Source organism: Miniopterus natalensis, chromosome 2 (assembly GCF_054644295.1).
Source record: "Miniopterus natalensis isolate mMinNat1 chromosome 2, mMinNat1.hap1, whole genome shotgun sequence".
In the NCBI taxonomy this organism is placed as follows: domain Eukaryota; kingdom Metazoa; phylum Chordata; class Mammalia; order Chiroptera; family Miniopteridae; genus Miniopterus; species Miniopterus natalensis.
Window position 1 is genome coordinate 107,591,920 of NC_142082.1, and position 71,348 is coordinate 107,663,267.

General features: G+C 43.2%; 2 protein-coding genes across 3 annotated transcripts; one reads left to right on the forward strand and one right to left on the reverse strand.

Moving 5' to 3' along the window:
- Positions 1 to 4,808: 4,808 nt before the first annotated feature.
- On the forward strand, positions 4,809 to 25,845 carry TIGAR (TP53 induced glycolysis regulatory phosphatase). 2 transcript variants are annotated; one of them, XM_016215278.2, is made up of 6 exons: positions 4,809 to 4,875; positions 13,468 to 13,505; positions 17,765 to 17,886; positions 21,625 to 21,702; positions 22,715 to 22,825; positions 23,727 to 25,845. In XM_016215278.2, exons 1-6 carry the CDS (start codon positions 4,847 to 4,849, stop codon positions 24,156 to 24,158), a joined length of 810 nt encoding a protein of 269 aa, XP_016070764.2. In that variant the 5' UTR covers positions 4,809 to 4,846; the 3' UTR covers positions 24,159 to 25,845. The 2 variants fall into 2 exon arrangements, with proteins under 2 accessions (XP_016070764.2, XP_016070765.2); XM_016215279.2 differs by lacking the exon at positions 4,809 to 4,875 and adding an exon at positions 11,402 to 11,439.
- A 10,231-nt stretch (positions 25,846 to 36,076) lies between these two features.
- FGF23 (fibroblast growth factor 23) lies at positions 36,077 to 44,140 on the reverse strand. The gene is made up of 3 exons (XM_087813753.1): positions 43,945 to 44,140; positions 37,936 to 38,039; positions 36,077 to 36,529 (listed from the first exon to the last, which is right to left on the reverse strand). The coding sequence occupies exons 1-3, from the start codon at positions 44,138 to 44,140 to the stop codon at positions 36,077 to 36,079; spliced, it is 753 nt and encodes a 250-aa protein (XP_087669879.1).
- Positions 44,141 to 71,348: the final 27,208 nt, after the last annotated feature.

A 71,348-nucleotide genomic window follows, 5' to 3' on the forward strand; every position in this document is an offset into this window, starting at 1 on the left:
CCCACTTTATCTGCTACTTTCAGATGTATGATTCATTTGACAAATTGATCATAATAGATATTTTTCATTCATTCATTTAACGAACTTTAACTGCATCCTTACTATGTTTCAAACATTTTGATAGGAGCCAAGGAAATAATGAAACAGAGCCAGTACTTGCTTTTATAGTAACAGTGTTGATACTTACCTGGGGTAAAACTCCGATCTTGAGAGATGAATTTCTGCATCTGAAAAACCGAACTAACTGATACCTTAATTACTGCAGAGTTATTGTATTAAATAAGACAAAGTGGAAGGCTGTTTTTAGTTAGTCTTTAGAAATGCACTCAGGCCACCTTAAATAGAAAGGGTTTTTTTGTTACTGTTTTCTTATTCTCACCTGAGGATATTTTTTCCGCTGCTTTTCTGAGAGAGTGGAAGGGAAAGAGAAACATCCATGTGAGAGAGACACATCGATTGGCTGCCTCCCGCACACGCCCCAACCTGGGCCAGGGACTGAGCCTGCGACGGAGGTGAATCCGGGACCCTTCAGTCCACAGGCTGACACTCGAACCACTAAGCCAAACAGGCTAGGGCAGTAGAAAGAGGTTTTACCATAAAACCCAGAAACTACAAGGTTTCTAGTACTATGGCATTTTGAGGGACCAGGGACAGGAGATTGCTGCACTACTCACCTGTACCTGTTTCTGTCTTTGTGTCAACTCAGTCCTTCCATTACCTTTGCTGGTTCTTATCCTCTAAAAATCTGTTCTCGAGCTTGTATTATTTGCGGGTTTTGTTTCTTCATTGCTTCAGTCTACGTGCTTCCTCGTAACTCTATCTCGTGGTTTCTCTCCATGCTTTCTTTCCGCTTTAGTCCTCACAGATAACTGCCTAATTAATTTCACTTTTCTTGTTCTGGCCACCATGGCCAGAAGAATATACCTAAGGAACTAACAGTAAACGTAGAGTAAGATCCCTACTGTACAGGACAAGGCCCGACAAGCCAGCCCAATAATCGCCCCCCCCCCCCATGAGTTCCCATAGAAAGAGCAAACCAGTCACACTCCAGCCAAGCATAACCCCATTGCTCATTGTAAGACATTGTGTTGAAATCGTCCCTTTTGTGTTGCTAAAGGTCCCCTCTTGTTTCCTGTACCAAAAGCTGACAGCCTGACAAATTATTGGAAACCCCTTTACTCGAGTTCCTTTGTGGTTACTAAGCATAAAGTGAGAGAAGAACTGAGGGTCGGGGCTGCAGTTCGGCTCTTACATGGGTGAGACGCCGCAACTGTAGCCGCTGGCCAGCTAATAAAGGCTCCAAAACTCAAACACAAACTCTGGTGGTCGTCTGTCGCGGGTCACCCCAGAACATTCTAGGTCAAATTTCCAGGAGAATCAGTTGGATGGTTCATTCATTCAGGCGTTCAGAACATATATATGGGGTATCTATTTATAGGCAGTGTACCCTCACAGTAGGCGGGGTCCCATCGTTAGGGCCCACTGATGATCCTTCCACCCTCACCCTGAGAATGCCTCCTGTTTCCCTGGGAGCTTGTTAGAGATGGTGAATTTGGCCCCCACTCCAGGCCTAGTAAATCAGAACCAATATTTTAACAAGATCTCCAGATGATTTGTGTGCAAGTGGAATTTTGTGGGGAGCCGTTGTGGCCCCAGGCACGGAGGAGCTGCCTGGGTGAGCTGCAGATGTGCTCCCCTGCTCCCTGACCCAGACCTTGAGGCACCAAGGCGATACTAATTTAGTTTTCGGCCTTAAATTCTAGAAAGGCTTATTAGGAAGGTGGCCCTGGCCTGAAGGGTTAAGGGACAGTCAAGCCAAGGACTCAATCCTTCCCAGCAAGTTCCCATTAGAAGCCGAGACAAAGATAGTTACCAAGGTCTGAGCTCCTGCAGGAGGCAGGATGTTTACGCTGAAGGTGTGTTTGCGCAGCCTGGCGAGAACTACTTTGTATCCGGCAAGGGGAAGGATTACCGGGCAGGGTGCTATTCAGCAAAAACAACAGCGCCGGTATAAATTGAGCTTGGAAAATAAACTCGGGGCTGCAGCCGTCAGGAGCTGCATTCCTCCCGATCCCATGTTTTTTGTGTCTGTCTTTTCTTCATCCTCACCCCTACTCTCGGGGCTGTTTGACTCTGCCGGCGGGCTCCGGCAGAATTTTGAAAAGCACTGTTTTAAACTTCTAGATCTTAAAGCTGGCCGCACATTGGAAACAAATGGGGATTTTAAAAGTTGCTGATGCCTGGGCCCCTCCCACAGAAGTTCAGATTTAATTTTTCTGGGATGTAGCCTGGAATTCAAAAGGTCCCAGACAGCCCTGCCAGGCATGGCTCAGCAGTTGAGCGTTGATCTAGGATCCAGGAGATCACAGTTCAATACCCGGTCAGTGCACATGCCCAGGTTGTAGGCTCGATCCCCAGTCGGGTGTGCAGGAGGCAGCCGATCGATGACTCTCTCTCCGTCTTTCTCCCTCTCCCTTCCTTTCTCTGAAATCAATAAAGATATATTTTAAAAAGAAAAAAAAAAAGGTCCCAGACAGTTCTAATGTGCAGGTAGGTTTGAGAAGCTCTGAATTAGTCCTGTATCAACACTGACCAGCTGTGAGCTTAGACAAATTGCTTAATTTCTCCCTAGGCTACATTTCTCATCTTTTTAGTGAGGATAATATAGCTTACCCTGTCTGCCTCAGTTTTCTGAGGGCTAAATGGGACTATAAAAGTGAAATTATTTTGAAACGTGTGACTATCAATCAAAATGTCCCATGTATCACTTAAGTGCTTTAAACCCATCCTCCTGTATGTCAATTGGGGATTCAATGAAACAAATGCATTATTAAATATGAGAATTTAGGTTAAAAATGCATAAAGATAATGTAAAGGTCACATTGTAAAGCTTTACCTGTGTCATAGCTACTGTTATCCCATTTTACCTATCATGCAATCGAGGGTTAAAAGGGACTCAAGTCCCTGGAGGCTGTTAAAGAGAACTTTTTCACTAGATGCTTTTTAAAAAACAGTGAGGGGCAGGGAAGACTCTAATCAAGACCACTGCAGTAGAGGTCAAGACTACTGCAATGGGGGAAAGAGTTTCTATTCAACTCGAGATACAAGAGGGATCAGTGCAGATTTATAGCCAGGGGCCAGGGTGAGGGAGAGAATGGAAAATTACTAAGAGGAATTTGATTAGATAGCAAGGGTCAACTGAAGAGGAACTCCTTTAGAAATCAAGGGCGTAAGAAGGAGAGTGTGATTAAATACCAAGGGGAAGGGGATTCTTGATAAGCTGGCTTTGCAGGATTCTTTGGGAAAACTGGGCTCAGGAGGCCTAGGATGAGGTCTAGTCTAGAAGAGGGCTCAAAAGAGTCTGACTGAAGTTTGCTCCAGGAGCATGCCTGCCAAAGTGGAGCTAGGGACTGAAACTGGGTGGTCTAAGTCCACAGACATTGTTACCAGTGAGACGATGAGACCTTGGTTCTTGTCTTCTTGAGGGCAAGATTTCATCAAGAGACAAAGTGTAGAAAAGAAAGCAAGAATTTATTACCCGAAGCAAAAATATACTTAGGACAATGAACCATGGAAGGGCATAGAAGAAGCAATAGGGGCCCGGCCGGGCGTGGCTCAGCAGTTGAGCATCAGCCTAGGATCCAGGAGACCCTGGTTTGATTCCCAGTCAGGGCACATGCCTGGGTTGTGGGCTGGATCCCCAGTGGGGGGCATGCAGGAGGCAGCCGATCAATGATGACTCTCATCATTGAAGTTTCAGCTCTCTCTCCCTCTCCCTTCCTCTCTCTCTGAAATTAATAAAGATACATTTTTTTAACAAAGATACATTAAAAAAAAAAAAAAAAGAGTCTAGGATGGGCTGCTTTGACTCACTGGGCAGTCAGAAAAGGGGTGCGGGCTTGGAAACAGGTTTACGAGGGGCCCTGGGTCTGCCAGTGCCCGCGCTCCTCTGGCTGCAAGCGCCCCGGAGGTCCCCTGGGTGGGAGGAAGGGGGAGGAGATGGCGCTGCTGTGCTCCCCAGGCGGGCAGCGCACTGGGGTGCTCCTTTTCAGAGGTTTTAAAGGCTGGGTGTTTAGGGGGGAACAATAGAATATTCATTATGCTGGTGTACCAAAATGAGACTTAGGCTCTTATTTTCGTCTGCCCTTGGGTGTGGTTGGCAAATGGCTCTTAACTGGATTTCTGTTATCTGTCTCTCAGAGTAGGGTGATTTAATCTTTTTACTCTGTGGCTGGGGAGAAGTGCAAACCACTTACTAGTAGGTGTTCCTAGTTTAGGGGAGATAAGGTTTACTAGATGGCCACAAACTGCTGTTTATCTTATTTTCCTCATTCCTCTTGTCCCGGAATCTTTCTAGCTTCTTACTGCGCTGGACACAATTGCTGCCCCTCCACCTCCTGAGCTGGGGTGAGCCGTTAAACATGTGACCCGATTTGCCTGGAGCTGTATACCCAGGAAGTAAGGCGACTGGCTGCGCGCCCGCCGCAAATCAGATCAAGCCCGCGCGGGTTGGCTCCGTTGTCCGCCGCAGGCGCTGCGGTTCGGGCAAGAACCGCGTCCAACCCCGACTGCAGGGCGGCCCAGCGCCACCTGCTGCGCTCCAATCACAGGCCCGCGCGCCGAGGCGCAAGCGCCACGGCCCTGGGCGGGGCCTCAGCTCTCCCCAGTCTCCACGGGCCTATCAGCCCCCCGCTGCCCTGATTGGCCTTCCGGAGATGACGTCGGCGGGCGCCTCAGCCTATGGCCGGGGAGCCGGCGGGGCGGCGGGGTTTGGCGGAAGTGGTGCGGCGGCGGGGAGCCCGCAGTGCGGAGAACGGCCGGCGCGGTGCTCCAGACGCCAGGAAGGATGCGCTTCGCTCTGACTGTCGTGCGGCAGTGAGTATGGCTGTCGCGGGTGCCTTTCCCTCCTTCCCGTCGCTGAGTGTGTTTTGGAGCGGGCGAGGCTCCGTTGGTCTGTCCTCCCTTCTCTTTCTGCTTGCTCACCCCTCGCGGAGTTGGCTCGGACGGGCGCTTTTCTAGGTGTTTTCGTTGGTGCTGTTTCCTTCCGACCTCTCCTCCCCCAGCGGCGCGGGGCGGAGCGGGGAAGGCAGGAGCTAATATCATCAGCCCCGCGTGGCACCTGAGGACAGTGGGGTCCGGATAAGTGCCTGGTCGAGTTCCCAGCTGAAGAAAGACAGCCTTGTCGCCAGACTCCTCTGGGCACCTTTGTGGTACCCAGCAAATTGCCAAGACTGCAGAGTAGCTCCTCGAGGCTATTTATCATAACATTACACGGAGCCAAATGCTGATATATCTTTGGGTCTCATCTTTTTTCAACACTTTTTAACGACTGCTGAACGGAAGTGAAAATCAGGGTGGTTAAGAGCACAGATTTTTTCAAGCGAGATAGGCCTAGGTAAGAATCGGGGTCCAGCTGGAAGCCTCGTAACCTGGCCTTCCCCTGACTCGCTTAATCTTTCCCACCTCAGTTTCCTGATACAAGACGAGGATAGTGATGATACCTACCTCGCTGGGTTAATGTGAGAACTAAATGGGAGGAAGATAAAGTATATAGCACAGTGGCGGGGAAGAAGTATGTCTGAGAATTACATTACTCTTTCTATAAGGACAGCCCTAATAAAAATGCAGTCAATCCTCAAATACATGTGTATGTATAGTTTACCAGAGCTGCATTTTGAGTAGGCACTGCGTGCCAGTGGACTGGGTTACACAGATAAATGAGATGCCATTTTTTTTTGGGGGGGGGATATTATTTTTAAAGTTTATTGTTGAAAGTATTACAGATGTACCCCTTTTTTCCCCCATTGCCCCTTCTACCCTCCCCCCCTTCTCCACACTGTGGTCTGTCCATGGGTTATGCATATATGCATATAAGTTCTTTGGTTAATCTCTACCCACCCACTCCCACCTCCTCTCTGAGAATCGTCAGTCTGTTCCATGCTTCTGTGTCTCTGGATAAGGTCCCATTTTTTACTTCACGGAGCTCACAAGGAACACTAATATGATTTAACCTTGTCAAGCTGACTTAACTGCTATCTTTTCTGTCCTGTTCTTCTTTTACAGGAAGATAATCTTGGGAATCATCTGAAATTGTCCCTTTAGGATTCACAGGATTTTAATGACTAAACTAGAAATCGAATTGCTCCCTATCTCTTCTCCTCTACCCTCTTCATTTATAGAATGCCCTACCACCACGTTGTGACCTACTTAAGCTCCTAAGCTAATCGGTACCAGGGCAGGAACTATAGGCCTGATTGCCGTTTCTTCCAGTGTTAGAGCACTTCTGGTTCCCTTGACCCAGCCAGCACAGTGTCTGGCATATAATTGAAGCTCAGAAGTTGTAGGGAATCTGGGTTAAAACACCTCTTGAGAAATCAGGTAATCGCTCTTTAGACTCTTAATAAACAATAGTTATATGAATGTGGATTTTATCTTCCTCCTGGATTCTTACAAAAGGCTTGATTTTTTTTTAAAAATTGACTTCTCACAGAATTTCTATAGAAACCAATTAAAAAATATCTCAAGAAATTATGTCAGGCACTGTTTTAACTAAATTCTGACAACAACTCAGTGAGGTAAGGATTGCTCCTCAATTTGCAGATAAGGAACTGAGACAGAAGGCATGCAACTCGGTTAAAGTCACATGTCAGATTGGGGTGGTGGCATTTTAACTAAAGCTACATGACTACAGCCCAGCCTCTAAGCCACTGTACTCTTCTGCATCCTATTTTATTGAGTAAAAGACTAGTATTTGTAGGTTGCTCGAATATCACCAGCCATTTTAGAGGCTGCTTTTTATTTCTCTTCATATCATTGTGAGTAGTGATAAGAATAATTTGCTTTGTTCTGTTACATATTTCTGGGAAAGTGGAATGAAAGTGCTGAAATAATCTAAGGATTGTGGTAAGCTGCTTCCCAGTCTGGACCATCTCTTTTTTTCTCCTTCAGAATTCTCAAAGCTAAAAATTGATGATTCTTTCAGGAAAAGAAATGATTTCAAACTTGATTGATAATTACCATACTTAAATGTAATGACCCTTACTGGAGTCAGCAAGATTGAATCATTTATGGGGAATAGGCACTTGGGTTTTCTGTTACCTGATTCTGTATAACTTTAATATAGTCAGAACACCTTGAAACTGATGGCATGATCAGTATTTTTTGAGTTGGATTATTTTATTGAACAGTGTCTCTTCAGGTGATGCAAGAAAAATTTTAAAAAGCAATTTCTTTAAGTTCAACCAAATCCTTTATGAATCTTGTGTTGTTACTGTATGTGTGTGTTTACCTTTCTTCATCATACTTGGAAGTGAAAGTTCCTTGTGTATCATTTTTGGAATAGAATGCCCAAGATTTCAAACTTTAAGTCTACTAATATTGTTAAACTGTAACTTCTCATGATTTTATAGCAAAGCATTGTTGAAAACTCCAATAAGTGTTGGCATTTCCATCACCTCCGCAATATATTGAAGGACCTAGTTCCCTTGAGGTGTTATTTGTAGGTGTTTGCAATCAGTTGCCTGCAGATGATGCATCCATTTCACTTCCATTTTTAACTAGCTCTTAAAACTTAGAATTTTTTTTCACAAAGTAAATTTAATTTACTCTAATGACTTAAAGGCGATGGATTAGTAAAGTTATTGGTAGCAAAACTGATGTTTTTCTTACTCTGCCTCTAGTATCACTTAACTTACTTTTGTTGAATGCTGTTCATTGTTCTGGTCTTAAAAAAAACACACAAACAAAAATAAATATTAAATCATCTTTAAATGTTTACAAAGATAACATAATTGTTATGTTACTGTGATATTTGTTTCCTGGGAATGGGGTTGATCCTAGCCTTTGCACCTAGGATTAATCTATATATAAACAAAAATATACCATGAACTGAGTATTACGTCCTTTGCCCACTCAAACATCTAGGGAAAGTCTACATGTTACTAGCTCTTGAAATCTTGTATATTTTCAAATGACTTAATTGGTGTAGAGGAATTAGAATAAAATGTACTCATGATTAAATGTCAGGTGAGGCTTTACCTTTCCATGTATGCTAAAGCATATCTATTTTGAAAACTCGCCCCAAATGTGTATTAATTTCCCACAATTTGTCTCTTGTGGCACACTGAGTGCTTGTCTGTTGAATTTGAATTCTTTAAAAGGATATGTGTGGGAAATTAAGCTTCCTATGTGATTTCTGAAGAAATGCCATAAAATATAAATCAGAACTAATAAAGAAACACCTTTTTAAGTGAAGAACATTGTGATAATCTACAAAATGAATGATGCCTATTAGTAGGGCCTATAAATGGCTGGTCATGAGACTTCACTACTTGGCAGAAGCATTTGGATTCTTGCAAAGTCGGGTGTTGTGCTTTGGAAATGGATCACACTGCAGATTTTGAAAATGAGCGGTGTTATTCCTGACTCCTTGAAAATATAGCCCTCTGACCTTTCAGCTCCCTTCGCCTTCTCTGTCTCTGTCAAACTTTGGTTAAGGGAGGTAGATTAATAGTAAAACTATTTTAGCCACCTACTTTTCTTTCACACACCCAAACTAACTTTAAACAGTTGCTTCAAGGATTTGTACAGACCTGTTGATAGAGCTGACAAAAGCTGTAAAACTAAATATTTATGAATGTTTTTAGAAAATTTTATTTCTGGATTCCTACTCTATAATATTTATAAAGTGATTTGAAGGCAGAAGTGACTAACAGAACGCCGGTATTGGTTAGTAAGTCAATAATGTCTGCAACAGTCTCTGCTGAGTTACAGCCAAATGAAGTCCTTCATTATATCAGCTCTTTTTTCTCCTTTCACTAAAAATGGTTAGATGGTGGGGCAGTGCTATCACAAAACTATCCAAGTATTTGGGATTCCATTTTTTATAGGATGACTTTTTTCCCCCCCATTAATGGACATTTTAATGAACTTCCTCCATGTGGCTTCAAGCTACCAGGACACAGGCCCTGCCAACACCCTTTTCTTCTCAGTTCTTCTGCTGAAGAATGTAATGCCTCATACCAACTTTCTCAAAGTCTCCTGGGTGATATTTATCGAAGTTGATGCATGCCACCAGCATTACCTCGACCTCCTGGTGCTTCCTGTGCTTGCACAGGAGGCCGTGGCAGTGACCCACATGGCCCCAACATTTCCCTGTCTTCCTCAGTCTGGATGGCATGTCGGTGGCTGAGATACAAGCTATGGGATGACATTTTGCTGATACAGTCTTTTATCAAATCAGCTATTGGGATTAAATTAAAATCCAGAGCTATCCTTTCAGCAAGTGTACAAGATGTTATTTCTGCTGAATTTGTGTGATTTGTAAGATCTGCACTGGCAATATTTTTAAATTTCTCCTCACCCTTGATTTAAAATGCATAAACTATTATATAAGAGAATTTGTGATCCGTATAAAGTTGGTAAAACCTTTTGAGAGGTTCCTGTATAATAGTAAATGTGGGCTGCAGCAGTTCTTTTATTCTTGGTCTCAACAAGATTATGAGGCTGAGACAGGAAGTGAATTCAGTGTTTGAGAACCGTTTTTTTTTTTTTTTTAATATATCTTTATTGATTTCAGAGAGAGGAAAGGAGAGGGAGAGAGAGATAGAAACATCAATGATGAGAGAGTCATTGATCAAGCCCACAACTGGGGCATGTGCCCTGACTGGGAATCGAACCCTGATCGCCTGGATCCTAGGTCAACGCTCAACCTCTGAGCCACGCCCAACTGGGTGAAAACCATTTTCTGTATTAGAAATGACAGTCTGCTGCCCTAGCCGGTTTGGCTCAGTTGTTAGAGCGTCGGCCCGCAGACTGAAGGGTCCCTGGTTTGATTCTGGCCAAGGGCATGTACCTCAGTTGCAGGCTCAACCCCTGGCTGGCGTGGGAGCAGGAGGCAACTATTGATGTGTCTCTCTCACTATTGATGTTTCTCTCTCACATCGATGTGTCTGTCTGTCTCTGTCTCTCTTCCACTCTCTCTAAAAAGCAATGGCGAAAATATCCTCAGGTGAGGGTTAAAAAACCCAATAATAATATATTAGTGATCGTTCCGTATCTTTACATCCCATTTCTCTCTTTTTAGGGGATATAGTTACATAGTATCCCATTATGTAGATATACCACTGTTTATTTGTTAATGCAACCAAGTCTCTGTTAATGGACATGTAGGTTATTTACCATTCTTTTGCTGTTAGAAATAATACTATAACAAGTATTCTTTTAAATATGGATGAATGCAGGTATTCATAGTAACAAGGTTGCTGGATGAAAGAGTGAACAAATTTGTCTTTTTTTAAAAAAATATATCTTTATTGATTTCAGAGAGAGGAAAGGAGAGGGAGAGAGAGAGCTGGAAACATCAATGAGAGAGTCATTGCAACCCAGGCATGTGCCCTTACTGGGAATCGAACCCTGATCGCCTGGATCCTAGGTCAACGCTTAACTGCTGAGCCACGCCCTGCCGGGCCAAATTTGTCATTTTGGTAGATAATTATAGATGACTCTCCATAGACAGAGTATATACATTGAGGTTCTGTTATTTCCTAGGATTTTCTTCATATTAGGATGATACAACCTCTGGCTGTGCCTTTAAGGAATTGGAGCCAGATAGACACACAAGTAAAAAATTACTTGGCGTGCAGATGATAACTTAGTTGTGCCAGGGTAAAATGGCAGTATGGAGTTGGGGCATTTAAATGGGATGGTAGGTGGGGAATGGGGCCCGGAAGGACGGCTGCCTGAAGAGCTGGCTGCCTGTGTTAGATCTTGAAGAACGAGCACATATTAGCCAGATCCAGCAGTCACTATTTTAATAAGTCCATCGGGATTCTGGTCCACACTCCACATTGAGGACCTCTGCTCCTGGTAGAGGTTGGCAGGTTGGCAACTATACTTGTTAAACAATGGATAAGGTTCCAGGCTGACCTGAGTTTGTGATTCTGTCTTTAAGGTCTGATGGAGTTCCTTTCTGGACCTGAGTAGCTCAGAACCAATGGGAGATTTAAAAAAAAATTTTTTTTAAAGTAGTGCTTCATTTAAAACAAAGTGGGAGTTATCAGCCATCATAGTCATCAGGGAAATACAACTTAAAGTCACAGTGAGATAAACTGTTCAGGTGTCAGATTGGCACAAATTGGGAGCTCTTACTAGGTGGTAGTGAGGATGTGGAACACTGCAGAGTGGTATAAGTTGGTATAACCACTTTGGTATTATATAATGAAGCTAAATATTTGCATACCCTGATCCCAGAAAAATCTAGTGCTAGATATATGTCATTAGGCATGGGTGAGCAAACTTTTTTTAATGTTATTTTCTTTCTAGTTACTTATTTTTAATCCTCACTCGATATTGTTTCCATTGTTTTTCACAGGGAGTGGAGGGGGGGAGAGAGAGACATTGATTAGTTGCCTCCTGCATGGGAAGGAGCCTGCTACCAAGGTACGTCCCCTTAGGTCAGAATTGAACGCCAGGACCCTTCAGTCCTCGGGTCAGTGCTCTAACCACTGAGCCTCACCGGCTAGGGCAGGTGAGCAGACTTTTATTAACGGGCTAGATAGTAAATAGTTTAGGCTTTTCGGGACATACAGTCTGCCTGAACTGCTCAGCTTCAAGTTTTAGTGTGAAAGTAGCCATAACAATACATAAACAACTGGGTGTGACTATATTGCAGTAAAAGTTTGTTTACAAAAAGAGCTGTTTGCTTATCCTTGAGTGGTTCTCAAACATAAGCATGCATCACAATCACTTGGTGGGGCCCTGGCTGGTGTGGCTCAGTTGGTTGGGCGTTGTCCTGTGCACCAAAAGGTTGCGGGTTTGATTTCCAGTCAGGGCACATGCCTGAGTTGTGGGCTCAATCTCTGGTAGGGGGTGTGCAGGAGGCAGCTGATGTTTTGCTTTCATATCAGTGTTTCTCTTTGCATCTCACAAAATGTTGAACAAAAACAACATGCAGAAGACTACATAGAGTAAGAAGCAATTCATTATAAAGTTCAACAGCAGCGAAACTAATCTATGCTCTACACGGGTGGGAAAGTTATAAAGAAAGGCAAGTAAATGAGCATCCAAAAGTTCAGGTAATGGATCCCCTGCAGGTGGGAGGACATTGTGATGGAAAAGGGTCTAGGAGGCTGGCAATGATCTGTTAACATGGGTGTTCATTTTATTTGTTTATATTGTTTATTTCACCATTTCACAATTTTTTTAAAGATTAAAAAATGCATTAAGTTAAATCTTTGATTTCTATAAAGCTCTGTCCAAGCTTCTATAAAGCTCTCATAACTATTGAATGCTTACTAAAAGCTGCAGTATTCTAAACACTTTAATGGTATTCACTCAATTATCTTAAGAATCATGTGAGATAGAGACTGTTACTATCTATCGTTGTCTGACAGGAAGAACTGAAGCACTTGAGCTAAACCTAGCTCCTAGGGCCAAAGCAGTTTTGTTCCTGAGCCTGATATATGCCAATAAAGTTTACTTCAAAGATTTTCACCTCTCTTGGCATAGAAGGATATAAATAAGGGTTGTAGACATTTGATTTTAAAAATGAGAAAATAACTTGTTTTGAAGAAACCTGTTTACAATTTTTATCTCCATTCCCAATTCTGTGTCCAGTGTCCCTACAGAACAAGCCAACTCCTTTCTCAAGGGCAGCCCCCGAACATCTCTGTGTCTCCAGTGCCTCTCACTCTACTTATTTAGCACGTAGAAAGAGCTTAAGGAGGTTTCAACTGAATTCTCCTTGATAGCTTTTTGTGTATTTGATGCTGGCTTAACTGTAGCTCTACCTTGTCATTCAGTCTTGTCCGTGGAACCCTGCCTCTTTCCCCCTCCAGCCTCAATTCACTGTTACTTTGTGACAAAGTTTCCAGTCCTTTCACCCTTCTGGTGCTTCAAAATTGGTTTGGCTTCGTTTGGTTTTTTCATTCTTAAAAATATATTACCCAAACCTCAGTTCTTCAGCATGTAGATCAGTTCTGCAGATAGTTGTTAGTACTACAAGGTAGTACAGCGTGAGAAGGCCTAGGACCTGGGAGAAGGTTTGTGCGCTTCTTTCCCACTCTACTCAAGTCCTGCACGTGCTCATTCCATTCAGCAGTGGACAGACTGACATATGTTTGGGTTCTACTGCCTGTGAAAATCGTTTTGGTCAACATACTTATTTTAACAATATTTAACAAGATTATTTTTAATAGACTTTCCCACCTTTCACTTAAGATTGATTTGTGATCTATACACTTTAATTTGGGCAGTATGAAATTCTTAGCTTAGCAATTAAGTACATTAAATGATTGTAAATATTAATTTAGAATAAGTTTTACAGGTTAGATTATGAAGTATGTCACAAAGTTCATATGCTATCTTTATGAATATCATTACCTTTCATTGCTGATTTTTTTCTCATCTTAAAAATGACCTAATTTGGTAATAAAGGTGTTTTTCCCCCCCCCTCACCTTCTACTTTAGTGGACAAACAAGATTAAACAAGGAGAAAGTAATTCAAGGTTGGTATACTATTATTTTCTATCTCTCCTTTAGTGTTAATGTGATATGTGAGTGAATCGGGTTTGGTGGGGCAGGGTGGACTAGACTCAACCCTGTATTGTGAGTTGGGATTACAGAATTAAAGCATCACAGTCACAGAAATATGATCAGAGCAGATGGTAACCAAGAGGATTCTTAAGTGAACTGGATGTAAAGAACAGTACTCCACGTTGTTTATGGGTAGTTTCAAAGTGGCCTGGCAGCTGATTAAACCGTCTTAAAATATAACTGCTAGGATTTTATATCTGGGACCGTAAAGCTTACTGGCTGATGCTTATGGTGTTTTTCTGCCAAGATATTTTAATTTTAGGAGTAACAAAGAGGATTAAAAAAGAACTCCTATTCTCACATGGGGTGGTTACTTTGTTCTGAACAGATTCTCCCTTGTGTTAATTTGGGCTCAGATCTTTTAATCTCCCTATGATCTGGCTAGTCTGGCTTTTAAAGAATATTTTGGTGAAGTTTCAGCTAGACATGACTATTTCTGTGCTGTGATTATAAAAGCATTTTGTTTTATTTTTTTGGTTAGGGACATCTGGGGTTGGCAGAAACTGATGTTCATACCCAGTGTGCCTGACTCCCTCTGCTGGATACGAGTCTGATAAATGAACCTTTGTTTCCAGTGACTTGTGCCCATCCAGGTTATTCTTTTGACTCATGTCCCTGACCACCTTGTCCTGTGGTGCTGCTCATTTGTGTCATTTCATTACGAGTTGACAGTGGAACATGAATAAAAGTTTTCGTGTTTACACTTGTTTTTTTTAGGCTTCTTTTGTGTTCTTTTTCTGATTTTGTAAGGTAGGTGCTTAGTTCTTGGAAGTTATAGCCTCTTCTTTTTTCAGCATTACAGGCTTATATTTTTTGAAGTACTATTTTGGTTGCATACATACGGTTTTGATATATAGCAGTTTAATAAGTATTCAGCACCAAGTGTCTTAAATTACATTATGATTTCTTCACTGACCTCTGAGTTATTTAGAACTGTTTATTAAATTTCCCAATGACTGGGCTTGCTTTATTGTTGTTTCCTTCATCTTTTATGATTGACTTCCAGTGTAATTGCTTGTGTTCTGACAGTATGGTTTATTTGTTAAAGTTCTTTGAAATTTGTTAACATGCTCTGTTTTTATAAATTTGCTTGAGAAAAATCTGTGTTTTCTAATTGTTGGGTTTGGAATTATATATCAAATAATCAACCTTAGGGTTTTTTGTTGTTGTTGAAATCTTCTGTACTTTACTGATTTTTTAACTTGCCTAAATGACCTGAATATCAGTTTATGAATGAAATATGCTAAATTTCTGGCTGTGGTGGCCAGTTTATCATTTAATATCTGAAATTGTATAATGTATGCTTTGTATGTTCTGCTTTTATATAGTTAGAGGTTATTTTATTAGGCACATACAAGTTGAAAATTTGTTATATATTCCCAGTGAATTAGATCACTGGTTATTTATGGTGATCCTCACAATCCTTGCTGAGACTTTTGTCATGAAGTCCTGCATCCCTGAGAGTGATAGAGCTACTCCCGCTGTTCTGGGGTTGGAATTTGCCCTGGTATATGTGTTTCTGTCCCTTTCCTTTCAACCCTTCAGTGTACTGATGTCGTGTTATTACCTCATAAATACTAGGTAGCTGATTTTGATTCTTTAAAAAAATACAATCTGCCTTTTAATTGGCAGAGTCTGTGTACTTTGATTCTGGTCATTGGTATGTGTGGCCACTTTCGGCTGGTGCTCTGTTCTTCCGTTTTCTCCTTTCCTTTTCACCTGCTTTTACTTCTTAAGGGCTTGTTTTCTCCCCTTATCCAGCCCCTCTCACCTTCCCTACGAGCTTTGCAATGAGAAGCCATTTCTATTAACAGTTAAAATTGTTCTTTAAATTTTTACCATTCATACCTAATAAAGAATAAGATGAATTAGCCCCTCTCCAGAAAAATACCTAGAACTTATGTTACTTTTGTTTAGTATCCATGTCCTATCCTTTTGAACAGGATGTAGCTATTATTATTTAATTTGTTATTTAGACAGTGTTTGTTTAGATTTACATGTATATTTACCAGTTCCTTTTATCATTTCTTTTGTATCCCAGACCTTCATTCCTGAAGTATCTTCTTTGAAAGTTCCTCTAGAGCAGATTGGTTGATGGTAAAGATAGTTTCAGTTGTTTCTGTTCTAGACAGTTCTGTTTTTGTTCTGTTTAATTGCTTTTAGTCTAGGTAAGTTTAGACTGGCAGTTCTTTTAGCACTTGGGAGATATTATTCTGTTGCTTTTTGGCTTTTATTGTTTCTGTTAAGTCTTTTCTCAATCAAATGGTGTTTCATGGTAAGTAATTTGTCTTTCTCTGAAACTGCTTTTAAAATCTTCTCTTTGATTTTGGTATTCTACAGTTTATTTTAATATCTCTAGGGTTTGTTTTTTTTTAAACATTTTCTTTTTTTTTTTTTTAAATATATCTTTATTGATTTCAGAGAGAGGAAAGGAGAAGGAGAGAGAGAGAGAAACATCAATGATGAGAGAGTCATTGATCAAGCCTGCAACTGGGCATGTGCCCTGACCAGGAATCGAACCCCGATCGCCTGGATCCTAGGTCGACGCTCAACTGCTGAGCCACGCCCGACCGGGCTCTAGGGGTTTTTTAAAAAACATCCTACTTGATTTACATTGTGTTTCCTTTATCTGTAGGTTTCTGGAAAATTCTCAATGTATTTCCTCTCCATTTTTTCTTCTCTTTCTGAAGTTCCAATTAGATGTAGGTTAGGAATTGTCATTCTTTCTGTCATGTCTCTAACATATCAGAGACGTGTTCCATCTGTATCCATGCTGCATTCTGGGTTATGACTTCAGGCCCAGGCCTGTCTTGGAGTTTATTAAGCCTCCCTGTATTATTGGATCTCCCTCTGTCCATTGAGGAAATTCTTTTCTCCTTCAGCAATTCTATTTTTCATTATTAAAAGATCTATTTGGTTCTTTTAGAAAGCCATCTGGTAGTTTTCGATAAGTTCATGTTATTTGCTTTTTTTGTGTGATTCTGTCTTTATGTTACTTTGTAGTCTGTATTTTCTGATTTCGGTGTCGGAAGTGTTACTGGTTCTAAATCTGTTACTGATGGTTCCTGTGACTTTCATTCATGATGGATTATTTTCTTGTGTGTTAAGTCTTTGACTAAACTATTACTTGCTCTGAATTAGTAGAAAACTTGTTAGCCTTTATTGAGAATGATTTGCTTTGAAGAGGATTGCATTTGATTTTACCACTGACCTGAAACTACATTAGCCTTCTTACAGGATCCCTGGCTTCCAGTAATACCCAGCTCTCCCACTTTGCTTGTCAGTTGGTACCCCAACCCCCATGCTAATATCACAGCAACTCCATTTTCTCATGTTGATATTCAGGTTTCAGCTCAGGGTTTTTTGGTTGCTTTGCTTTGTCTCTTGGAGATTTTCCTCTTATATCCTGTGAGCCTAGGAATGCAACACACACACACACACACACACACACACACACACACACTCTCTCTTAGTTCTTTTGTAGTAGGATAAGCCTTCAGAGTATCTAATCAGCCTTTCCTCTGGAAATAGTGGTTCCAAAATATTTTTTTAAATTTATATTTATTGTTAGCATTGCAAGAAATGTTAAAGGGACTGCTGTAATAATAATAAGAAATATATAGAGAGAAACACAGGCATAAAACAAAATGGCAATAAATAAGTACCTATTAATAGTAACCTTAATGTAAATGGATTACATGCTCCAATCAAAGTATTTTTTAAGTGAAAAAGGAGAAGGGAGGAAAAAAGTAATATAATACGGAACATTTGCGCAGTGGAGATAGAAGGAAAAACTTTCTTAGGCGATGATCCTGCCACTCAAACATAACACCTGAGTTGAGAACAAACATAAGATCGGAGCCAGCATTAATAAAATATAGCTAATAAAGGGATGGGAAAATGTGAAAGAGGGGAAAGCTTGGGACAGTTGAATTTTCATTATCATCTTATTCCTATTAGGCAAACATTGGTTTGGGAAAATTTGAATACTTGAGTCTTTTATAGATTTATAGCTTAATTTTACTTGTCGGTTCTCTGAAAAGTTAAGTGGGAAAGTACCCAAGGAAGCATTTCAATAAAATAGAAATAAATGCATTTATAGTTTCTTCATCTGATTTAATTTGCATGCCTTATATATGTTTTTGAATGATATTGTTCCTTAATACCACAGGACAAGGAGTAGATGAGCCTCTTTCAGAAACTGGATTTAAGCAAACAGCTGCTGCTGGTGTATTTCTTAATAATGTGAAGTTTACTCATGTTTTCTCCAGTGATCTCATTAGGACAAAGCAGGTAAGTTTAGAGTCAAGGTTTCGGGGTGATGGGTCAAAAGTTTCACCAGTTATAACCTTGAAAAACCTGCTACTGGAATCTGTAGGGAATTAATCACACACACATTACCCCCAATCTTCTCCTTTTCTTGACAGAACTCCCCCCCCCCCATTTTACTTTATTTTGGTAATTTTTAAATTAGAGTAGCAGCTTGGGAAAAGATATCTAAAAAGATGTCTTAAAAAAGGCAAAGAAGGTATCATGAGAGAGAAAGCCAGAAGAAAAGAGACAGGAGAATTTAACTCACAAAGACGTGAGGTGTTGGAATTACTAGATACAGTTTAAAGAAACAATATTACTATAAAGAAATAAAAAACATTTTTGAAATATTTTAAATATCTTTAGGAAACAAGAGTACTATAAAAACAGCCCCAGAAATTTAAAAAAGAACCAAAGCCACTTCTAAAAGCTCAATGGAAGGGGGATTTTGTGACAACTATGAGGGAATAACAGAGTTGGAATTTAGCCTCCCCAAGTGAACAACTAGAAAATGGGACAAAATTTGTGAAATACTCTTTTCAGATACTGGACTTCAGGCAGTGTGGGTTTATGGTCCACAAATGAAATGCAGCAAATGAGGTAAGCCTTAGGATTGTCCTGATTTTCTGCTGAATGCAATTTCCACACTGGTAGGAGAAGCCAAGTAGAGCCCAGTGGTGTCAGTGAGCTCAGGAGATATAGCTTGGGAAGGATAAGTAACTAAATTTGTGGGGCAGAGTACTGGAAGAGAGCTACACAGAGAAAGAAATCTAGAAATATGTATAGGGATCCCGTTAAATCTTTGGTGGAATATAAATCTGCGCACATTTAGGGTGAACCTGCATGAGGCCAGGCAAAACACAACTTCCAGGGGTAGAGGAGTTGCTGAGGAGCTGTAAGCTGAAAAACGCCTAGAGCTTACAGGGTTTGGGAATCAATTTGAGTTTCGACTAGCTAAACTGGAGAGATTTTATTGAATACATAGAGCATACAGGAGAATTGTCATAGGATTACACCTTAATAAGTGAGGATAAACTGTCCTTAGAGGAGCATAATGAGGAGAAATAGAGGATGGAACAAAAGGGCCAAATTTATCTTCTAGAGATGAAAGATACAATATTCTGAATGAAAATTTTACAGGATGTAATTAACAGCAGAATAGACACTGTACAAGAGGTCATTGAACATGGAGACATAGAAACTATTTTAAAATTATAAAAGGGAAAAAGACTGGAAAAGGAAAATAGAAGAGTCTCAGAGAAATATAGTACGGCATCAAGCAATTTAATTTACATGTACTTGAAATCCCAAAAGGGAAGTGGGGGTGGGGGATGAGTATGAGGATTAAAAACAAATATTTTGAATAAATAATGACTAAAATTTTCAAATATGTGCCCAGTGCTAATTCTTTCAAAAATTAGGTGAAATGACTTTTTCTCTCAAGCAGAAGTTGAGGGACCTAAAATAGAGCTACACTTTAATGGTCAGTTGTTTTTGAGTGTTTTTGGTCAGTTGAGTTTTGACAAAGATGCCAGGATAATTCAGTGATTGAAAGAGTAGTCTTTTCTATAAAAGGTACTAAAACACTGTATGGGCTATCCGTATGGAAAAAAGTGAACTTAGACTCTTAGCTCACACAACACAAAAGTTAACTTGTGATTAATCATAGAACTTATCTAAAAGCTAAATTTATAAAACTTCTATAAGAAAACACAGGAGACAAAATGAGATATCACCTCATGCCTGCCAGATTGGCTACCATCAGTAAATTGACAAGTGCTGGTGAGGTTGGGGAGAAAAGGGAACTCTAGTGCACTGTTGGTGGGAACGCAGACTGGTGTAGGCTCTGTGGAAAACAGTATGGAATTTCCTCAAAAAATTAAATATGAAACCACCTTTTGACCCAGTGATCCCACTTCTGGGAATATATCCTAAGAATCCCAAAACACCAGTCAAAAAGAATATATGCACCCCTCTGTTCATAGCAGCATTATTTACAATAGCCAAAATCTGGAAGTAGCCCAAGTGTCCATCAATAGATGAGTGGATAAAAAGCCGTAGTACATTTACACAATGGAATACTAAGTGGCTGTAAAAAGGAAGGAACTCTTACCTTTTGCAACAGCATCGATGGACCTTGAGCTGATAATGCTAAATGAAATAAGCCGCTCAGAAAACAAATACCATATGATCACACTTATATGTGGAATCTAATGAACAAAATAAACTTATGAACAAAATAGAACCAGAGTCATGGATACATGGTACAGACTGACATGTCAGAGGGGAGGTGGGGTAGGGGGGCAGATGGGATGAAAGAAAGTGAAGAGAATAGCCAAAGTACGTGTATGCATACCCCATGGACACAGACAATAATTTGGTTATAGCCAGAGGGAGGGGAGGATAGGGTCTGGGGGGGTAAAGGGGGGAAAAATGGGGGGCATCTGTAATAATGTCAACAATAAATAATAAAAACAAACAGGAGAAAAATCTTTATAAAAGTTTCTTGGGACAAAGCTGATAATTCTACAGAATTGTTGGAAGATAATAAATTATCAGATCCAGAAAGTATAGCAAACCCCAGTCAGAATAAAGAAAAACCCATATCTACACTTATAACAAAATTGCAAAACTCCAAAGAATAAGAAGGAAAAGCATTATCTATCAAAGATCAGTATTAAACTATCAACAAATTTGTCAGCATCAATAATGATTCCTTCCTTTAATGTGCTGAGAGACAATAGGATTAACCTTGAGTTTTATACCCAGCAAAACATTTTCTAAGTGTAGGTGAAATGAGGACGTTTCAGACAAATAGGCTGTAAAGAACTTTAAAGGATAACCAAAGAAGAAAAATAATTCCAGAAGGAAAGTCTGAGTTTCAGAAAAGAATGATGAGCAAAGAAATTGCCAAAGGTTAGGTGAATATAAATAACTATTGACAATATGAAACAGTTATGATGATGATGTCTAATTTTGTGGGGAGGGCATTAAAAAACAAGGCAGGTTGTGGACTTAATTACTACAGTTTTGCAAATACATGTCTCTTGTCCATTAAAAAGAACCAGCCACACAATGAGAAGGAAATGTGAACAAAAATAAATAAAAACAAAAGGCAGCAGAAATAACCTGGGAGTAATCTGATAATGGGAGTTACCAGCCATAGGCTTTAAAATAACCACTTAATGCATGGGTAAAAGACATTGAGAATTGCAGCAGAGGAAACTGTAAACAAGAATCAGATGCAAATTCTAGAATTGAAAATAAAACTAAAATTAAGACTGAATGGATTTAACAGCAATTTAGACACACCTGAGCTAGAACCTTTTCTGTAAAGAACCAGATTGTAAATATTTTAAGTTTTGTGGGCCATATGGTCTGACAGCTGTTCAGCTCTGCTGTTTCACTGTGAAAGCAGCCATAAACAATACAGAAATGTCTGTTTTGTAGTAAAACTTTATTTACAAAAACAAATGATGGTCTGGATTTGGTCTATAGGCTGTAGTTTGCTGACTTGTGAACTAGAAGTTAGGGTAGAAGGAAATAGGAAAATCTGGCATGAGGAGACAAAGGATGAACAGTACAAAGAGAGGCAGCTTTTGCAAAGGAAAATTATTTCTAGTTCATTTTTATTCACTAAGAAAGCATGTATTATTTTGACGTTTTGGCCAGAATGATTATTTTTAGGAGAAGAGAATCATTTGTCTTTTGATTTTTCAGACCGTGCATGGGATTTTGGAGAAGAGCAAATGTTGCCAAGACATGACAGTGAAGTATGATTCAAGACTTCGAGAAAGAGTGAGTAACTTATGTATTATTCTTTACCATAAATTATCAATAACCACCTCAGGTTATCACATGGCTAAAAATTCATTCCTGCTACAGATATGGAAACAGGTAACATTTGTTGAGAATCTATGAGGTAACAGTCACTGTTACATACTCTCATAGATAGCATAAATATCATTAAAATCATATGACACATTTTTTTTCAATATTTTTTAATCACTGGAGTATATGTTCATTGGTTTTTTGTTGTTCTTTTAGAAGAGAGAGGAAGGGAGAGAGACAGACAGATGGACATTGATGTGAGAGAAGCATTGTTCGGTTGCCTCCCGTATGCTCCCTCACTGGGGATTGAACCTACAACCTAGGTATGCGCCCTGATCAGGAATCGAACACACAACCTTTTTTGTGTATGGGACGACACTCCAACCAACTGCACCACCTGGCCAGGCGAAATCATATTATATACATCTTAAATTATAAAAGCAAGGTATATTTTTGTAAGAATTTAACACAGTACAGAAGAGCTTAAACTAAAATTGTAAAGCTCTCTCCCTCAGCTTCCCAGTTCTACTCCTTGATTTTAAGCACAAATAGTCCATTTTATATACCAGAAATGAATCTTTCTGAAACTGTGATTTAGTTAAAAGCCTGAGTAATTGCATCCTCTCTAATGATTTCAGTTAATTGGCTGATGATTTCCAAGCAGGTACTTTTAGCTTAGATCTCTGACCTGAGCTGCACACTCATGTATCCGGCTGCTTACTGTTCACTTCTGTTTGAATACCCTGCAGCTACTTCCACTCAGTGGGCTGCACTCTCCTTTCCCCACCCAGCTCCTGCTTTACCCAATTGTTCAAACCATTCCTTCTTGACTCTTTTCTGTCTCTCACACTGCACATCTGTCCTCATCTTGTCAATTCTACCTCTAAATAGTTCTTGAATCCTCATTTCTCTTCAAACTTGTGCTTAATTGTCGTATTGCATATTCACTGGAGGCACTTTTGTCTGTTGGACATTGCAGAAATACGGGGTTGCAGAAGGCAAGGGCCTGAGTGAGCTCAAGGCAATGGCCAAAGCAGCTGGGGAAGAATGCCCTGGGTTCACACCGCCCGGAGGAGAGACCTTGGACGAGGTTCGTAGCCCTGGGGCATGCTGATGAATTTGCCAATGGCACAGAAGCTGAAATCTGACCCTTTTTTGTAAATTAGATGTTCCTAAATTTTACCTAAGCATTTTGAAAATTGCTTGGTTTCTAAAACAACTCTGTGTGATGTCTTTTTTTTTCTTTTTCTTTTTAAGCTACTCTACCTTTCCTGTTGACTGTTACGTTGGCAGTTGTAGCTAATAGTGTATTTAAAGGATGGGTGTTTTTAGGCGTTACTGATAAGAAAACTCTTTGCATATGAAGCAGTAACTTCAGCAGTGGTAATGGGAGTCAGTAAGCAAGTGATGACGGTCAAGGAGACTGACAGGCAAAACACCTGAGGCAAACTAACTCAAACCTCCGTCTTCAGGCCTCTACCGCCTCTCCGGCTCTGTGACCGCATTGCCATACTTGCATTTCTTTGGACCGTTCTGCCTCAAATTGTATTATTGGTGATTTCTCCCCATTCGTAATTTTCATAATTTTCTTATAAAGACTTTCTATTAATTTAGTAAACGAAAGGGTTTTTTGTTTTTTCCTGTCCTTGTTCTAAGTAAACTGAAGTGTCAGATGTAGTCTCCTAGTTAACACTATTTTATGGGCTTCTGTTTACTTGCAGATTTCCCTGACTAGACTCTGAGTGCTTTGAGTCAGGAATTAGGGATTGTATCTTAATCTTCTTTGCCCCCAGTGTGCTTCCATAGTTCCAGAAGTATGGTGGGCACTTACTAATGCACGTGGAACTACTGATTGAATAAATAGAAATATAGCGGTTGATCTGCTCATATAGTACTTACATTGACATATTAGAAAAATCCAGTCAGGTTTTAGGTTTATGTTTTAAGACAGTCATTAATATCACTTTTTTTCGCCTTTTCTCTCCCTGTAGGTGAAGATGCGTGGAAAAGACTTTTTTGGATTTCTTTGTCAACTCATCCTAAAGGAAGCAGGTCAAAAAGAACCGTGTTCCTCGGGAGCTCCAAGCAGCTGTCTGGAAGCTTCTTTGGCAGAGATATTCCCTTTAGGAAAAAACTGTGCCTCCAAATTTAATTCAGACAGTGGTGCTCCAGAATTAGTAGCCAGTGTCTTAGTTGTGAGTCATGGTGCTTACATGAAAGGCCTGTTCGATTATTTTCTGACTGACCTTGAGTGTTCCTTACCAGCAACTCTGAGCAAATCCGAATTTGTACCAGTCAGTTCCAATACAGGGATTAGTCTCTTTATCATAAACTTTGAGAAAGGAAGAGAAGTTAAACCAACAGTTCAGTGTGTTTGTGTGAACCTACAGGATCATCTAAATGGAGTGACTGAAACTTGCTAAATTTAAATCTACATCAGAATCTAACAATTTTGAGCCTCTGAAGGAGTGCCTTTGACTTTATTTCATCTTCTGCTATCACTGACTTGGAAACGGTTAAAAAGCTGTCTATTACAGCAGATTGTAAAGCTCAAATGGAATCAAAGCCACATAAAACACTAATGGAAAACTATTTAGAATTGACTTTTGTCTGAGTACAGTTAGCAATTTCTAGTGTATTTTACCACCCTGCTTAGTTATGTCTCTGGATTGCAAATGGATGAAGGAACTCAGTATTGCAAATTGGGGGATTAATAACCTGGTTACTCTGTCCCCCCCTCCTTTTTAATGTTAATATTTTTCTTTAATGTCTGAAAAATCTAGCTTTGTTTTATTGACTCTTGGTAAGATACTGTATGTTTTGTACTGTCTCCATCCAGTACTTGGAAGAAGGAATTATTTATAATTCCCACTGCATATTTATAGTGCCAATGTTACATTTTAAAAGTCCTTTAAATAAAAGGCTTATCATCATAAGTTTATATAAAGCAAAGTGACACTAATTTTTAACATAGAATCAACTGTTGGACTTGTGTACTCTAGAAGCTTTGAGAAGTGGATGAATGCAGATTAGGATTGCAGAGTGGTCTGGTGAGGAGGAAGTTAAAGCATCCCTTGATTTAAAAACATTAAAGTAGGTGAGCAAGAGAAGGTAAAATTCTTATCTAATCTGTAGGCTGAAGGGTTTAGTTTGAGGAAGGCTCTAAAGAAAGTAAATGGTTGCTAGTGTACTGTACAGTAACCTCAGTAAAAGTGGGTGCTTCGTTGAAAAAAAAAGGTACTCGGAAGACTGCAAATGTGCAGTTTTTGTGGACGGTACAGATGAGGTTGCCTCTCTTCCCCACCAGATGGCACTGGAGAAACGAGGTTTTGGTTAACTTAATTTTGTATGTATGATTGGACTCTCAGAAATCCTTATCTACCCCAGCCTTCAGATGTTGGGTGGAGGGCGACAAAAAGGGAAAAAATGGGGTATGCCTGTAATACTGTCAACAATAAAATTAAGTAAACAAAAAAAATTTATCTAAATGAAGAAGTCTTTTACATGTTTGCTTTTCATTTTGCATGTTGATGAATGCTGTGATTCCCAACTTAGAAAAGAATACTCAGGTTTGTCAGTTGGCTAAAATCCTGTATGGTCAGCATTTACTCGGAACATCATTGGAATGTGTAAAGTTCGGCATCCTGCTGGTCTCCGTGTGTCTGGTACCAGCAGTTTTCCTACTTGTATTGGAACAGCATGGTTGAGCACCAGGGGAAGTATGCTGCAAATAAAACTTTGACAAAATAAACCAAAAAGGACAATAATAAATATCTACATTCCCATCATCCAGGAGTAATATTCCCCTTTTTAAGACATAGCATACTGTGATGTAAGTCAAATTCCTTATTTAACTAGTTCTCGCAGTCCTGTTCCCCCTGTACTCTGCAGGGGCAACCACCACAGTGAATTTGCATGTGTTCTCTATTCTTTATATTTTCATCTGGTATCATAAGGAAACAGTATTGTTTTGGTGTTTTAAAAATGTACATAAATATCAAGCTGTCTGTACCCTTTATTTTCACTTACTGTGTCTTGGGGCTCTATGTTGATTTGTATACATCTATTATAACCACTATTCTATTGAATAAATATGGCACGTTTTGTGTATTTATTCTCCTCTATTAGTGGACATTCAGGAATATTCAACATTTTACTGTAGAAACAGTGCTGCAGGGAGCAGCCTTTTGCATCTGTCCCTGTGCTGTGTCATAGACCACATATATTCCCAGTTCAACGAGCTAAATTGTTTTCAAAATGGCTGTTTTTCAGCCTTACTAGCAGTATTCAAAAAGTACTTATTTCCCACATCTTTGTCAGCACTTTATATTGTCTTGATAAAATTTCATTAATCTGGTGTCATGTTATTTTCATGAGCTTTTCTGTGATTGCCAATGGGTCTGGGCATTTTTTTTCATGTGTGTTTATTCTTTGCCTGGTTATCTCTTGGGCTGTTGGGCTTTTTCTTACTGAGTTGCAGGAGTAACATCGCAAATACCTTGCTGTTTACTTGCTACATATGTTCAGCATGCATTTTTAAATGTTTCTAATTTTTAAAAATTTATTTCTCAATTACAGTTGATAGCAATATTAGTTTCAGGTGTACAGCACAATGGTTAGGCATTTATGTAACTTAGTTATCCAATAAGTCTAGCACTCAACCTGGCATCGTACATAGTTACTACAATATTATTGACTATGTTCCCTATGCTGTACTTTACATCCCTGTGACTGTTTTCATAACTGGCAATTTATGCTGCTTATTCTCTTTCACCTTTTTCACCCACTGCCAGACCCCCTCACATCTGGTGACCATCAGTTTATTCTCTATGACTTTTTTCTGTTTTGTTTGTTTTGTTTTTTAGGTTTCACATATAAGCGAAATCATGTATTTGTCTTTTTCTACCTGACTTATTTCACTTTACATAATACCCTCTTGGCCCATCCATGTTGCACATGGTAAGATGTCATTCATTTTTACGGCAAATATTCCACTCTATATATGGAACACATCTTGATCCAATTTGTTTATTGATGGACAAAGTGTTTTTAAGTCAAACTGGTATATCTTGTCCTTTATGGTTCGTGGGGCTTGTTTTGGTGCTAAGAAGCCTCTGCCATAGCTGGTCTGACTCGGTGGTTAAATCACTGGCCCGCTGACTGAAGGGTTTCAGGTTCAATTCTGGTCAAGGGCGTGTACCTTGGTTGCAGGCTCGATCCCCAGGGGAGGCAACCAATCGTGTGTCTCTCACGATGTTTCTCCCACTCCAAAAAGCAATGGAAAAAATACCCTTGAGTGAGGATTAAAAAGAAAAAAGCCTCTACCATGAGGTCATATAGTAATCTTATAGTTTTAGAAGGTTTTTTGAATGTTAAGTCTTTATCCGGAATTTATTTTTGTGTGGAGTAAGTTCAAAAGTCAATTTTTTTTTAAATCCTCACCTGAGGATATTTTTTTCTATTGCTTTTCAGAGAGAGTGGAAGGGGGGGAGAGAGAAACATCGATGTGAGAGAGAGACATCGATTAGTTGCCTCCTGCATACGCCCGGACCGGGGCTGGGGATCAAGCCTGCAACCGAGTATGTGCCCTTGGTTTGGAATCGAACCCAGGACCCTTCAGTACAAGGGCCGACGCTCTAACCACTGAGCCAAACTGACTAGGGCAGAAGTCAATTTTTAATTTTCCTCTGGTGAAAGTTACCCCAACACCATTGTTAGGAGTCTTTCCCAGTTGATTTGTAATTTTACTGTCATACCCACAATGCACCCATATATGCTGGAGTCTCTCTGTGGACTTTGTTCTGTTCTAGTGAGCTGCGTAGTCCCATAACAATATCATACTTAGTTCCTATAGCTTTGCAACTAAATGTAGAGTGAATATCTCAATTTCCTTTTTATAGTATCTTAGCTATTTTTGCACCTTTATTCCTCCATATACATTTTAGAATCAACAGGCCAATTTCTATAAAAATTGTAAATTTACTTGGAATCATACATTGGTTAATTTATCAAATATATATATATATTCCTTGCCCAAGGATATGTTTTTATTGATTTTTAGAGAGAGAAACATTGATGTGAGATAAAAACATCAGTTGTCTCCTGTACTTGCCTGACTGGGGATCGAACCTGCAACCTTTTGGTGTATGAGATGATGCTCCAACCAACTGAGACACCCAGCCAGAGCAATAAATATTTTTTGAGCAAGGCACACAAATGCCACGTTATTATAAGAACTATTACAAGAACTGAATATATAGCAACAAATAAAGAATAGACAAAGCCCCCATCCTTGTGGAACCTATATTCTCTCAGGGAAGAGATAAGTCTACATGTGTCAGTGTGGTCAGTGATATTGAGAAAAATGAAGGCGATTAAGGGGATTAAGACTAAAGGGAGGAATACTGCTTTATTTAGAGCAAGCCCAGTTTCTCTTGGGTAATCATCTAGGAGTGCAATTGCTGGGTCATAGGGTAGGTGTGGGTGTATGCTCAGTATACAAGAAACTTGTCAGACCTTTCTCCAGGGTGGTTGTACCATTTTATACTCACCAACAAAGTATGAGAGTTCTGGGTGCTTCACATTCTCATCAACATTTGATGTTATCAGTCTTAATTTTTAGCCATTTTGTTGGGTGTGTAGAAGTATCTCACAGTGGTTTTAATTTTTTATTGTTATTGATTTGGAGCACCTTTTCACATACATATTGGCTATATAGCTTCCTTTGTAAAATTATGTCTTTTATTTTTAAGTTAGACGTCTTTATATTTTAGAGAGAGAAGCCCTTTGTCATCTATATGTGAATATATTTATACACATATATTTATAACTTTGTTTAAAAATAAAGAATATTTGTTATAAATTATGTTTTTCTTAATAGGTTTTTAATGAGAAGTTAATTTTCATAAGACTAATTTACTATTGTGTTTGTTTTATGGTTATTGCTTTATAGACTTAGTCTACCTAAGAAGTCTTTGCTAACCCCTGGTTATGAAGATATTCTGTTTTCCTCTAGAAGCTTCATAGTTTTACCTTTTATGTTTAGGACTTTGACCCATCTGGAATTAATTCTGGTGTATGGTGTGAGGTTAGTGGTTGAGGTTCATGGTTTTTCACACATATATCTAGTTCCAGCAGCACTTGTTGAAAAGGCTTTTCTTCCCCCCAGAATTGCTTTGGTTCTTTTGTAAAAAATCAATTGATTATGTGAGTGTGGGTCTAGCCTGGATTTCTTATTGTGGTTTTCTTTTGCTGTTGCAGGTCCTTTGTATTTCTATATAAGTAGTGTTTTACTACTTATATATAATGTAATTACTAATATGATTGGATTTAGTCTCATTTTTAAAATTTATCCCTTCCGATACTTGTTCTACTCTTCTTCCTTTTCTGCCTTCTTTTGGGATAATAGAATATTTTTCAGTATTCTCTTTTAATACTTCTATTGGCTTTTTGCCCACACCTCTTTGTATCGTTATTATTATTTTGGTGGTTACGTTAGGAATTACGATGTTGAATATCCTTACTTTGTCACAGTCTAGTTAGTTAAAATTGTATGACTTTCACATACAGTGTTATAATCTTCCATGTTGCTTTACTACCCTCCCCATCCTGTATGGTAATTTCCCCAAGGATATGACACCTCCATATATTATTGATCCCATAGTACAATGTTGTAATTTTTGCTTTAATCACTGTTTTAAAGAAATCAAGGGAAGAAAGTATTATTTATATGTATTTTATATGTGTAATATATATTTTAATAATTGTTTAAATTTTACCCATATTTCTGATGCTCTCATTTCTTTCCTATAGTTTCCCCATCTGTTGTTACTTCTTTTCAGCCTGGGAACAAAGTCTTTTCAGTTTTTATTTCACTTTTGTTTTTCCCCACCTTTATTTCATCCACGTGTTTGTTGGGTATGTAATTCTGGGCAGGAAGCAGTTATTTCCTTTCCACTTTTTCAACATGCCCTCCCATTTGTCCATGGCTTCCATCGTTTGTGGTGATGCCACCAAGCGGGGGCTCGCTGTCTGACGCACTCAGCAGGTACAGCTATGGCCCTGGCTTTTTTTTTTTTTTTTAAATATATCTTTATTGATTTCAGAGAGAGGAAAGGAGAGGGGGGGAGAGAGAGAGAGAGAAACATCAATGATGAGAGTCATTGATCGGCTGCCTCCTGCGTGCCCCCGACTGGGGATCGAGCCCACAACCCGGACATGTGCCCTGACCGGGACTCGAACCCCGATCACCTGGATCCTAGGTCGACGCTCAACCACTGAGCCACACCTGACTGGGCGGCACTGGCTTTTGAGAGAAGAAAAAAGCTTTTGCTGTGGGGTCTACCGACAAGAAGACAGGAGACAAGGCTCAAATTTATCTCCCTGGAGAGTGGACCCTTTGCTTCTGGAAGGTTTCCAGTGTTCATTTAGGTTCTGGTCACGCCGCATCCTTCATTTCCTTTGGGGGAAGCAGTTAAGGGGTCACAAGTGTTACTCAAGAGTGCTGTGTCCACAACTGAAACTTTGGATCAGGTTTTGTTAGAAAGCGGATACGACCATTTGGAACTGGTTCTGCACTACAGTGAGAAATCAGCCTTAATCCTTACAGTTGCCCACCTATGTGTAAAGTGTCATTTTTCTGCGGCAGCTTTCAAGATTTTATCTTTGGTTTCAGCAGTTTGACTGTGATATACCTAAGTATGGTTTTCTTTGTGTTGATTTTGCTTTTGGTTGGCTGAGCTTCTTGTAATAGACATTGGTTTTTCACCAGTTTGCGGGAAATTTCAACCATTATATCTTCAAAATATTTCTTATTCCTAAACCTTTTCTGCTCCTATCTTTCTGGAACTCTACTTACACATATGTTGGACAGTTTGATATCATCCCACATATCACTTAAACTCTGGTCATTATTTTTTAAACTCACTTTTTTCTCTCTACATTAGATAACTTATTTTCACTTTTTAAAATATTAAATTGCTATATTTTTCTTTCATCTCTAACCTGCTATTAAGCCCATTTAATAAATTTTTCATTTCAGATATTTTTTAATTCTATATTTCTATTTGGTTCTTTTCTATTGTTTGCTTTCTCTCTTGAGATTCCTAATTTGTGTGTTCATTATGATCAAACTTACCTTTAAAATTCTTAAATTCAGTTATAATAGCTGCTTTAAAGTTCTTGCCCGCTAATTCCAACATCTGGGTCATCTAATGGTTGGTTTCCAGTGATAGCATTTTCTCTTGACTATGGGCCATTTTCCCTTATTTCTTCTCATAAAGTGTGGATGATACCATGTACTGAGTCTGGATTGTGTCAGCTTCCTTGAAACGGTATTCAGTTTTGTTCTGGCAGACAAACTAGTGGCAGGATTCCTTATAATTCTCTGTTAGAGCAGGACAACCTCAGGTTTTTATTTTTTGTAATCCTCACCCAATGTTTTATACATACGTGTGTGTGTGTGTGTGTGTAATGTTTTTATTGATTTCAAAGAGAGAAAGGAAGAGGAAGAGAGAAAAATCAATGATGAGAGTCATTGATCTGCTGCCTCCCGCACGCCCCCTGCTGGGGGTCCAGCCCGCAACCGGGGCATGTGCCCTGACCAGGAATCAAACCTAGATCTCGCGGCTCCTAGGTCAATGGTCAGCCACTGAGTCACGCTGGCTGGGCCCCAATGGTGTATTTTTAATTGATTTTAGAGAGAGGAAGAAAAGGAGGGAGAGAGAGGGAGAGAAACATTGATCGGCTGCCTCCTGTACATACCTTGACGGGATCAAACCCACAACCTAGGTATGTGCCCTGACTGGAAATTGAACCTACAACCTTTGATGTATGGGACGACCGATGCTCAACCAACTGAGCCACCTGGCCAGGCTCAACTTTGGTTCCGAATTTAATATTAGGGTGTATCCCTCTTTCTCGGGCATAGTCTTTCCTTCTAAGATGCGGCCTTTCTGTGGTCTAAGTTAAATGCCGATGCGCTCAGTGAATCTCTACCCTGGCTTGGTTGGGTTTCTAATGTCTCTCAGCGATTTATGGCCTCTGGTCTCACTCACTGTTCATCTCCCAGTTCTGGAGCCGATGGTCTTTGTTAGGTCTTGCCGAATTTTGCCTTCCCTGTGCATGTGCACCCAGTCCTTTGCCAGAGGCCTGCCGGGAATGCTCACGAAGACTTCTGAAATCTCCCCTTAGCATAGCTCCCTTTTCTCAGCTGCCCTGCCCCACAGTGTCCAGCTGCTTTCTCAGCTCAGTGAGACTGCCACTCTGCCTGGCTTCCATCTCCCTGTCAAGTGTTGCGGGATGGTCATGGGACTTAACTTGCAAGTTTCCCTTCCCCAGCCTGTCGCTACTCCATGCCCGAAGACAGCTGCCTTGTCCCTTTTGTTTGATAGTTGTGTAGGCGGGACAGCAGTCTGGCAGTAGTTACTCTTTTGTGGCTGCAAGTGGAAGCTATGTGACTCTAAGTGTTAACTTAGTTAAGATGCACAGGAGTTCAGTATAAACATTAAGTATCTCTACAAATATGTGTAATGGCTGAAATAATATCTTTATTCAGCAAGGATAAATAATTCTATAGACAAGATAAAGACTGGGCTTTAATTACTAGAAACCCTGCCCATGATTAGATCTGTGAAGCTTCTAGCAGCAAGATGTATAAAAAGTAATAAATCATATATATAACACACACACACACCCCTTACCTTCTCCCACCCTTACCCTACTAATCGTGTTGTGTTAAAAGCTTTAAAATTTCCTTTCTTTAGGGAGAGCTTTCGTGGACAGAGAAAGGAACTCTTTCAAGCCTGTGGCAGGGAAATTTCCACTGGACATCTTTTTCTCTACGGTGTTTAATTCTCCTTCTATAATGGAATGAAGGCCTATTTATTCCCAAATAGTAATTTTGTTATTGCTCCATTCCTATGGTTTATCAGATTTTAAAGGTCTTTGGACCAGAAGTAAAACTAGAGTACTGTGGAGCCATGAACCGTATAAGTAGAGGCCAACTTAACGGTTTAAAAAAAAAAATAGTTGGAAATAATTTTTACACAATAACCTGCCTTTTATGCATCTGTTTGATGTGATCAAAGAAATACAGCATTTGTTCTCCTGTATCTGTCCTGGGGCTATCCACCCCCTTCTCTAGAGCAAGGAGGACTTCAGTGCTAAGACTTAAGGGACATAATCAGAAGACAATCTGCAGAGCAGATTGTCAGAAGGTCATTTGAACACCAGGTAAAATAGTGAATCTTATACTAAGTTCTTTTACATTAATTGTTAAAAGGGAGAAGCTCTTGGCTAAAGTCAGATAATGAAAAGCTGTAGGCTTGAGCTGATGTAAATTGGGGCTCAGAGAGATGTAAATGTGCATTTTTTGCTTCCTGTGTTTTGGTAACTGGTCAGAAAGATGTTAAAGAAGGAATTCTGGGGACACCAATTTCAGAAAGAGGAGACATGTAGATTCATTATCTTGTCCTGCCATCAGGTCTCACAGGGCACTAACACTGGGTTAAGTAAAAAGCATCTGGTTTACTGGGTTATTAATGTGGCTCTGTCAGTGGGTGTTTTTCAAATTTAAAAAATTCTCTCTTTAAAGGAAACATTTTGGAGCTAGAGTTGTCAGAAGTCCAATGTTGATATAATATTTTCCCTTATTTTCAATAATTCTGTCTGAATTCATCAAAATTGCTGAGTCTATTGATGAGCTGAAGAAACTCGAAACGTAATTTGAAAGACTATATGAGCCCCTACGGTCACTGCAGCATTATTTGCAATAGCCAAGATCTGGAAGCAGTCCAGGTGCACGTCAGTAGATGAGTGGGTAAAAAAGCTGTGGCACATTGACACAGTGGAATGCTAAGTGGCTGTAAAAAGGAAGGACCTCTTCCTTTTTGTTGTACCTTTTACAACAACGTGGATGGACCCGGAGAGCATTATGCTAAGGGAAATAAGCCAGGCAGAGGAAGACAAGTACCATATGACCTCACTTATATGTGGAATCTAATAAATAAAATAAACAAACCAAATAGAAACAGACCCATAGATACAGAAAACAGGCTGACAGCTGTTAGAACGGAGTGGGGTGGGGGGCTGGGTGGAAAAGGTGAAGGCATTAAGCCACAAAACAACTCAAAACACAGAGAACAGTATGGTGGTTTCCAGAGGGAAGAGGGTGGGGGAGGCAGAAGAGGGAAAGGGGGGCTAAATGGTGAAGGAAGGAGACTTGACTTTGGGTGGTGAACACACAACACAATATACAGATGGTGTCATGTAGAATTGACACCTGAAACCTATATAATTATATTAACCAATGTCATCCCAATAAATTATATATATATATATATATTTTTTTTTAATGAAGATATTCTTTTACAACTTTGCTTTCTCTGGATTTTCCCAATACTCCCTTTCCATAATCTCTTTATTCTCATATTCTGATATGCTTTTATGTGGTAACACAGAGAGGAAAAGTGAATTGAAGCTGAGATGAATTTTATTTTTCTTTTAAACAGAAGAAAGGAAAAAGGTGGGGTTACATATTTATAAATATCTATAAATATAGAGCAATAGGCGGTCTTCCAAATAAATAAATAAATATTGGCACATGCTAAAAGATGTAGGAAATTGTGGGGCTACCTCGGCACTGCCAAAAAGAAAACCCCTGATAGATGGTATTGAGTTTGTGAGATTATAACCAGTTTTCTACTAATTATTAGAATTTTCTATCTATCAGTATTGGGGAACTTTTATACAGTATAATATCTCCAAACGAGAAAATGAAAACTATATAAAGAAAATATTTGTCATGCACTGCTATATAGTATAGTTTTGGTGCGTCATAAGAACTAGTTCTTCAAGTTCAGCTTAAAACCATTAGGCAAAAACAGTTGTCCAATGTTTCTCTCATAAGTAAAAAGGTTGGGTACATGATAACAGTAGGGGGGAAAGGGTGACTGGGAAGAAGCTGTTGCTTAAATCTACTTTGTGTGTTAATATCCTGCTCTTGGGGTAGCCGTTTAAATAGAGGTAGGAAAATGGGGCCCCGTGGTAGGAAGACCCGAAGTCACCAGTAAGGCTAGGGCAAGGACTGAGCCACTGTCCCACCTGTCTGGTGCTCCTCAGCTGTTTGGCAGGTGGGGTTTAGTTTTCCTCAGGGTAGCATTGGGGCTCCTTGGCTGGAAAGCTATCTTCACTTAATGCCCGGGATTTTCCAAGTGGATTAAGGCCCAGATTTGTCAGCCTGGGAGTGTTTTAACCAGCCCTCAGCCACTGCCGAAGGGTGGTATGAAGAGCTGGCTGTGTGGTCTTTTCCTAATTGCTCTGGTGCCCTGGTTATTGGGCTTCTCTTTCCCTGGGGCCCTGATGCCACTTGACTCAGAGGGCAGAATTTGCCCATCTACAGAGAACCTGGCCCAGAGCAGCCCTGTTGTCTCAAGGCCCCGTCCCCTGTGACATTTCCGTAACCCATCCAGAATGGATTACCACTTCACCTGGAAGTAGAAGCTCAATGCAGTGCCTCTTAGGAGAGTTTGAATTTATTTCCATTTTCAAAAATAAATCCTAGCAGACTAAATTTTCAGGAGCCAGCACCAAGGCCCTTCCTCAGGCCCAGTTCACTAGAGCCAGACAGGGCTGTTTCATGGCCACTTGGGAGCGGAGCAGGGTTCTTGGCCCCTTGGCTCTGGCTGCCTTGAGAGCATGGCAAGGGGTGCCCAGTCCCTGGAGCTTCAGTTTTCTAGCTTGATTTCTGCCTCAGTTCTGCGAGCATTCTAGTTAAGTTCTAACCCATCTTTTTGCCAGTTCTTCCCTAGAGATGCTCAAGGAAGAGCAAAGGCTTGAGATTAGGATTCGGGTCAGCCTGCCCAGCTCAGCTGTTCCTGCCCTAGGTCAAGGTTGCAAACTCCATCAGGGCCAAGATAACATCAATGCAAGGGACAGAGGGGACCCTGCGGGCACTGGCCCTTCCCTTCACCTTCAAAGCCGTGAGCTCACTAAGCCGTCGCTTTGTTTTCAGTTAGGCTGAGTGCGAGGGGAGGCATGGAAGGGAAACAGGGAAGGGAAAAAAATCCCTGCCCTCCTCAGAGAAGGGGAGATTTCTAATTTACCTATGGGGCTGCTTAATTCAGAAAGGTGGCTTAGGGGTGGGTGAGGAAGGTGGTGAAACTCCCTTTCTCAGGCCTCGAAGGCAGCTTCTCAGGGGCTTTCCCGAGGGAGGAAAGGGAGATGCGCGGCCGATGGCAGACCCCACCGCAGCCCACCCCCCGTTCCTCGGCCTGTGCGGGGGCTGGCCCCCTAAGGGAGCGCGCTTTTCTGAAGGGCGGTCGCGAGCATCCCCGGCGGTCCCCTAGGGAAACCTGGGGAAGGGGCGGCACCGCTCCACGCCCAGCCCGCCCGCGTGCGCGCTCAGGCGGCCGCCGCGCAGCACGCCCAGCGGGTCGCTGGCCGCCGCGCCCTGGTCCTCGGCGCTCCGCAGCTCCTGGGAGCAGGAGGCGGGCGCGGGCGCGGGCGTGGCGCGCGGGCGGGGCTTCAGCACGTTCAGCGGGTCGGCCTCCGAGTCGTCGTCCTCGGCGCTGCGCGTGTGGCGGCGCGGCGGGCGCGGCGTGTTGAAGTGGAAGAGGGGGATCTCGTTCCTCCGGGACAGGAACTGGGAGTAGGGCGGCGGGTTGGTGCCCGGCAGGAAGGCGCGCTTGGCCCGGCCCAGGCTCACGAGGAAGCGGTGCTGGGGCGAGTGGTACACGTCGTAGCCGTTCTCCAGCGTCTGCTGGCTGAACCTGCAGCTGTCGGGGCTGAAGTGATGCTGAAAGGCGGGGGCACCCAGGTGAGGCCGGGGGAGGCGGGGGAGGCGGGGGAGGGCGGCCCCGCGCCTCGCGCCCCGACCCCCGCGTCCCCGAGGCGAGCTGGTGGCGGCAGGAGCTCCGTCCCTCCCGACCACTCCGTAGAGTGGGTGTGTTGAACCCCAGCTGGGGAAACGTGACCCCGCTAGTGCTTTACGCCCCCGGCACAGCTGCCCCCCCAGGGCCCCGGGCCCCCGCCGGAGGCGCGCTGGCCGAGCTCGGGCCGGGGGTGGACTCGGCCGCACCGCCGCGCCTGCCCCTGGAGGGCCGGCTACCTTAAACGCCACCTCGTCCTTCCTACTCTCCACCTTTCTCAACCCTCTTTCGGCCGAAAGGTGGCTTGAGCCTGTTTCCTTACCTGGAGGAAGGGGGTGGGATGGAGTTTGAAGGAGGGTACTGACATCAGAGAGAGAATGTAGTTTGGGAGTTAGGGGCTGCACTTTGGCAGCAGGTGACCTAGCTGTGAGCCCTCACTCCGCCACTAACTAGTACCGGATTGTGTTGAGAGAGTGCCTGCTAGCACCTTTACATATTATTTAATTTAATCCTCAAACTCCATGAAATAATATTTTACACATGAGAACTATGTCTGTGCAGTCAACAGCTATTTATTTACTCATTTAATTTTCTGTATTTCTTCAACAGATATTTATCTACTCTGGGTCAGATACCCTTATAGATCCTGGGACAGAGCAGTAAGCAAAACAAAGTCATGGCTCTCACGGAATTTCTAGCGGGTCTGTCTGCTGGTAAGAGGCTCCTGAGGTAAGCAGTCCCGCTGTTGTACCATCTCAAAATCCTTTGGACTGTGCCTGCAACCTGTAGTCTGGGAAATCCTTTGCATATCTATCTGAAGGACTAGCCAGCACAGTTGGGGCAGAGATAATTAATTAGAGACCTTTATCTAGGGGGAGCCCCCAGGGCATGTGGTCCATCCCATTTTACTTTTTCCAGTTGAGGAACCTGAGGTTCAGGGAAATGAGGGGGCTTGACCAAGGTCAAGGAGGTCTAGTGACAGAATCAAGAAGATACCTGTGTTTTCTCACTCTTTCTAATGCACTTTGTGACATGAATTTAATGACTAAAGGACCTACGGCTACATGCAAGGTGCTGTATTAAGACACAAAAATGGATACTAACAGGCAGTTTGGATTACAGGCTAAGAGCCTGGGCTCCAGAGCCAGACTACCTGGGTTCAAACCCCAGGTGTATAAACCTGAGCATTTACTATTTAGACTGAAAAAAGTGCTCTGAAAACAAATCACCAAGGCATTCTGCAAATGGAATCTTCAAGCTATAATCATCTATGCTCTGTCAAAGAAATTAGATAATTATTTGCAAATGGTGACCAGCACAAAAAGAAACTCACCGATCCAAAAATGTTGCCTCTAAAGTCCATGCAGAGGTATCTCCTACTCATCACACCTGTTATCACCACAAAGCCAGTGTCCTCTGATCTGATCATCAGGGCACCTGTGGAGAAAAGCATTCAGGTCAAACCTTGCTGTGCATCCAGTTCCCACCTTCGAGCACTTCTGGAAAACTCACCTTCATGACCCCCCCCCCCCAGACAGATTTTAATGGTGGTGATGATTTCATGTAACCCTCCCCTTGTTCAGCCTCATTTCTTCTGACTCCTGTACTCCCCAACTGCTGCCCCCCCCCCCATTACCTTGCTTCTCACCTTCTTGCTGCGTGGAGCACTCTGTGTTCTCTCACCTGTGTCCTGCACATGCTTTGTCCCTGCCTTTATTTCCTCCTTGCCTGGCTAATACCGCTTCATGTTTGTGGTGGTGATCATGTTCTCCCAAAGCTTCTGCCTTTGTGATTTTAAAATCTATACCAAGATGTCTTTCAAGGATCCAGCTTCCATATAGAGCCTGATTCTCCACCTGAGTAGCTGTGCAAATGTCACTGGTACACCAGTCGGCATCCATCGTGTGTCAGGAACTGTATTAGAATTGATCTTTCCCTCCCTCCTCTGCTTATTGAAGTCACTCATCCTTCTCTGATGTTACTAATCCTTTTTTCTTTTTCTTTTTTATTTATCCTCGCCTGAGGATATTTTTTCCATTGCTTTTTCAGAGAGAGTGGAAGGGAGGAGGATAGGGAGAGAAACATCAATGTGAGAGACATATCAATTGGTTGCCTCCTGCATGTGCCCCAAGCCTGCCACGGAGGTGCGTGCCCTTGGCCAGAGCCCGAATCAAACCCAGGGCCCTTCAGTCCGCAGGTTGACGCTCTAACCACTGAGCAAAACTGGCTAGGGCAGATGTTACTTTTTTTTTTTTTTTAATATATCTTTATTGATTTCAGAGAGAGGAAGGGAGAGGGAGAGAGAGAGTTAAAACATCTTGTCATTGACCAGCTGCCTCCTGCATGCCCCCCACTGAGGATCGAGCCCAGAACCTGGGCATGTGTCCTGACTGGAAATTGAACTGTGATCTCCTGGACCCTAGGTCAATGCTCAACCACTGAGCCATGCCCGGCCAGGCAGATATTACTATTTTTATGAAAACATTACTAACCTCCCTCATCATTAATTGCTCTTCTTCTCGATTCCTGCAGCACAATGCCTGCACCTCTGTTACAGCATGCATTTCATTCACCTTGCTTTAACTAAGTTTACATACTTAGTGCATCCCCTAGAGGGAGCTACTCAGAACCAGAGGTTTTATCTTTCCATGTTGAATAGATATCAGGGATGGATAGAATTTTTTCTTTATTGCTGTGCTTTGTCATTTTCTTACTTGGTGATGTCCCCTCCAGGTGTCACCCCTCTTGGTCTTTCAGTGCCCCTTTCAAAAACTAGTCTCTGACAAGGGCCTGAAACCCAGTCATACTACCTACACCTTAAATAGTTGATAACAGCTTTAAGTGTGACCCCCTCACCAGCTCCTGTGGAAACTTGCAATTTTAGCAAGTACTGATGCCTAGTTAAAGAAAGTCTAGAGCTTTCCGTTTTGTGGCAAGGGTACAATTTAGCAAGACTTAATGTCCCAAATGATGTTTAATTACCTGACATTTTCCACTGAAAAATCATTTCCTTTAATCTTTGAGGCCACTTCCATTTACCTACCACAGAATTTCCCCCTGCATCTCAGTTGGCCTCAGCCCCCAGGGAGAAGCCCAGGAAGGGGTTCAATCCCTCTTCTATAAATGGTGTGTGCCCAGAAAGTGGTGGTGCCTCCGGGGTTGACATATAGCCCGTCTCCTCCCCCACCTCATGTAGACTCAATACAAGACCTCTGACGAGAACCACAGGCAGTTCCGAGAAGAGACTGGAGCTGAGAAGAGACCTTGATCTGGACTGAAGTCAGAAGAGGTGGGACGGAGGGAATGAAGTGGGAGCAAGCCTAGAATGAAGAGAAAGGAGAGGCCAAAGAGGAAAGTTAATTTGTTTCCAAGTTTGGCTCAGAGTTGGCCTTGAGGGAAGCTTCTGGAAGTGGGGTGGGCTGTTGGAGGGGCAAAGGATATTTATAGTACTTCATAAATGGGTCTGCCTACTTGTCTCAGATAGGTGGCTAATTTTGTGGTAAGCGCTGAGGGAAACTTAAGAAACTTGAAGGGAATAGTATCTGTCCTGATGAAATTTCAGTCCAATTAGGAAAAACAATTACACTGTCTTTGAGTGATTGTGCTCTAACTTTACATATTTTAAATTCTTAAAACAACTATTGTATTGTTGATATTAATATTGGCAGTAGCAGCATCCCAATATAAGGGATACAGAAACTAAGTCAGGATTCAAACTCAGGTCAGTGTCTCTAACATCTTCTTCCTGCCACCCTGTAGCCTGCTTGCAGCAGAAATCATTACAAGCACCAGAAGACAAAGTCAAGGGCCTCAAGCACTGCCGGCCACGAGGAGCCCAGGTCGCTGTGCCCCGGTGTGGGACAGGAAAGGAGCGCTGAAGCAGGAACTGGAACCGGGGTACTTGGAGCCTTGTCCCTATTATGCCTCTTACTAACTTTGTAGCCTTGGGCAAGTCATTGCTCTAGCTTCAGTTTCCTCAAATGGGAAAGAGAGTAAGAGCTGTCCGGCCCGCTTTATAGGATTACAACTAGAATCAAATGGGATGATGGCTGTAAAACTGACTTGACAGTGTTGAGCAAATGAAAGGCATTATACAGGATTGCTGACTGGCCGCTGTGACATCGTGATGCTTGGGGTCACTGCCTGCAGTGTGCATGGGACACCTGCTCCTGGTCTCTGGGGCCGGTCCCAGTAGAAGACAGCCTGCAGAGGAACAGTGAGCAGCTGCTATAGAGGATGCTCAGATTTGAATCAAACCAACATGAGCCAATGGGAAAATGCAGAAAATGTAAGAGACAAATTTTCTACCTTTGCAATTTCAGAAGGCATATTTTTACAGACGAGGTTGAGGCAAAGGGGTAATAAAACAGTCTGTACAGATGCAAGGGCAGGATTCAGCAGGAGGAAGGAACAAATCACTGGCTGCTTGGAGGCAGACAGACTGAATGGATATTTCTTTCAGTGACAATAGTTGGTGCATGTAACCCTGGAAGAAGCATAGCTTCGGGGTCATGGTGTCCCCTAGGTCATCTACTACCTGTGTGACCTTGAGTGAGTCATTTAATTTCTTTAATCTTTGTTTTTTTGTGTAGTAGAATCACTTACCTCATTTGGTTACCTTGAGGAGGTAATGAGATCATATTTTTATCTACTATGAAAGCTCTTTTAAAATGCTGGTAATTGTTTTATTACCCCTTTGCCTCAACCTCTGCTGTTAAAATAGAAAATTATCTGCTCTGTTCTAGCCAGTAAGTGACGGATAAGATGATAACGTGCAAAGTGCTTTGTCCTTCCCCAAAAGAAAGATAAGATTTTGAAGGATTCAAGAACCTGAGGATAATTCACCTTCAAATAAAGACAATGCCAATGGGAAAGATGGAGGAAATAAAAATACCTGGATCTAGGAATGACATTGACTAGGGGTAAAGAGCATCTTTTTTTCTGCTGTTCACACGAGGTGGGGCTAATGGGGAGTGGGAGGGTGGCCTTGTTCAAAGCAGGACAGGAGTTACAGACATTGGCGAGGCTCCTGCTATCAGCGCTGTGAGTCCAAAGGGAGGTTATAGAATCTTGTGAGCAGATAATTTTACAATGACCAACAAACCAAAGATGTGGTGGGCACTCAACTATTAATCAAGAATTTACTAAAGTACAGCAATCAAATGAAACAGATTTCACCAGAAATCTATAATTAATTAAGAGGGGGGAAACTACCCCACACCTTCCCATCCATGTAAACATGTTGCTTTATACTCACCGAGAAGGTAATTATAGATCCTCTCTTAATTAGTTTTCCAACCTATCTACATGCACCAGTGTTGACTTTTTATCTTAGTGTATACCCATTTTTTTGGTAATGCACACAACTAATTTGAATAGTACAAAATACTATATTAACTAGGAAAAGTATCTCCCTTCCACCACCTTGACCTGGGTCCCCCTCCCTTGTTTGTATAGATTTCCAGAGGCACCATGCTTAGCGAGCATCTGTATCTGACAAAGCAAAATCGCTTTTCTGTAAAATAAAAAATCTGAAATCAATTCAATTTATTTGACTTCTCAGTCATTTCAGTTCATTCCAACTAGTACTCAGTGCCTTCTCTGGGCCTGACACCAGTGGCTGTTTGAGGAAAAGTTCTACAGTTCGTCCTGCTTGCTCGGTAGGCTGAGCCCCACACACTGCAGCACCCAGCCCACCACAGTCGGCTTACACCTGTCAACTTCATGTCATGTTCAGGAGGACATGTCTTTGGGGGGGCTCCTTTCAGTGAAGAGATTCCATGATTCTAGACAAGTTTTGTAAGCATTCTCTAGTTGTATGAAGCCCTTTCCATCTATGGGAATCAAAATAATGTACCATAATCTGCTTGTGCATTTTAAATTGGCTATCATCTTGCAGAGGAAATAAGGGTAGCCCTCCATGGGAGCTGCAAAAATTGTATTTCCTAGAAGTCCGATGAGCTGGGAGACAAGGTGAAGTGTTTGAAGGGCTGTGCCTTCCTTTGCAGTCACAGAGCTTTGCATGATGTCGGACACATTGTAGATTCTGTTAAACACCCATTGGATAAAATGAGCAGCACTTTGGATACATCAAGTATGTCCAAATTTATTTCAGATTTTTGCCATTAGACTCAAACTTGGCTTCCAAGATGTTGACTCCTGAATCCTACCATATTCCTTTGAGTTCTAGAACCTTCTTGGTATTTGGAGAGACCTCTCCTCCCTCCTCTAATCTCCTATTACCACCCATTGGGCACTTGAAGAGGTTTGAACTGTTGGTTTGCATGTGCATAGATCTTGCTACCAGGTTTAAGAACCTTTGATTCTTAACAGAATTAATTTCTTGTACACAGCAAGGCCACGGAAAAATTACTAAATCTGTACAATATAGGGCAAATTGTTATTCCTTTACATTTTCTTTAATTAAACAGACTGCGATTATTCTTTCATGCCTTTAATTTGATTTATATTGAGTCAATATGTATTTTTCTGTATCTGTAGAGTAACTTTTACGTATTCTCATAAAACAGAAGACGTTGTCTTTTTCAATATCCATCTGCTCTCCCACCTCTTTATTTCTTATATAAGTATGCACCAAGGGGCCCTCATATGAATCATACATAATTGATTGACTATTGTGGACTGTGATCCAATTTCCACAGATCTAATCTTTAACACATTCCAGTTGCCTTATGTTGCCAAAGAGTTCCAGACTAGCTCATTTGCTGCTAAGTGGACCTTTTAGCTCCACAGAGAAGGGTCAGCAATTCGTACTAAACTGGGCAGCTCTGAAACCCCTGGTAAACCTGTCGGATGGGTGCAAGGCCAGAATACAAGAAGCTCAGAGTTGGGAAGAGACCCTAAGTTCATCTATTCTGAACCATGGTTGGACACAGGAACCTTCCTCACAACCTCCATTGCTAACCCAGCCCCAAGTTCATAAGCTAAAACTCAGTGTCCTTTGACCTGTCTGGCTTTGTCCTCTCAAGCTCCTTGCTTTTCTTTCTCTACGTTTTTGACTCTTTGGACAGGGAAAGTGGCTGCTATTGGGAAGAAGGATTTTAGTTAAGATAGAAGTTATTCATGCTGGTAGAAACCTGTAAACGCTAATTAGGAAGGTGGTAGAATCCTCTCCCTAGGTTTAAAAACACACACACACACACACACACACACACACACACACACACACACACACACACACACACAATAAGTGGATTCTGGGCAGGAAGCTAGGAGCCTGGATTAGCCCTCTGGTCTAGCCCAAGGTCTCCCCAAGTCCCTGGTAGGGGGATGGACATAGGAGCGCCCCCTTCTTCCCAGCCTGAACGAAGCCCCTACTCACTGTAGATGGTCTGGTGAGGTGAGCCATCCACATGGCCGTCCTTATGGATCTGCAGGTGGTAGCTGTTCCTGGCTGTGGCCGTGTACAGGTGGATCAGGCCACCCCAGCTGGAGCTGAGCAGCGGAGAGGCATTGGGATAGGCTCTGACCGCACAGCACAGGACGCAGACCAGGAACCCAAGGCGGGTCCCTGACATCGCTGCTCTCTGAGTGGCTGGCGCGGAGTTGAAATCGGACACTGCCTCCCTGATTCCAGGGCTGGCCTCACTGGCCTTTTTCTCCTGTCTTCCTTGCTGGTATCTGTGAGGATCCCAGGCTGGATTCCCTCCTTTACCCCTTGGGCTTTTAAAGGGTAGCAGTGTGACATCAACCAGGAAAAACTCCACTGTCCACATCCTCTGTGTTGTAATCAGCTCATCTGAAGAGGGTGCAGAGACCTCTGAGGCTCACGGAAGGCACGTCGGTTACACACACACACACACACGCACACACACACCTCAATTTCAAGCCAACACTCCAAAAAGTGAATGTTGTGTGGGCAAAAGTTATCTATGACTCTGTTGACCTGTCTCACTTCCATCAGGAAATGTGAAGGCAGCCAGTGGTTCCGAAAAAATCCAGCTTTAGTCATGCGGTCAACGGACTCCTGTGCAATTAATCTCCCAATGAGTCTACTCATTTTGGTTTCCTAGGCCCTTTTAATCCCAATCAGCAACTATGTGTCTACTGCTTCCTCTGTGTACAGCACCAGGTGGGAGTTTTGAAGGATACAGAAATAATACAGAACACCATCAGGCAAGTGGCATCCTCTGAGACCCCCCACCCTACCCCACGAAGATACAGGAGCAGGGAGCAGAGAGGCCAAAGCCAAGGTTGTCATTTCGGGAAGAGTTCCAAACGGGAAGGAGGAAAAGCAAGGCCTTGATGTCTCAGCTGCTCTACAAAATGCTGAGGTTTGATTTCTCACTTTCCCTGGTTGGACTGTCTAGGGCAACTGAACTAATATTAATTAGTCTCCAATAGTATGGAGACTAATTGAGAGATCTGATGAAGACCAGAAGACTGCTGGCTGAGCCCAGGGGTCAGAGCCCAGGAAGGTCCCAGGAGTGGAGCGGCAGGCCAGAGTGTCCCCACAGTTAGTGTCTATTGGGTGTCTGGCTCCAAGGACGGGCCCCTTCGTACAGATGCTGCTCACAGGTATGTGCTCTGGGAAGCTACATGTGATCGGGGACAGTCCTAGCTCATGCAGTTCAACGGGGAGCAACCCATCCCAGAAAAACACACGCAAGGAGGCTGCTACTTTTCCAATTCCCCATTTGCTGAGTACATACCATGTGCCAGCATCAGGCTAGATGCCGTGGTTGATGGAAGAGAGCGAAATGTGATCTCTGCCTGAAGGAGCTCACAGGCCAGTAGAGGAGGCAGGTAATATAAGTAACCACTACATGAAGCATAACAGGATGTGCAATCATACAGGTGCAGGCAAAAAGAGGGGCCATTTGTTATCCTACATTTGCTTAAGTTTCTGTAGTTCGCAAACATTTTCATGTGTACCAGCTCATTGGACTCTCACTGCAACTCTGTGAGATAGGCATACCAGACACCATCAGCATTTTAATTTGATACATGAAGAAATGGAGATCTTGGGGTCCCTAAGTCCAAAGTCACAAAGCAAATAACAGAGAGACAGGAAAAGGTCGTCTGCTTCCCGGTACTGCTTCTCCGATAATAATCATGGCGGCAACTAACACACATTGAGAGCTTACCAAGTGCTTTACTTGTAGTAACTCATGGAATCTTCATAATAAACCTCTGAAGAGATGCTGGTATTTCCTTTATATCAACAGGAAACTGGTGCACACAGTTTATGTGATGTGCCCAATGGTGTACAGCTAACAGATTGGAGTCTGGACAGTCTGACTCCAGACATCCTGAGCACTGTGCTGCATGATGTACAGACCCCACAACATGTTGGGGCAGAAGCTACAAGAGCTGGGGGCTTGGTAAGGAAGTGCAAGTAGCAATGTGGCCAGGACTGTTTAGTTTTTCTCTGGTAACCCAGGCCTTTACCCAGGATGTGTCTCTAAGAGGCAGAGTGCTGTCTTCCCAGGTTAGATAGGAGAGTTAGGACCCTTCAATGCTGTGTATATGACAGTCCTCAATGATGGTCACAGGATGGTTCACAAATATAGCACCTTATCTTAGCTAATTGAAGAAACAGCCAGCTTTCAGAATTGAAACACAAATCACTCAGGAACATTCACCAGCTGATAAACCCACATTTCCTCTTCTGCTTGCAAATGGTGAAGAGGTTGGAGGTACCTGTGACAACCGGCGGGCACTGAGAGACTCTGTGCAAGAGAGAAGCAGGGAGGGAGATGCAGGAATAAAAAGCAGAACAAACTTATCCTCAAGGGCTTATCATATCATCGAGCATAAGAAAACTTAGTTCAATACAAGGCACTGAGAGAGAGAAGCTAAATTACTAGGAGGTGTAATAAACGCTAAGGGGGTTCAGAAAAGGGAGCAGTCACAGTAGGTGGACACTGTGGCCAGAGGGCTTGGAGGCATGAGAGACTAGATGGAACCTTGTAGATGGACAGACAGAGAAGGGTGCGTCCCGCACCTGCTAAGACGTGATGGGGAGGGAGTGCAGGTGTTTTGGGGGGAGCACCTGGTCATTGGCTCCATCCCTGGAGTGACTGGAGTGGGGACCTCCCTGCCACTTTAGCTGGGAAAGAGCATTGATGTGCTGTCTTACTCCACTTCCAAAGACTTCCCTCCAAGAAGAAGCCCTGAAGGCCTAGCAGCTGGATCTGGGGGCCGAGACAGCTCTGGGGAATAGGTTCATTTCTGAGGGGAATGGGGGGAGGAGAAGCAGCATTCCCCACTTGGAGAGAGTGAGGAAGGTACAAGAACCTGAGTATAATTCCCCCCACCTGAGATATGGAAAAATTGAGAGTGGAGGGGAGGATTTGCCCAATAGCAGAACTTTCAGCTCCGGGCTGAACTCCCTAGGAGCAGGCTCTAAACCTGGCCATCCATTAGAATCACCATAACTACCCCAGGACTAATCTTGGAGCTGCTAAATCTGCAGGGACAGCCCAGCCGGGCGTGGCTCAGTGGTTGAGCGTCGACCTAGGATCCAGGCGATCGGGGTTCGATTCCCCATCAGGGCATATGCCTGGGTTGTGGGCTCAATCAATGACTCTCATCATTGATGTTTCTATCTCTCTCTCTGCCTCTCCTTTCCTCTCTCTGAAATCAATAAAGATATATTAAAAAATAAATAAATAAATCTGCAGGGACAGGCCCAGCTGTTTACATTTTTCTGAAGCTACCTGGGAGGCTCTAATCCTCACACTAGATTCCAATGACACTGAAGTACTTATCGAGAAACAAACTTTGAGTTCCAACAACCACAGAATTAGTACAAAGACCAAGGCCCCCTTCAGTGGCCTGCTCAATTTTCTACCCCCTGCTAGGGTTTCCATCCTAATTGTACAGATTAAGACCTAAATGGCCCCTTCTAGGGGATTTTGGTGGTAAAGACTAAACCAGTACATTGCACCTCTCAGCAGCCTCCCCCCTGAGCCTGATGGGTGTGGCATCTACTCGGAAGCTTCCGAGAACCTTGACAGGAAGGGAGAACCCAGAGGACGTCGGTTCCAGTTCTTTACACCTAGAGGGCACTCATCTGTCACAGTTCTGGCTAGAGAATCTGGGAGCTGGTGCGACCTAAGGAGCCAAATGAGAAACGCTGATACCAGGTGGGAGCAGGAAGCCTAAGGAGCAGGCCAGTGGTTCTGGGATATCACTGTCCTTGCCGCCCAGGGGGCTGCCTGGGATGCAGCAGGTGGGCTCACCTGCTCTTGTCCAGCTGGCCCTGCAAGCCCCTGCTCTCACCTCAGGAGAATTTGCCCTGGGAGCTGCGAGGAGACCTCTGGTCCATCCTTGCATTTACAGTCAGAGAATCAGGCTCTGAGCGTGGATGGCGGACGATAGGAATTTATATTCCCACAAGTTGATTCCTTTCCCTTAGCTCCTGACTCCTTTTTCTCAGAATCCTCTCTGAGAAGGAGGACCATCTCCTCCAGGTCATAGTCTCTCAACGTGAAGACATACTTATAATTTACTACTGTAGGTCACTATAATATCAGTCTCAGCCAAAGAGATGTAGTCACAAGTAAATCTAAATGTATGAAAAGAACCCTCATTCATTCCAAATGAAATAAAAGTGGCTTCTGGAACATTACAAAATCCATGCCCCCACTATCTTGCTTTTGGTGCCATACCCAGAAGCTTATTTTGCAGGACTGAGGGGCTAGAGCGCTGCAGTCGCCTCCCCTGGGAGCCCTAGTAAACCGATGGTCATAGAAGAGCTTGAGGGCAGAGAATGTAAGAGAAGCCCAAGCGATTGATGGGGAGCTGCAGCTCAAGTCCCGCTCCCTTCCCCCCAAACCTCAGTCCTCTTTTCCGCTAACACCCTGCTCACTGGAAACCCTCTCCCGACCTCCACCTTCACAGCTTGTGGGAGACAAGGCGACGTGTCCCAGGCTGGGGGAGGCCGGGCCCGTGTGAATGGTCTCACAAAAGGTTCGCTTTGGGTCATAAGAACAGGGTTGTGTTTGCTTCACTTGGAGCAAAGCAAAGAGCGAGGTCACACTCGGAGTGGAGGCAGCGTGGGGGACACAGCTTTTGAAGGAAGGGTTTGCAGTGTACCGTTTGTCCGTTTGTACCTCCCTCCCCAAAACCTACGTATTCACACATCCCATCCAGAGGGCTCTTTGACTCTCCTTTCTTTCTCTTCAGTGCTCTTCACCCTCCAAGAAAACATTTTCACTTTACGTAAATAGGGTTTTTTAACTTTTCAAAATACTTTCATAATGGTTATCTCATTGTCTCTCACAGAAATGGTCTACTGGAGAGGGACTTTCCCCAAACTGTTCTCCTCCAAGTTGGTATGAAATCAAGTATCCCTTTGGCTGGCCAGACCTCCTGGCCTGGGCAGCGCCTTTGGCCAGCTCATCTTCACTTGGGTGGATCTCCTTTCTGTTCTGGGAAGAGAGGGACTCAGCTAGAAGATCTCTCTTTTCCAGGTGGGGGAAGGAGCAATGTCCAGAGCCCTCGGTCCCTCTGCCTGCAGGGCTTTGCCAGGCTGCACCCCCTGTTTCCCACTCTGCGCCTTTGACCAGAGGGAAGGCAGTGATGCTCCAGCTCTGAATTCTGCCCAGGGAAGGAACAAGAGACGCTTTGAACACACACAGCCTGCCTGATTGGTGCTCCAAGGCTGCCCGTGGGAACCCAGCCCGCCCTCTCAGGATGCCTGGGGCTTGTCACGCAGCCCACGTCGGGGAGCAGACATCCTGGTTCCCACTCACCTCCTTGGAGCCTGTGACCCAGGCCAGCCCACCATGTTTGGGACTCTGCACATCCGGATCCTGTTATCTCAGGATCCTGGGACTCCTTGGCTCCCCTGCCTGCCTCCTCCCCTCCCTGTGGACACGTAGCCACCACACACTTCTCGGAGGGCTATTTCTAGCTGAGGGGCCGGTAATTCAGCTCCAGCCTGTCAAGTCAGGCTGTCTGTGTGCCGCAGCTGGGACAGGCGGCCTGACACGTTGTGGGTTCAACAGAGTGCAGGATGTTGGGGCTTCCGGAGGCAGGCATCCCCCAAGCCTGCAGGAGGTCACGGTTGCAGAGACGTGGGGGTGGGGGGCAGACAGGATGCTCCCGCCACATGATTGGGAGGATCTGGGTGTCTAGGGGGAGAGGCGAGGACTCGGCCTCCTCACACCTCCAGCAACTCCCTGCCCTCTGACCCACTGCAGCCCTTTCCCTGGCATGAATCAATTTTCTTCGGCAGAGCTCAGAGTTAACACAGTCCTGTGGTTGAATGAAGGCCCTGGGCTAGACACTCCGGGTCAGAAACGGAGCTATGCCCAATACCAGCTATGCCAGTTTGTCAATTTACCTCACCTTATCGAGCCTCAGTTTCCCCATCTGTAAAAAAAAAAAGAAAAGAGAAAATAATCATACCTTCCTCATTAGGTTGCTGACAGGATCTAAAAAGCGCACATAATACTTCACCTCCTGGGAAGTGGTCAGGTAGCTGTGCTTGGTATGTGGCAAATGTTTATGGTCTTTACTGCGTCTTTTCAAAGCCCCAGCCTCCTACCACAGCTTCAGTGCGTTCCAGCAGGGCTCTCCCACCGTCGGAATTCCTTACAGGTGACTTTCAGAGTGAGTGTTGTTTCGGATGTTTGGCACATCTTAGGGGCTTCATAAATTTTTACTGAATGAAGAAATGAATTCTTTCCTTATCTTGATATGATGGATTAGCTGAACTTGGAATGAAAACAAAACCAAAACAAACAACCTGGGTTCAAGTCCCCACTGCCCCCATGGCTCGTGCCGTGGCCTGGCCCAGCTAGGACACTCACCCTCCGCACCTCCGGTCCCCTCGCTGTCAGGGGGAGGGCTCCTTGATGGCTCCTGCCCCGCCTCTTCCCAAGGCTGTGGGGCGAGCGGGCTCGGGCCTGGTGTTGCTGCAGGGGCCCTGCGGCTCCCGCCAGGCGACTCTGTCTTCAGTCGTTTCAGATCCCCTGCTCCAGGAGGACGTAACTGTTCTATGTAGCCCGATTTCACGTTGCCATGTGCTCCGCGCCGAGGTTTGCTTTAGTTGTGCCACAGCCCCTTCCTTCCCCTTCCCTCCCTCAAACGTGGGGCTCACTTCCTTCATGACTGAGCCAACTCGCCTCATCAAGGAAGCTGTCCCACCGCCTCACCCAGACCCAAGGGCTCCATTCAACCCCTCGCTCCAATGTGCCCTGTACAGAGGCACTGGGTCGCATAAAGTCTTTTCCTTTGGGCGTGTTCTCATATTTTTGAGGAATTCGTCCATTTGCCATGGTTTTTTGTCAACCTCGGTGCCTTTTAAATCCAGGCCACATTACTGCCCTTGAACTTCACCTCAGCTGTCAGCTCTGTGAGGGAGGTGAGATGGGTTATTACCCTCGTTTTATAGATGAGAAAATTGAAAGCTAAAATAAGTTGTTTACCGACTCAAGGTCTCAGAGCCAATGAGTTGTACCCAGTTCTTCATTCTTGTTTCGTTATAGCTGGAGAATCCTGAGGTGAGGTGGTGTTACCGGGGTTCTTCTGATGGACTACATGGCCTGGGGGCTCTGACTTCATGTCCGATAGACCTGGGGTGTCCAATCACTGCTTGCCCCTTACTGACTGCCATTTTGAACAAATTACTTGGAATCTCTGAGCTTAGTTAACATGTCTATAAAATGGGGATATACTATCTACCTTATATACAAACACCTGACCTGTGGTAGGCATCCAACATTCCCTTCCACACCTTATATTTCCTCAAAGCACCCAACAGGCTCTAATAAGTGTGTGCACATTATATTATATTTTCATTACTACCCCCATAAAGGTCTTTCCAGATGAGATGGACTGAATATCCAATTATTCAATGAATATACATTAAGTGCCTAACATGTACCACACATTGTGCTAGATTCAGAGATAAATGAGTGAAAAGACATTATTCTTGCCTTTAAGAAGCTGACAGTATAGTGGGGAAAGGCACCTGCCGGAGAGAAGACTACTCTGAGCACTGTTTGTGCCTTGAAGGCTCCGTGTTCAAGGGTCCTGGGAGCGAGGAGGAAGAGGCACTGACTGGCCAGGCGAAGGCGAGTTGGGCTTCACAGAGTGGTGGGTAGCTGAGCCGGGTTTTGAAGGAGTGTGAGTTGGCCACGTGAACAAGCTGTGATCATAGGGGAGATTATTTTAAAAGGGAGATCACACGTAGAAATACAGAGTCATGAAAGAACATGGAATCTTAGGGAAGCTACAAGAATTTCAGTGTAACCACAGTATAAAAGGAGGGTGATATTATTCAGTGCTAAAAATAAATGAGCTATCAAGTCATGGAAAGACATGGGGGGATCTTAAATGTATATTCCTAAGTGAAAGAAGCCAATCTAAAAAGGCTAAATACTGCGTATTTCCAACTCTTTTATTCTAAAGAGGCAAAACTATGTAAAAAAACCAACTCAGTGGTTGCCAGGGATGGGGTGGTGGTGGTGGGGTAGGGGGCAGGGATGAATAGGTGGAGCACAGGAGATATTTAGGGCAGTGGAAATACTCTGTATGATACCTAAGGGTGGGTATGTGTTATTTGATACATTTTCCAAACCCATAGAATGTACAACACCAAGAGTGAACCCTAATGTCAACTATGAACTTTGAGTGATTATGACGTGTCAATGTAGGTTCAGAAATTGTGACAAATGTGTCAATCTAATGGGGGGTATTGATAATGGGACAGGCTATGCATGTGTAGGGGCAAGAAGTATATGGGAAATGTTTGCACTTTTCTCTCAATTTTTCTGTGAACCTAAGACTGCTATAAAAAAAATAAAATCTTAAAAAACGATTTCCTTGTTAAAATGTCCATGAACCTATCTGATGGCTGGTAAGTTTGGCAAAACCAGAGGATGCATTTTAGCAAATAAAGAGCAGTTGCTGTGTGTTGCCTGTTACATTTGTTCTGTGATACAACTTCAGCATATTTATCTGATAAATACTTACTGGGTAGAGCCGTTATGTGATACTAAGCAGTAAAAAATGACAAGAATGGCCCCTGCTCTCAAAGCAGGTTGTGTCTAACAGGGAAAAAAGACAATTATATAAGTAACAGTAAGTGCGATAAATGTTCCAACAGGGATAGAACATAGACCACGAGAAGGTGTGGGACCCGCCCAGGCCTGGGGTCGGTGAATAGCCAGGAGGAGTGATGGCTGAGCTGAGATCTGAAACATGAGCAGCTTGGGAAGCTACAGAAAAGTAGAGAGGTAAAACATATTCATAGTCTCTCGAAACAGAAATAATTGTTTGATAGTACCTTAGTGTATTTCCTTCTGGACTTTTCTTTCTTGAATAATATTTTTGGCTTGTGAAAACGAGGTACTCATAAATAATTTTTTTAAATATGCCTTTATTAACTTCAGAGAGAGAGGAAGAGAGAGACAGAAACATCAATGGTGAGAGAGTCATAGATCAGCTGCCTCCTGCGCACCCATGACTGGGGATCGAGCCCGCACCCCGGGCCTGTGCCCTGACCGGGAATCAAACCTCGATCTCCTGGATCTTAGGTCGATGCTCAACCACTGAGCCACACCCGGCCGGGCCATAAATAATTTAAGTAAGTAAAATAAAAAGCAAGTTAAGAAGATGCCACCCACAAATGTCCATCCTTGGGTGAGCATTATTCTAGACATATCTATGTTTATTTTTATAAATAGAATAGGTAGAAATGTTAACAGAAGTACTTTTATAAAAAATGGGATCATACCATACAACCTACTTTTTAAGCAAAAATGTTTAAATTAGATATTACTCAGATTTAACAGTAGAAAAAAAAAAAGAGGTAAAACTGGTGAAGGAATTGGTGAATTTCAGTTAAATGTGATATTTGCACAAGATATTGTTTTGATAAAATCCTTTCACATTTAAGAAAATAGATTATGAAAATAAATAAAAAACATTAGAAGGTTAGAATCATTGCCTCTATATATATTTTTGGTTATTGATTTAAATTAGGCAGCTCAGTTGGGTAAATGCTATGAAAAATAAGGTAAGTTCTCTTTCTCCTCACAATTCCCTAATTTGTTAATTTATATTAATTTTGCATTGTCAAAATTTACAAAAATTTGTCAAAGTTTACATTGTTAAACTTTGTTCTATAATCATAATTCTACAACTGTTTAGTTTTCATTCAGTATCTAATGGTTTCAGTGCTTACTGCTAGTACTTTTTCAGCTGTTTCTCCTTTCTTGAATTTTTATTTCAATTCATATTTTAATATATAAAGTTTTACTCAAATTGTTCTCCCTTCCCACAAGTAGGATTCCTGGGGCTATCTTCTAAGTTCTTTTAGGTTTGAGAAACTACTTTTTGGCCTTCATGTTGAATGACTTCTTGGTGGTTATAATTTCAAGTGTCATTTTCTTTTCTTCAAAATTTTGTAAATATTGTTTCATTATTTTTTGGCATTAGATAATTCTCTTGAAAGTCTGAGGTTAGCTTGACTTTTTCTTCTAGTATGTAAATTGCCTTTTAAAAAATATATATCTTTATTGATTTCAGAGAGAGGAAGGGAGAGGGAGAGAGAGAGATAGAAACATCAATGATGAGAAAGTCGTCATTGATCGGCTGCCTCCTGCATGCCTCCGACTGGGGATCAAGCCCACAACCCGGGCATGTGCCCTGGCAGGGAATCGAACCTCGATCTCCTGGATCATAGGCCAATGCTCTACCACTGAGCCATGCCTGGCAGGGCGGTAAATTGTTTTTTATGCTTAGATTTTTTATTTGGAAGGACTAAGTGTCAAGAACTGTTTAACTATTTTTAATATTTGAATTATATTAATTTAAAATTTTATATCATCTTCAGAATGCCCAAATAATTGTTAAATTTCTTCGCTTCTCAGCCCTTTGGCTAAGATCAAGTGTAGAATTGTTAAATTGCAATAAGTTAGAGTATATCTTGGTGTTGAAGCTTCTGTGTCAGTTTTTCATGGAACCATTGTGGTCTTTCAATCTGCAAATTTGATTCTTCTTGCATTTTAGGGAAATTTCTTGTATTATATCTTTAATACTTCTACTTCATTTCTTGGCTCCTCTACCTTAGGAACACAAAAATCTTATGTTAAGTTGTCTTTCACCCTCCTTCGTATCTGTTTTATTCTCTCTAATTGCTTCCAATTCTTATCTTGGTCTTGTGTATTTACTGGCACTAGCTCAGGCCTTTTCTCTGACAAATATTCTCACGAATAGTATATCCAGTCTGTTTCTTATCTATTACTTCTATAATGATCTTGCTTTGCTTCTCTATTTGTTTCTCAGCTCTACAATCTCTCTTCTTTTTTTGCTACTCTATTGTTTTATAATCTCATCTTTGAGTTCTTGTTTTTATTGAATTCATGTTCTATTTAGGTTGTTTTTTAGGATGAAACACTTGTGGAGAATTTCCTTCTTTTCCTGGGATTATGTTTTTCCCCATACTGGGTTCTTTGCCTGTTTTTTGCATGCTATGATCCTTTCTTTGCTTGCACTTTGCTTTTTATTCTCTCCTCTCCTCTCCTCTCCTCTCCTCTCCTCTCCTCTCCTCTCCTCTCCTCTCCTCTCCTCTCCTCTCCTCTCCTCTCCTCTCCTCTCCTCTCCTCTCCTCTCCTCTCCTCTCCTCTCCTCTCCTCTCCTCTCCTCTCCTCTCCTCTCCTCTCCTCTCCTCTCCTCTCCTCTCCTCCCCTCTCCTCTCCTCCCCTCCCCTCCCCTCCCCTCCCCTCCCCTCCCCTCCCCTCCCCTCCCCTCCCCTCCCCTCCCCTCCCCTCCCCTCCCCTCCCCTCCCCTCCCCTCCCCTCCCCTCCCCTCCCCTCCCCTCCCCTCCCCTCTTCCTTTCCAATTCTGTAGTGTGTTTGCATAATTTCCATGCCATTTCTTCTTCTCTGGCTTATGCCTAGCATCTTTATCCAGACCTACTGGTTGCTCTGGGTTCAGGGATGAGGCTGAGTATTGTTCTGCAAAACCTATAAAGGTTTTTGTTAGATTATTTTGACTCTCATTTCCCTTCCGAGATTTGGTTCAATGTTTTGTATTGGGATTATTCTATCTTCTGGTCTTTTTTTCCAATGCATATAGAATATTTTAAAAATTGGGATAACATTGTTGCGATGGACTAAATACAGCTCAAATTCTTTGCCATTCCTTCTATTGAAAGGCAAAGTCTATATCCTCTGCCTATGGATCTGGGTTGGCCGTATGACTTGTTCTGATCCGTAGCTTATGGCTGCAGGAACATTGTATAACTTCCAAGGCTTAGCTTCAAGAGATATGCAGCTTCTATATTTGCATGCTTGGAGTGCTCCCTGTTGGAAGCCAGTTGTTATGTAAAGAGTCTGAATGCCATGAGCCCACCATGCTGTCTAAGTTAGTCGCGTGTGGGGGTGGGGGGTGGTGGGGGGAGAGAGGAGTTTTTCAGAGGACACCATGGTCCCATACATCTGAGTGAAACCGTCTTGGACCTTCTCATCCAGCACAGTCACCAGCTAAAAGCAACTAAGTAGATGACCCTATCTGATGACACATGGAGGAGAAGAACCACCTGCTAATCCCTATTCAGATTCTTGATTTCCAGAATTGTGTGAGAAATAATGATTTTTTTTAAACCACTAAGTTTGAGCGTGGCTCGTTACACAGAAATAAATAGCCAAAACAACTCTAGAAATAGCTTTGAGTTCTGTTTTTTTAAAACATATTTAATGATAAATCCTGACCATTTCCTCTAAATTAGTAAATATTCGTGAACATTTAGTTTTTTGATTTTTTGCACAATATTTCATTTTTTAGATTAAAAATAAACCTTTCATGAACGTCTTTGTACATAAGAAAAGAGATTTGATTTCTAAGACTGTAATCATTCTTTGTTTTTTATAATGAACATAATTTCACTTCTCTTTTTAAAAAATGTTTTTATTGATTTCAGAGAGAGGAAGGGAGAGGGAGAGAGATAGAAACTTCAATGATGAGAGAGTCATCGGCTGGCCACCTCCTGCATGCCCCCTACTGGGGATTGTGCCTGCAACCCAGGCATGTGCCCTGCCTAGGAATCGAACCATGACTTTCTGGTTCATAGGTCGATGCTCAACCACTGAGCCACGCTGGCCAGGCGACTGTAATCATTCTTAAAGCTCTTGAAACACATTGCATGGAGTTAGAATTTTAATTCATTCAGCTGTGGAGATAGGCTTGCATGGAGACAGTAACTTTGGTGGCATATTTAAGGTGACAGCCAGTTGCACTGAAATAAAACTAAAGAAAATCTAATCCTAAGGATGTCTACAGGTGACCTTGACTTAATTAACACAAATTTCTAATTGACAAAACTGGTGAAAACGTTTGTTTCCTATTGCTATTATATTACATTGGGATGATGCATGCGGTGGAAGAGAGATCTTTAACTTCATGGCATTCTGTGTGGAGGAATACCCTGCATTTTACAGGCCGCCTCTTCTTAGGTGAAAGGGACAGACCACTATTCCATAGAAAAGGAAACTGAATTCAGAGAACTGTCCTCAAGCACAGTTCTCAATCTTTAGTGGGCATAAAAATCAGCTGATGAATTTAAAAATGCAAATTTCCCATCTCTACCACCAGAGTCTAATCCTGGGAAGGTGTGAACAAATCTGCATTTTAAGCATGTATCCAAGGAATTCTGATGCAAGATCACAATTTGAAAATACTGTCGTAGGAGGACAGAAGAAAAGTAACTTAAAATTTTTTTTTAGTCAAGGGAGAGTTTTGTATTTTGGGCTAGGAACCAGGTAACAGTCTTTTTATACTTAACCTCATTACTTCATTTGATCATTTAAATCATTATATCCATGTTCCAGATGAGAAAACTGAGGCTCGGAGAGAAAGCTGAGTAGCTCAAGGTCCAACACAGTTAGTAAATGCAGAGCAAGAATTCAAACACAGGTCTGTCTGGATATCGCAGTGTAGAGGGACCTTTCGCGGCCATAACCAGGTTAGTGACAACCTTGGCGACAGAACTGAGAAGATCCTGCCACCAATGTAAGAAGCAAATGCCTGGAGCAGTGATTTTCAACAGGTGTGCTGCAAGAATTTTTAAAACATGCAATACCTGTCTGTATAGTCAGGGGCACTGGCCTCTTCCCCTTAGATTGTCAAATAAATAAAAAATGACAACAGCGAATGCAACAATAGCCATCTAGTGTGAATGAATCAAAATTATAGCTATTCTTTTGCCAGACTGGCAAAAAATATAATTTTTGGTGTGCTGCAGAATTTTAGTAATCATTTTATGGGTGACTTGAAATGAAAAATGTTGAAAATCACTAGCCTGGAGTAATTAAGCAAATAATCACTAACAACCTGAGTTTATCTAGCATCTTTCTTTTAAACGGTTCTGTTAAATGATGTGTCTTCTGTAATTCTCTGTGCTATGTTTTGGTTATGACGTCATTAAGTCCCTGGATATGCATCTCAGGAGAGGGCACTCAGCAAAGCAGAAGAGAATTTTTGGCCTTTCTCTACCATGGACAAGTGCTCCAGAGTTGGTAAAAGATAAGAAATAAAAGTTTGCTGAGAACTTCATCAGTCTTAGATCACCCTCTGGTCTTAAAAAAAAAGTATTCTTTTTTGACAACACTGCGTATCCTTAAGCGCAAGCCAAAGTTCATCTGACACTCAACCTTCAAAAAAACTGTTCTGGAAGGAGTGGGCTTGGTGAGAGGTGACACGTTGATGTCCAGTATGGCACTTCCAGAGGGATTTTGAAAGGCCAGTTTGGCTTTGCCCCCAGTTCCACAAAAGCTCACTCACCTTAGACCCGAGGGGGGGGCTTGCCGAGCGGCTGGGCTCAATCATCCATTGGCTGTTTGTGGTGTCAATCTCACTGCCTTGGGACCAGCTTTTAGGTGGCGAAGTGAAACTGGGAGCTGAAGGCCTTTCCTCTGGGGGGTCCAGGCTGTCTGAGAGAGGAAATGGTCATGGGGTCCTGAGAGCCAAATAGAGAGTCCCTTAAAGCATTGAGAGCCGGCCAGGGGGTGGGAGGGGAGGAGAAGTAGAGTCAGCTCAGGACAGGGGCACCCGAGGGCAGAATCACCTTAAGGCTGTGGGGTCAGGACAAGCCAAGCTCCTCGCTGCTTCCCTGACATTCACGGATCCAGATGCTTTTCTTTTGGAAAAGTCACTTATGCCCTTTTCATTTTCTGCCATTACTTCTTTTCTGTTTCCCCTGAAGACCTGGTAAAATTTCTTTGGGAATTGTCCACCTGCCAATTGTCCCCTGGTCTCAGGGGACCCAAGAGAAGGTTTCACTTTCAGCCAGTCACCAGCACTGCCCTCCCTCCAGCAGACGGGCAGGGTGGGCTTGCAGCTTGAGGGGCTGGGACTGGAGAGGTAGTGGGGCCTTCCTCTCACCCGCTCCCCCTTGCTCCTGGAGGCAGAGGTCTCCCTGGGTGCTCTGTTGAATGTGGGCAGTGGTCTGGTCTTTCTGACCTGCCTCTGGTTTGCTCTGCCTGTTGCTAGAGGACTTGGGGGGTTGGTGGTTTCCATGGAGGGTTGTTCTGGGAGTGGTGGTCAGCTTCACCCCTGTCCTTGAGCACCTGCCCCCCAAGGAGAACTCAGGTCTCTTTCTGACCCAGCCAACAGATGTTTCTCCAGGAGAAACATCCCATCCCTCAGCCCAGGAGCTGCCCTACGCCTCCGGCACCTCCCTGACCTGTGAGCTCCTTCCACCACCTCAGGAGCTGAGGGTCCTCCTCTGCTCCCTCTCTCTGAGCCTTGCCTTCCCTGAAAGCTGGTGGCCAGCATACCTTTCTTTCCCAGTTGTCTTTTATTCTACGTTGACAGGAGAGGGGAGAAGGGGTGATGACAGTGGGAAGTAGGACTGCTTTGCTTGCCTTGTGGTGAGGGCTGGAGGAGTTTAGCCCCAGCTCACAGGCAGCTTTCTTTCAAATGTGAGAGTTCTTGGTGCCTCTTGTTTATAAGTTTGCATGTTAGTTACAATTCAGGGACAACAGGAAAAGTCCGTGTCCAGTATTTTTAAGTTAGACCATCCTAAAACATTCCTCTAAATTTGGTTTAAAAAAAAAAAAAAAATATATATATATATATATATATATATATATATCTTGCCCTAGCCAGTTTGCTCAGTGGTTAGAGCATCGGCCCATGGACTGAAGGGTCTCCAGTTCGATTCCAGTCACGAACACATACCTCAGCTCTAAACTCGATCCCTGGCCCTGGGCGCACGGGGGAAGCAACCAGTCAGTGTTCCTTTCTCTCTCTCTCCCTTCCACTCTCTGAAAAGCAATGGAAAGAATATTCTCGGGTGAGGGTTAAAAAAAAAAATCTCTTCAGCCATTTTTACATACTGTGGAAACAAGAGTCAGGAAACTGATTTTATTAACATAGATCGTTACAGTTGTCCTAATCTTGACCACAAAAGGTGCAGGATGTTTAGCTGGGGTCTCCGGAGAGTGTGCTGTAGGATGACATTGTTCCCATGGAGACCCTCAGGAGCGGGGGTGGGGTGGGGGACACGACACCCAGGAAGGTGACTGTGGAGTCATTTTAGCTCTTGAGACTCCTGGGTGATGGTCAGATAGGGTGTAGAACAGGACAAGGCCCAGGAGCGCTGAGGCCTGAAGCCAGTGAGTTCAGGTAGAACCGAAAGTCTGAGCTCCTTCTTCACCGGTGTCAGGAAACCTGTTCAGAAAGTGTCAGTTTATCTCAGGATGCTAAGGAGCGAGCAAAGCAGGGAGGGCTTTTGTTTATCTTCAATAAGAGCATTTAAAAAATATATATCTTTATTGATTTCAGAAGGGAGAGGGAGAGAGAAAGAAACATCAGTGATGAGAGAGAGTCACTGATCAGCTGCCTCCTGCATGCCCCCCGCCAGGGATCGAGCCTACACCCCAGGCATGTGCCCCGACTGGGAGTCGAACCACGATCTCCTGGATCCCACGTCAGTGCTCAACCGCTGAGCCACGCTGGACAGGCTATAAGAGCATTTTTTTATAGACCCAGAGGTATACTTAATATTTTACTTATGTATAAGATAATATCTTGCTATAGAGATGTCCTATGTTTATGACAATATTTGAAACATAAAAGCAAGAAGCATGGCTGAACTGGATGGACATGCTATTTAAAAGTCAACTGGTGGTTGGAAAACCACGTGTGTGGAGGGCCCATTTAAGTTATATGCAGATTTTTTACTGCTTTTGTAGTTGGAACCACTAACCCCTGCGTTGTTCAAGAGTAAACGGTATTTGTATAATAACCTTGATTTCTCCCATGATTACAAAATTTAAAAAATGCTCATTCTAGAGCCTTGGAAAATTCAGGAAAAAATAGAGTGCAAAATCACCAGTAATGTAAATCCCGCAGATAACGACAAATGTTGCATTTTGGAATGCTTTCTTACTGAAAATTTTCCACACACATATAAATAATATATGATATAGTATTTAGTATTGAACTATACTTTTTTACTCAAAGCCTATTGTATTTTTCCATGCTATTAAAATTTTTCAAAGTCATAATTATTTTTATTTTTTATTATTTTTCTGATCACTGAACATGCCCCATATTGTAATTCATCCATTAACTTATCTAAGTTTCTTTCCCAACCATAACCGTGTTATCAATCTATATTAACATTTGATAATAAGTTCTATAACTTTATCACCTGCATAAAAATTGATAGCATTTATTTATCTAAAAATATTTAAGAACTTTTGCAAGTTTTGAGATGGGAGCTTACATTTTAATATTTTGAGATTTGTGGAATAAAGTCCATATTTACCCTAATTACACTTAACTAAACTATTTTGCAGACTTTGACCATATCATATCCCTGCCTTTTTACTAGTATGCTTTTTTTAAAAAAAAAACTCAGGGCAAGATCTGGGCTGATCTCAAAGGATCATTCATTTTAAAACCAGAAAGGACCGTCAGGAGTTGAAGAACAGCTGCTCTCTAGTATTGGTTAAGAGCTCTTCCTCATGACCTTTATAAGAGAAAGCTTACTTAATGTACTTATAATACAATTTTTTGCACAAAAATTATTTTGGATGCAGTTTTCATGAAGAAAGTTTCTACATAAGGCGGCATTCAAGTTGTCTTCTGGAGATGGTCCCCTTATCTCTCTTCATTTGTGTTGTCTTCCTGGTGAGACCCATCACCGTTAGAGGACAGGACATATTTCTAATAATTATCATTCTGTACTAACTACATGCTCTCCGTAGTACTAACACTGGTCTGAGCATAAAGAAGGAACTTAATGAATGTTTATTGAATGAATGGACTAAATAAATGGATGCAGCCCAATGAGTAAGCCTCGTCTTTCTTTATGGTAAGGAGAGGGCAAGGCATACAATCATGCAAATTCCAGAAAGAGCAACAAGGATACTATTCCCGTAAATAATAGAAAAGACTCGTTTCCGGCTAGCATCTGCCAAAGTTGGTCCAGGAAGGAGGACAGCAATGATGATCATTTCTCAGAAAATGTTTTTGTCCAAGCACAGATACAGTGGCCCTGGGAAACAAAACCACGCAAGGATGCAGAGTCCAAGGGTCCTGCTGGCCACCCTCCCCTTCCCTGACCGCAGCTTTCAGCTTCCCTTCCCACCTCTATGTGTGAGTAGTGTACCCCAGAGTATGGTTTGAGTTCCAAGAATCTTTGAAACTTAAGAAGGTCCTGAATCATAAGGAGAGAAAGAAAGAGAGGTGCTATCCAGAGGCCTTGAATGTTGCAGTGTAGGGCTTGATTAGTTAGGAATCCCCCAGTTTTTTGCTAATAAAGAGGCAGATATGGATCATGTGGAAAGCAGCGGCTTCAGACATCATGTGTATGAACCTTAGGGAGACTGTGAAGGAAATCTTAGCCGATACTCTTCGGAGCACACATCTACTGATGTGAAGTTTTCCACTGAAATGTGACACAGGCTGTATGCAAGAGGCCAGCAAGAACTAGTTTATCCAGTTTAGTGAGGTCTGAGGGAAAGGAAGAATCATTTGGTTGGCTTTTGGTTAACATGGGATGTTTGGTCTAGTTCTGATCGTTTGATAAGTTGTCTTCTCTGCAAACACCACCAATTTGACCATTTTCTGAGAGATCTGATCACCCCGGTTATCTTAAGGAGGACAGTCAAGCACAAAAATCAGGCAGCAATCTGCACTAATTCCTAAGGAAGCCTCAGGTGTTGACCTAATCTAAGGTAGACCGCACTAGCTGCAACCTGTGGCACTTGGGACAGAATTTGGTGTATCAATTAGGATGGGAAATGTTGCTCTCTTCTGATTCATTCGTATTTATAAAATTATGATGGGTGCTAATTCTTTCCTCCCTCCACTTGCAGGGGACTTGAAGAAATGAAGGCTAACATTCTGTTTGAGCTGCATAGAGGGGAGAGCAGGGAAAAGGAAGGACAGAGCCAGCACTCCCTTGAGTTCAAAGAGGAAGTTTCAGCTCGTTACGCTGTAATTATAGGGAATATTGGGGGCAGTGCCAGAGACCGTCTTGGAGGCTCACATATGGGAACCAGATGTAGTTCTTACGCAGTTTGAAAGGCAGTATTGTCCCCACATTCGAATTATTTATCTCCTCTGGGCCTCAGTTTGTTTGTTTTTTCTTCATTTTTTCAGTTCTCACCTGAGGATATTTTTTCCATTGCTTCTCAGAGAGAGTGGAAGGAAGAGAGAGTGAGAGAAACATTGATGTGAGAGACACATCAATAGGTTGCCTTCCATATGCACCCAACAGGGGCTGGGGATCGAGCCTGCAACTGAGGCATGTGCCCTTGGCCAGACTTGAACCCTAGACCCTTCAGTCTGCAGGCCAGTGTTCTGACCACTGAGCCAAACGGGCTAGGGTTGGGCCTCGGTTTTGATATCTGCAAAATGAGGGAGCCAGCTGGGATTCTTCACTCTCTGCCCAGGCTGTACATTATGTCACCTGGGAGTTATAAAGTGGCTACGCCCCAGATGAACAATTTGGAAAGGGTTCTGGAGTTAGAATCCCAAAGTGGTTCAGGTGGGACCCAGGCACCAGCATCCTGAAAATGCCTCGCAGGCGATTCTTGTATGCAGCCAGGGTTGATGACAGACCCAGAGAGATGATCTCTGTAGTCTCATACAGCACTAACTTTCCAATTTTAGCGTTTTCACCAATGTTTAGCTGAATGATAGTACATGCATGGCAGTTATTCTTTCTCATTTGTAAGGGACATTTGAAGGGATATTGTAGAAGTCTTCATATTTTATAACTGAGGGTGGGCAAGGATCCTGTTTTTGAAAATTTTTGGAGGGCCTCAATTTAAACCTGGGCCATCCAGCTCCATGAGTGCTTTCTTACACGGGCACATACACATGAATATGGGTCTTGGGACTTGGGAAAGTGGCATGAACAGAAAAGCATCATCAGTTTAAGGAAGGCTCAATAATTCTAGGGTCAAGCAGGCAAACAAGGAACCTTCTGGAGTAAGTCTCTAGTCCATGCAATCATCTATCCATCCAACAGTATTTACTGCATGCATGCTTTTCTGCCCGGCCAACTTGTTGAGATTGCTTGGAAAGTGAGCTCTCCTGAGCCCCTGTCAGAGAGATTTCACTGACTAGAGTAAGCCATGCCTCAGCGCTAGGGGGAGCTATTCCGTCCTGATATTGTCAATGTGGTGGCGGTGAAGGCAACATGGATACACCTTCTGCGCCCACGTGGCAGCTCTGCCTCTGCGTGTCAAAGAGTAGCAGCTAAAGTTTACGAAGTGCTTACTTTGTGCCAGGCTTGCTGCTCTATGTGTATGATCTCATTGAATCTCAATTAAACAACTGTCGGAATCAGGCTCTATTATTATTTTTATAGGGGGAAAACAAGGCTGAGCAAGGCTAATTAACTTGTCCAAGGCCACATAGCTAAGAAATGAGAGTTGGAACGCCATCCAGGACTCTGACTCCCAGGCCGAACTTGTAGTATTGTCCACATTCCAGAACGACTCCTCAGTCCTCTGTTCTCCTTGGCACCCCAGTCCTGCTTCTACTTCAAGATCCAGTTCAAGACCCACTTGTGCCATGAAGCTCCTGTGAGCACTCAGCCCCACCCAGTATTTCCCTCCTGGTTGTTTATTCAGTGCTTGGTCCTGCCCTGCACTGGTGCTGTCTTCTGGTGGTACCCAGTGCCCATGGGAGGGTCGGCCTTATGTCACAGGCTTGTTTCCCTACGTGTATTGTAGACCCGTGAGGGTCCAGACTCAGCTCTATACTTCCCATCACTGTGCCCAGCTCAGACCTAGACCTGTGTGAAGACCCAACACATGCTTTTGATTGATGAAAAAGTGAGTAGAGTAGATTAATAAATATACTAAGTTCTTGTTTCGAGAGAAAAAATCAACCAAAACATGCTCTTTCACTGTTGATTCATTCAACAGGTTGGTTGAACACATGTCCAGATGAGGGCTCTTCAAGCATTACCTCCAAGCATTTCGTCTTCACCGTTTTCTTAAGAGTTAATCTGAGCAAAGTCAATTTGAACAGGGCAGCACCCCAACTGGAAGTGGTTAGTTGTGCTCCCCACCAGTTGTTTTTAAGTGACCCCCAAATGTACTTTCCCACCCTATAAAATCAAAGGAGGAGTTAAAATGCAGTCTTTGCTTTCTGAAAGTTGTGGTTTCTATCAGAAATGACATCATGCAGCTGGCAGTGAAGCCAGAATCTGGAGGGGTGGTCGGTCTCTGGAGGCTGTGCCCTCAGCCCCTTCCCACTCCTGCCTGTCACTGCCGCAGGGACTGTGCTTTACACTTTCCCTGCCCCCTGCCGCGCCAGATGGGGGGTGGGGGTGGGCTGAACGCAGTGTAGCACAGTCAGAAAATGACCTGGTGGGGACCAAGCTGAACAGAAAAGATGCTGGTTAAGGGTAAACTCCCTCACCTGAGAAGTTTCTGGAACATGCACACCAAGGCAGTGATGGGCAGTGTCCTGAAGACATCTAAGAACTGAGCAAGTGCTTTGAGGAGCTCAGTCTCGAGGGGAGATAGAGGCTCGTTGGCCCCTGTTAGCCTATATCTTCAGGCCCAAGCACTCGGTGTTCCGCCTGATTCCTAGAACTGTTTGCTGACAGAGAAATGCTTACGATAAACCACAGCATGGGACCAAAGGTGACAGGAACCGCGCCTTTGGCCTGATGTTTATCTTGTGGGCCAGCCAGCCACAGGCCACCATTTACTAGCATTTCATCAGCTGTTGCAGGGCTTTCCCCATCAGCTTCCTTTCCAATTACTCGTAAGCCCCGTAAGAGGAGGGCAGGAAAGGAGGACACGTGGGGGAAGGGATCTCCCTCCTGAGTGCCATCCTGGCAGGAGGCAAAGGGGGCTTGAAGCACTGGCCTGTTTGCTGCCTATTTGCTGATGGTCCCCCTTCCCATGGTCCAGAACCCAGAGCTTAGTTAGTAAAACATGCCATTCACGCACTTCGTTCATTGACTGTTATACTCTCAACAAATGCAACAGATTCACTCTGTGTACTCATTGATGCCAGCTTCTTTCTAACGACTTTTCTAGACCCTCTTATATACTCCCAAGTATATTCATGCCCTCATTTATTCTTTCAGCGCAAATATTTTAATGAGCACCTATCATCTGCCAGCAGGTGGGTTTGGGGTTGTGAGCCTTGTATCAGTCCAGCATCAGTCTCCTGCCTCAGGGAGTGACCAGGAGGTGGGGAAGCTGGCAAGGACTCAGAGGGCGATGTGTGGTGTGAGAAATGCGTGGAGAATGCAGGGAGCTGGACTAAGGCTCCCACTGGGGGTGGCATTTTGCTGGGTTGTGAAGATCACGCTGGGCGCAAAAGGACATTCCAGGGGGAGGGGCCGCTCATGCAGGAGGCAGAGACTCAGAAGGAGCTGGATGTTGGGGAACAGTGAGTTCCGTGTGATGCTGAAAGTCTCCAAAGATTAGGCTGTGAAGGTCTTGCAAAGGGAGTTTAACTTTGTTGGGGAGTTTAGTTCTTACTCTGTAGGAGATTTGGGTCAAAGAAATCTCATCCTAGTGGCAACATGAAGGTAAATGCAGAGGGACCGTGGAGAGGCTGAGAGCAAGTTGGACAATGATTGCCACCGTTCCGAGCACCCATGATGAGGCATGACGAGGCACAGCAGTGACACTGTGAATTTGCAGGTTTGATGGAACTGTGGTGCAGAGTAGGCAAGAGCCGCAGCTTAGAGTCAGACATCCCTGGGTTTGCATCCTGGCTCTGCCCCTTCCTGTGTGACCTGAGGCAAGCTCCTCAACATCTCTCTTCCTCAGGACTCTCATCTGTCAGATGGCCCACTTAGAGACATGCTATGAGAATTTAAGTGTGATGCCTGACACACAGTGGGTACTTTATGAATGGTGACACTTCTTAAGGAGAGAAGGAGAGGAGTCACAGATTACTGGCTTCAGCAGCTAAGTGGGTGGTGCCGTCATTAGCCAAGAAGAGAATAATACAAGATGGGGGCAGGTTTAGAAGAAAGATGGAAAGAAAGGTAGAAGTGTTGAGTTGGGCATAGGACTTGAGAGGATGGGCTTTTCATATCTAAAAGGGCAGAGATGAGAACATCCCTCTGTTATTCCCCCTACAGCCACTTTCCTGCCACAGGAACTTGGCACCTGCCTTTCTCACTAGTTCCACTAACTACTGCTGCAAACAAATCACTCCCAAACTTGATGGCTTATAGACACAATTATTTTATTATTACATCTCACAGTTCTGATGGGGCTCAGCCAAGTGGTTCTTGTTCGGGGTCTCTCATGTGGATGAAGCCAGAAAATGGCTGGGGATGGAGATATCCCAAAATCTTCCTTCCTCACTCACGTTTCCAGGGGTGATCCTGGGTGTCGGCCAGAGCACCCACAGTGGCCTCTCCACGTAGCCTGGACTTTCCCACAGCGTGCTTGCTGGGTTCCAAGAGCAAGTGTCGCAGGAGAGCCACGTGGAAGTTGTACTGCTGTTTCTGATGCAGCTTTGGGGGCCACATCGTGTCACTTCAAGTAGAGGGAATGAGGAGGAGTGTATATTCACAGTTAGGCAGAGCACGTGGGCTGGGAGCTATTGCTGTGTCCATCTTTGGAAATAATACCTGTCATCTCCCTGCCTGGGATGCTTTCCTCTGCCCCCTGCACCAGCAGCCAATGTCCCCTCCTCAGGGAGGCTGCTTCAACCTTTCTGGCTAGGTCAGATGACCCTACTGTGTGCTCCTGCACAGTAGGTTTGTAATTACATCATCATATATGTGATTTGAAGGTTCATGTCTCCCTTGCGAGCAGGTGCTCCTTGAGGAAGGATTCTGGGATTCTGACTGTAATTATGCAATATTGTGTTCTGGTCTGTGGCACAGTGCTTGCTACATATCAGCAGCTGAATGGCTGTTTTTGAAAGAGAGAGAGAGAGAGAGGGAGAGAGAAAGAGAGAAACATCTATGTTAGAGAGAAACATCGATCGGTTGCCTCCCGCATGAATTCCCAACTGGAGCCGGCGATCGAGCCTGCAACTGAGGTATGTGCCCTTGGTCAGAATCGAACCGGGGATCCTTCAGTCCTTGGGCTGATGCACTAACCACTGAGCCAAGCAGGCCAGGGCCTGAATGACTGTTTTTGACAGAAAGTGAGAGGAAGAGAGAGAAAAAAGGAAAAGGAAGGAAGAAAAGATGGAAGGGAGGGAGGGAGGAGAATACTAGTTTTAGAAGCTAAGCTGGTTAGGGTTTGGATTCTAAGCCTCAGTCCCCTTAAGGGCAGGAGAGACCCTGAGCTGTTGGGTGGCCTGGCCATGGTGCCAAAGAGCAGGCTCTGGAGTGGGTTTTGTAACCTCAGTGCTTGTCCACCTCGCTCCTCTGTCCACACTACACAAATGACTGCACAGGTGCAGAGGACTGTCCTAGAGGCCTGTAGGGCACAGGGGTGATCACAGAGGACTTCCTGGTGGTAATGACAGAGTTCATTGGGGCCTCTCCCCTGACTCCTTCAGGAAAATCTCCCGCAGTGAGGGATGTGCCCGACCCCTGCCTGTGTCTGGATGGTGTGGCGGGGGCTTTCAGAGTGGGAAGACTCCGGGAGGGGCTGTTACACACCTGAGGGGCCCCCAGAGCTATGAGAGGATGGCTGGCTGATTGTCAGAGAGGGTTCATATATCTGGGGGCAAGGGAGGTTGGAGAGTAGCTGGCAGGGCTGGGACCAGGTGAGGCCAGTAGGATCAGTAACAGTGCTATGCAGAGCCATATTGGAGCCTGGGACAAAAATAGTAATACTGATTGTCTTTATTTAAAATTATGTTTCTTCCTTCATGGACAATTTTGCATTAACTTAGATTTTATTTACATTGATTACTGAGTTTGGGGGCATCGTTTTAAATGATGCTCCAAGGCAGCTGCCTCACTCGCCTGCCCCTAGCCCCAGCCTTGGTAGCTGGACTCTCACAGACTCTCCTTCTTCTGGCCTTGACTCTGCAGCTCCACGGTCAGAAAACTCTGACCTGCAGACTGGGCAAAGCTCTAAGATGCCAAGTCACCAGGTCACTCCTCACAAGGTCAGCCACTGAGAGGCCTCGGGACACAGGCAGCGCCATGGGTTCCTTCTCCTGAGAAGTACTCATGTGCAGGCTTTCCCGAGAAATCCGCATCTTGAGCAGAGCCGTCCCCTCCCTCTGGAGGCGAGCACCCCTCCCAGAGGCCCTGCCCTTCCTACGGGTCTTCTGCTTTGAACAAATTACTTCCTTGGGTCAGAGCTTAGCAGAGATGTCAAGAGCCCCGCCCTAAAGATGCTTCCAGGAGGCTACTTGGTGTGAAGGCTACAAGGTAGGACTCCTACTGCACCTCCAGCTGCCAGGGCCCCAGATGGGTTAGCAGGCTGGGGGTTCAGAGTGCCGAGGGTGTGGTCAGTGGGTCCCGAAAAGAAGTTAGGGGGACTTCTAAGTCCTGCCTGACAGCCAAGCAGAACTTATTGGGCCCCCATATTCTGGGGACAAAGAGGGCAGGAGCATGTCAATTGCTTGCTGGGCTCTCCTCTGAGCCCCTGAAGCTCCCCTTGCCTGGACCCCGAGACGGCGTGGACGGTGCACGCGGGAACAGCAGGGCTGCCTGGAGCGATGCTGATCCCTCGGGCTCTAGAAAAGCCCCCGCTCGCCCTTTGCCCACATGTCCTCTCACCAGTCACTTAGGCAGGTAATTCCTACACTTGGGGGTGAAGTGGGAGTGAGGAGAACCTGACAATCCATAGTTAGAGCAAAGAAATAAATAATATGTGTAAAGAAAATTCACATATATCATTACCCTTAAATCCACACTGCGGAGCTGGTATGATCATCTTCATTGCCGATGAGGGAAACGAAGCTCAGAGAGACCAGCTGACTTTCTACCAGCTGGGTGTGGAGCCGAGGTTCCAACCAGGTCTTCTAAGTACACATTCACATTTTTTCACTTGTATTTATACTGCTTACACTTGTAAGTAGATACAAATGACAGCTATGGGGAGGGAAGCAAAGGAGTTTCCCAAGGCTGGGAGGGGTATTAGGACAGGGTTTCCAGCTCAAATACAAGGTGCCCAGTTGAACTTGAATTTCAGATAAAGAACGAATACTTTTTTGGTATAAGTCTGGCCTGAATATTTCTCAGGGGCTTAGTTATACAACATTATTTGTCGTTTATCTGATATTCAATTTTAACTGGACATCCTGTATTACTATTTGCTAAACTTGGCAACTCCACATTAAGACTATGAAAAGATGCATAGTAAGGAGGCCAGAGATCTGGAAATAAACTTTATAAAATTCAAGTCTCAAGTCCACATCCTCTCCTCCAATGTACATGTGTAAGCGGCTGCTATCCAGGCAGCCCTCTGTATCCGCAGGTTCGGCATCTGTGGGTTCAGCCAACTGCAGGTTGAAAATACTCGAAAGAAACATTTCCTGTGCTGACACGTGCTGTGTAGGTAGGCCTACGATGGTGGCATCTGTACTGAACACGCACAGACTTTTTTTTCTTGTCACCATTCCCTAAACAACACAGCATAACAAGTATTTACACAGCATTTCCATTGTATTAGGTGTAATAAGTAATTTGACAAAATCAGTTACTTTTGCCCTGTTTTGTTCATCTCTTTGTATAAATGTTTAAATCTTATATTCAGCTAGGTACTGATGGCCTGAAGGTATGTGCCCTAGTAAAATGGTCTTTCTCAAAATCTGAGGACTGCATGCTTGGTAAATTTTAAATTTTAAATGTTAATGTTTAGTTTTTAAATTTTATTTAAGAGGATTAACATCCTACTGTTTATTTTCCTACTTTCTGATAACTCTCTGTGTACCTTGGTGGAGATCCTTACTAAGGAAAGTGTGACTTAGTTTTCTGGCTCCCTACTCAAATCATGGAACCGTGCACTTGACACATACCCACAGACACGTGTCAGCTTCCATGCAGTGCACTGTGGGCTGGGTGTGCCTGGCCTTCTGCGTGGGGTGTACCTGACTTCCTAAGGACCATGATGGCGACCACAGACACTCAGGAGCTGCAGCAAGAACACAGTCTGCAAAAGCTGACCAGTGACTCTCGACATAGGACCCTCCGTATCTGTTATAAACAGAAAAAAAATAGCCTTCCATTGTCTTTGCTTCTAAGGGATACTTCTAGGATTGAAGGTCAACACTGTTAAACCCATTAGTGCATTAAAAATATGGGGCAGTCATTTTACTTGGCTTATAATTTTGAAAGATGTAAGTAATATTCCCATAATTAAAATTTCAATTTATACAATTTAAAAAAATAATGAAGCGTGC

What these genes read in the sequence shown, in the direction of transcription:
- TIGAR (XM_016215278.2), top strand. Translation starts at nt 4,847, where the DNA reads ATGCGCTTCGCTCTGACTGTCGTGCGGCA. An exon ending in GCTCTGACTGTCGTGCGGCA is followed by an intron (nt 4,876 to 13,467) that starts GTGAGTATGGCT and finishes CTTCTACTTTAG; the next exon opens with TGGACAAACAAGATTAAACA. An exon ending in ATTCAAGACTTCGAGAAAGA is followed by an intron (nt 21,703 to 22,714) that starts GTGAGTAACTTA and finishes TGGACATTGCAG; the next exon opens with AAATACGGGGTTGCAGAAGG.
- FGF23 (XM_087813753.1), bottom strand. Translation starts at nt 44,140, where the DNA reads ATGTCAGGGACCCGCCTTGGGTTCCTGGTCTGCGTCCTGTGCTGTGCG. An exon ending in ACCTCACCAGACCATCTACA is followed by an intron (nt 38,040 to 43,944) that starts GTGAGTAGGGGC and finishes TTTTCTCCACAG; the next exon opens with GTGCCCTGATGATCAGATCA. An exon ending in GAGGCAACATTTTTGGATCG is followed by an intron (nt 36,530 to 37,935) that starts GTGAGTTTCTTT and finishes CCCGCCTTTCAG; the next exon opens with CATCACTTCAGCCCCGACAG.